Source organism: Ursus arctos, unplaced genomic scaffold, assembly GCF_023065955.2.
Source record: "Ursus arctos isolate Adak ecotype North America unplaced genomic scaffold, UrsArc2.0 scaffold_3, whole genome shotgun sequence".
Lineage (NCBI taxonomy): Eukaryota > Metazoa > Chordata > Mammalia > Carnivora > Ursidae > Ursus > Ursus arctos.
The window spans coordinates 3864024-3936112 of NW_026622985.1; positions in this window are offsets into that span (position 1 = coordinate 3864024).

The following is a 72089-nucleotide window of genomic DNA, read 5'->3' on the forward strand; positions in this document are numbered from 1 at the left end:
GTGACACCATGATGAGGCTTCTGGGCTTCTTATTATATCCTGAATAGGACACTGTAGAAGCCTTCAACCAGGTATCTCCAATAAGCAAGACCAAAAAAGCTCCAAGAAAAGCCTATTGTCCCTAACAATGGGACCAGAGAAAGGAGAATGAATAGAACAAAAGCTTTCCAGAAATACCTTCCCTATTCTTATCAAATATTAATGGAATAAATGGCAGTTCCTTCTGATCCTATCAACTCTCTATGATTTCAGTGAGTATGAGTGCAGAGCTGATCTTCCATCCTGCCACCCCATTCCATAAAAGCAAGAAGCAATGCTCCAAGACCCTTGCATAGTGGTGTCAATTGACCAAGTAGGAAAGTGGTCCCCATCTTTTTCGATATAGAAGAATCAGGCAATGGCACTCTGATTTCCCAGCCATGGCAATGCCAATAGGCAGAGTGAGGACATGCTTAGCAAAAGCAGGCAGTCCTCCAATTATTCTGTCAATGTAGTGTTGGCTGCTTCCACACCCACCTGGTAAACAAGTCTGAACATGGCCTTTTAACATTTGTCTTTGCCCTCACCCACAGTGGTAGTGTGGCATAGTAGGGAGCTGAACCTCCACTCCAACCTTGCAACAGGGAGACTGAACATGGTGGTGCAAAGACGACTGGCTAGTCATCACTCTGCTTCCCACGCTGTTCCCATGTAGCTTAGACACAGAGGAGAGCTGAGGCTCCACCCTCATATGGCATCAATGAGGCAGAATAAGATGGTGGGAGGCAAAGCTAGCTGACATTCTGTTCCATCCTTCCTCTTACGTTGTTCTCAGGGACCCGCAAGAGGCTGAACTCCCACCCCCGCCCTGCAGCAACAACGCAATGCTAGTAAGCCTTTCTTTGGGGTAAGCAAAGTCCAGAGGGAAATTGAGCTTAGATCTCAATTCAAAGTCAGTGAGGCAGTATGTGTAGGTGACCTGCTTTAAAGGTGTTTTTGTGGATGAGAAAGAAACTAAACGTCCACTCCACCTACTTGCAATGAAGCAGTATGAGTTAGCTCTCCACTTTAACCAGAGTGTTGTAAGCAAAAACTGGCAAGAATGAATTTCAAAGGGTATACCACAAAAAAGAACTATTTAAAAACAAAAGAATTTAAATAGGCTCCTGAGACTCATAGTATTTAAAATAACCTGGATACAATGGAAAGGTCAGCCATAAATAATTGTATCCTACTACCCATAACTTGAATGAAATGAAACAACCAACAAACATCAACATCAAGATTAATCAGATGCTGGAATCATTGGACAAGGATTTTAAAACATAAAAATGCTTCAGTAAGAAATGACAAGTTCTTTTGAAATAATAATAATAATAATAATAATAATAATAATAATAATAATAAAAGAAAACTCCAGCAAATTTGAAATTAAACCAAAGAAGCAAATGGAAACTTAAAACTGAATAATAAAATCACTACAATAGAAAACTACCTGGATGGCTGTTGCCATGGTACAGTGGGAGAAACAGAGCATAGAATTGTGAACTTGAAGGTTGGCAAGAAAAATTACCCCATATAAATAGGACATAAAGTAGATTTAAAACATGAACAGAATTTCAGAGACTTTGCAATAATTAACCAAAGAATTAACATTTGTATTATGGAAGTGCAAGGACACAAGGAAAGAGGGAGGAGGATTCAAAAGGGGGTTCTTAGAAATTATGGTTGAAAACTTCCCAAAGTAGGAAAAATGCATGAGCCTGTAGAGTCTAGAGGCTGAATGAATTCAAATAGGATAAACTCCAAAAATTCACACCAATATACAACATAATTGAACTTCTGAAGAAATTAAAAAAAAAAAAAAAAGAGAGAGAGAGAGAGAAGTCCTGAAAATAGCCAGAGAAAAACAGTAATTGAAAGAATGGCAGATTTTGTATCTGAAACAATGGGGGCAGAGGGAAATGTCACAATATTTTGCAAGAGAGCTGGAGTGGCTATAGTGCTATCTATCACACAAAATGGACTTAAGCCCACTTTCATAATGGACAGACATGGAGACAGAATGTTGATGAGGAAGCAGAAGACCTGAATCACATTGTACACTAACAGACTGTATGACTATGTGTGGGACACTCAATCCAAGGACAGCAGAGTATGTGTTCTTTTCACATGCACATTAAATGCCCTTCTAGATTGGCTTTTGCCAAGATGCAGAAAAAGTCTAAATGGATTTAAAAGGATTTACATCATAAAAAATATATTCTCTGACCATAATTGAATGCAATTACAAATAAATAGCAAGGGGAGTTCATGAATATGTAGATTAAATAACACTATTTAAAAATCAAATGGGTCAATGAAGTCACAACAGAAATTACAAAACATTTTGAAGTAAATGAACATAAAAGTACAGCATACCAAACCTTATGGGATGCAAAGAAAGCAAGGCTTAAAGGAAAATTTTGGACTGTAAATACTAATATTAAGAAGGAAGGAAGACCTCTGATAAATTACTTAAATTTCCCCCTTGAGACACTGTAAAAGTAAGATCAAAATAAACAGAAAACATGCAAAAGAAGGAAATAACAAATATTAGATTAGAGTGGAAACTAATATAAAGAAAATAGTAAAAAATAAATAGAAGAAATCAACAAAACTGAAAATTGGGTCTTTAAAGAAATCCACAAAATGAACAGAACTTAAGCTAAAATAGACCCAAGAAAAAAAACAAGAAAACTCAATTTACTAAAATCATAAATGAAAAACAGTTTTTTTATACCAATCACACAATGCAAAAATGGTTATAAGAATATGGTGTGAGAAAATATATGCCAACAATATAAATAATCAACAAAAAAATAGGCAAATTCCAACAATGGCACAAACCAATGAAACTGACTCATGAAAATATGGAAAATCTAAATAGACCTGCAAGCACATATTAAATTAGTAATTAAAAATCTTCACATGAGGGGCACTGGGTGGTGTGGTTGGCTGGGTGTCTGATTCTTGCTTTCAGCTCAGGTCATGATATTGGGGTTATAGGATAGAGCCCCACATCAGACTCCATGCTCAGCATGGAGTCTGCCTGGGATTTTCTCTGCCCCTCCACCCCGCCCTGCCCCAGCTGTGTTCTCTCTAATAAATAAATAAATCTTTAAAAAAATATCTTCACACAAAAAACAATACAGACCACAATGATTTCATGAATTAATTTCACCAAATAAAGAATTAACACCAAAACTTTAAAACTGTTCCAAACCAGAGAAAGGGAATCTACAAAATACCTGAAACTATGATCATACTAAATAATGAAATATTAAGTTATTCCACCCTAATGTCTAGAAAAATACCAAGATGTTCATTCTTATCAATTCATTTTAACATTGTCATGGAGATTCCAGTCAGGGCAAGCTGGCAAGAAACTAAAAAACTATTTACTGGTGACATGATCTTATATAAAGAAAATCCTAACAGATCTGCTAAAAAAATCTATTAAAACTAAACCTAAACACACACACACACACACACACACACACACACACCAACCAACAAACAAAACAGTCAGAAAGGCAGCACAATACAAAGTCCATATAAAAAAAATCACTTGTATTTTTATGCTTTTATAAGAAGACATAGGTAGGGGCGCCTGGGTGCCTCAGTTGTTAAGCGTCTGCCTTCAGTTCAGGGCGTGATCCCAGGGTCCTGGGATCCAGCCCCACATCAGGCTCCTCCGCTGGCAGCTGCTTCTTCCTCTCCCACTCCCCCTGCTTGTGTTCCCTCTCTCGCTGGCTGTCTCTCTATGTCAAATGAATAAATAAAATCTTTAAAAAAAAAAAAAAGAAGACATAGGTAAATGGAAAGATATAATTTCAGATACAATTTAAGATGGCAATACTCATCTAAAGGATCTAAAGATTCAATATAACATTTATAAATGTTCCAGCTGCTTTTTTCTCCCAGAAATTAATGTGCTGCTCTTAAAATTCATGTGGAAATGCAAGGGACCCAGAATAATAGTACCAGTTTTGAAACAAACAAAAAGTTGCAGGGCACATACTTTCTGACTCCAAACTCCAAACTCCAAAGATGTGATGTTGGTATAAATGTTGACATGTAGATCAGTGGAGTACCACCTGTATTCCACCAAAAAATACCACCAAAAAAACCTTATGTGTACAAACAACTGATTTTCAACAAGACCATTGAATGGTCTTTTTGACAATTGGTGCTCAGACAACTGGACGCCACATGCGACAGAATGAGAGCCCATCTTACATCATATGCAAAGATTAACTCAGAATATATAAAAAGCCCTATGTGTAAGAGTTAAAAATATAAAGCTCTTTAAGAAGAAAACTTCGCATAAATCTTCATGATCTTGGATTAGGCAATTTTGGTGGTGGGGGGGTGGTGGTGTTTTGTTGTTGTTGTTGTTTTGTTTTGTTTTCTTAGTAGGCCCCAAAGCCCATGGAGCCCAATACAGGGCTTGAACTCACAATCCTGAGATCAAGAATTGAGCTCAGATCTAGAGTCAAATCCTTAACCGACTGAGCCACTCAGGTGTCCCTAGACAATGGTTTCTTAAGTATGAAACCAGAAACACAGCAATGAAGTAAACAAAAATAAAAAATAAATAAATTGGACTTCCTTTACATTAAAAATGTTTATACTCCAAAGACCACTACCTACAAAGTAAACAAGATAACCCACAGATGGGGGAAATATTTGCAAATCACATACCTGAGAAGGTTCTAGTATCCAGACTATGTACAAAACTATTAAACACAACATGAAATGACAGATAATCTCATTTTAAAACTGGAAAAATTATTTGAAGATACATTTCTCCAAAGAAGATATACAAATGGCCAATAAGCATATGAAATGATATCCAATATCCTCAGCCACGAAGGAAATGCAAATCAAAACACACCGAGGTATCGCACACCTACAAGTTTGGCTGTTATCAAAAAGACCAACGACAACAAAAGCCGGCAAGGATCTGGATCAATTCGAACCCTCAACACAGTTGATGAAAATGTAAAATGGTACAGTTGCTTTGGAAACAGTCTGAGTTCCTCAAAAAATTAGACATAGATGTACAAACAACCCAGCATTTACATTCCCAGGTACAAACCCAAGAGAAAAGAAAACATATGTTGACACTAAAGTGAATATTTAAAGCAGAATTAGTCATAATAACCAAAAAAAAAAAAAACAGAAACAACTCAAATTTCCATCAACTGATGAATCAATAAACAAAATGCAGTGTGTCCATAACTGGAATATTTTTTTGTCCTAAAAATGAATAAAGTACTGATACAAACTACATCATGGATGGACTTGGAAACACTATCTAAGTGAAATAAGTCACTTACTAAAGGTGATATGTCGTAGTATTCCATTAAAATGAAATGCTCCAGAATGGGCAAATCCATAGAGATGGAGTAAAGATTAGAAGTTGGGAAGTAGGGGCAGGGAGTGGGGGAAATGGGTACGGGGTTCTTTTGGGGTTGTTAAATGCTATAAAATAGTGGTGATATGTGCACAACTCTGATCATCCTAAAAACTACTGAATTGTACAAGTTAGAAGGGTAAATTTTATGGTATGTGAATTATATCTCAATAAAGGTATTATGAAAAGTAGTATAAAACTAAAGACTCACAAATGAGTACAAGTGAAACTGGGTAAATCTGAATGAGATCCATGAATTGTATCACTGTGAATAGTCTGGTTATGACATTGTACTGAATGTTATCATCACAGCGGAACCGGATAAAGTATATATATACACACATACATACAACTGGATGTGAATTTATAATTATCTCAAAATAAGAATTTCAAACAACAACAAGGAAGTAAAAAGAGGAGGGGGATGGTGGGGATTGGCTGCTTTTTCTAAACCAGGTCTGCGCACAATCAGTAGAGGGCAGAGAAGGCTGTGCTCTGCCTGTCTCTGGGATAGAGAGGAGCTCTCAGAGCTGCTTTATCAGAAAAGACCTTTCTCACAAAATCTCTCCTTTCTTGAGGTGACAAAGGGCTTCGGTTCTGTGACAAGTTCTCAGAGATACTTGCTTTATCAATCTGCCTGTTGGCCCTTGGCAGGAGGGGTTTTCTCACACTCCCATCGGGACACAGTTACTGCTTCATCAAAACCAGTGTAGGACAGCTGCCACGCTAATATCCACCGAAGCAGGGGAACGAAAATTTTTTAATGGACTCCTGTTCATCTGTTAAAAAAAGCAAGACAGATTTTATTCAAACGAGTCCAGTAAGGGAGAAAGCCTTCAGTATAAAACTGAACTCAACTTGGAGTATGGCTAAGGCAGCCGTATTGACAGCTGACAAGGAGAGGGAGCGGGTCTGTGCGTGGAAGTTACCCACAGGAGCATCAAGGGTTGAGGGAATCGTGCTCAAGGCAGGCAAGGACTTGCACCCTAAGGGTGGGGATGAGGGGCTTCACCAGCCATCAGTGGAGGGCTCTCCAAATGGACTCAGCTGGAGTTTTAGCTGAAATCTGGTCTCAGAGAGGAGGGACAGGGATGCTGAGTTCAGGTCTAGTGGAGAAGAAGGCTCCGAGGTGTCGCACTCAAGTCTGGTCAAGGAAGGAATTCTTGTTAAATATAATTATTAAAAATTTAAAAGGAATTCTTGTTAAATATAATTATTAAAAATATAAAATTATTCCAGTTTTTCAGGCACTCCAACAATATTATGACTAAAGTGGGTAGACTGCATGAGGCTGCAAAGCATTTTATTTTTTAATTCTGATTGAAGTGATACACCAAATTCTATTTTTGCTTTGTGATGTTGTGAGTTTTATTTTCTGCATGCAATCACGCACAAGGTAAAAAGTTGTATAGGTTCATGATGAATTCACTGAGATAAATTTGTAAAATCTCTCTTTCCTATTATAGCTGGGGAGTTTCTCAATTTTTACTCCATTTTGCATGTATAAACTTGGCCTTCGAGAGTTATTCCAGATTCGGTTGTATTTTTTATATTGAGTATGCTGGGGGGTTCTCTGTACTATTTCTTACAACCAGTTGTGAATCTACAATTATCTCAGTATAAAAGTTTTAACAACAACACACTAGACTGTATGTAGTATATTGAAGGTGATTAAATGTGTTTGCAGGATTATGGTGCCATAATGACCACAATGATTTTAATCAAACCCCAGAATCTGTACGGAGTCAGGACATTGCATTAATTTTATATTGGTTCTCTAGGGCAGATAACATAATATTTTTGTATCAAGGTTATGTAAAAAGCTCTCCTGAGTTTATTTCCATCCATTTGGTATTTTTACTCTAGTTATAGTAAGAAGGATTTTAGGTAGCACAGAATAAAAGGCCATTATAAAATGAAAACAAGCAGACAAATGGAAACAGCAGAGTGACGGCGCTGGGGTGCGCGGACGGGAGTTCTGAACACAAAGTGGCTGCATGAGGAAGTCTTTGGCTTGTTGTGGGTGTTCTTCATCCTGTTTGTGGTGTTGATTGCACACATTTTTTTGCATTTTCAACACCTCATAGAACTGTATGCCAAAAATGGGAATTTTTCTATATGCAAAATACAGATGTGTTTAATAATATTGAAAAAAAAAGATATAATGCAAACAAGCAAGTGGAGAAGAAAGCCAAAAGAGATAAGCACATCATCAATCTAGGATAATTACTTCGAGTTCTGTATTAAGGAGCTGTGTACAGGGTATACATACTGGAATCAAAGAAGTGTTATTTTATACTTTAGAGCTCTGCAGTAGAAGTAAAGGTCAAATATGCTGTCATTTATCATGGAAAGTTTTCTAACTTTTCCATACCATAATTTATCAAATATTGCAATTAAATTGCTTAGAATATAATTATGTGAAGCATATCTAAGGTCATGCAATTATGGGTACATGAGAGACATTTTTTATATATCAACAAAGGATTGGAGAATATAAATGACAAATCACATGTTCTGGAATGACAACTCCTTCTATGACTACCATAAATATTATTCTGTTAAATTAAATTAAAACTTTGAGGAAATAAATTTTATGCCCTTGAAATTAAGCTAAATGACTATAAATCATGTAGCAAAGATATTCTTCTACGAGTACAGTCTTCCCCTAAGCTACTACTAGGGGGCTATGGATCTTTCCCATGTGCTTTCCCAGACAGGAGTGATAGGATCTTCATGTGGGCGAAGGGCTGGCTCACATGCCAGTTAGGTACCTGCTGGGCTTCTGACTCTCTTCAACAGTAAGCACTTAAACATTGCTCTTGAAAAATTGGAGCTCTCCTCACAGCAGAAATACTCAGATGGAACGTCTGCAGTAATTAATCAAAACTTTGCCCAAGAAAAAAGCCACCCAATTTATCATCTCACACATTTTGGGAATTTCTTTCTAAAACAAAAAGTAGGTTTTTATGGCATGAACAGTTATGTGTTTTAAATTGAGATAAAACTGTCTCCTGAGTTTGAAATAATTTTTATTTAATATACTAACATGAAAGGAAATGCATGTCTGTTACAATCAATTTAAAATACACATAAAAGGGAAAAATAAATACTCTTTATCCCTTGAACACAGATAATGCCTCAATATTTCTGAAAACTTTGTGACTTGCTAGTTTCATTTAAAAATCGAGTGGATTTTCCCTTAGTACATATTCTTCTGACATGTAGTTAAGGTGTCCACAAAGTATAACCTTGTGATTGAAATTGCAGATGTTGGAATTTACAGCTAGTCTCTAAATTCTGCTATTTCTATTAATTAGCTTCAGACACTGGCTAAATTAAACTTTCTCGGCCTCATTTTCTGTAAAATGGGAATTAAAAAAATACCACAAAACTCTGCAAAGCCAACTTGAACTAGCACAAATCTGGGTTTCTTGGCACATGATAAATGCTAAATCATGGTAGATTTGGGTTATCTGATACCACAGTCTTACTATCAGGGTAAAATTAGAGTAAACTTCAGTCTGAGTCTGAGAGCTTCCACACTGTATATACAGTTAGGTTTTATTGCCAAGTAAACATGAAACAATTCATATAACCTCATGTATGCACAAGGCAAAGTTTTGACACTCTGTCCTACAATCATAATTTCACAGGAAAGGTAATACAAGTACCATGAAACAACATTTTTGGCTGTTTTCCTTAGATTCAGCAACAATAAAGAAGTCCTATGATCTGATGTCTAGGTAAGTGCCTATGAGAGTTAATTTTATGCATCAACTGGATGGGCTGTGGCACCCAGATATTTGGTCAAACATTATTCTGGATGTTTCTAAAAGGATGTTTTTGGTTTGTTGTTGTTTTTGTTGTTTTGTTTTGTTTGGATGGGATCAACTTTCAAATCAGTGAACTTTGAGTGAAACAGATTATCCTCTGCAATGTGGGTGGGCCTCACCCAATCAGTTGAAGTACTGACTAGACCAGAGACTGACCTCCCCTGATCAAAAAGGAACCTGCCAGCTTTTGGATTTAAACCCCTACTCTTTCCTTTACCTTCATCAGCACACTGGATTCCTACTTAAGCTTTCTTTCCTTTCTTATTTGTCTGCAGTCAATTGAGGACATGAAGATATTTTTAATTTGAAATTTTCATTTTTCTCTTACAGAACTTAATGTGGTGGCAGTTCCCTGAGCCGTTGGCACTGTGAGCATATGCTGTGTTTCACGAGCCCATTAGTACCCAGAAATCCTGAATCCTGACAGGCTGAGGAGAAGCCTGATGATCCCCAAATAAAGCAAAGAACCACCATGTACAAATCACCCCTACTTTACTGTGTATTACTTCCTGGAGAACTGCAGGTACAAAGTAAATGCCTATGCATAATCATATTGAAAATAGGTGACATTAGCAATTACAGTGTTCTAAATGTCACATAGTTCTTTTCTTTTCACTCCACTCCAATCTCCACATTTCAGACACCCTATTCTCAGAATGTTCTTGTCCTCATAACAATGTGGAAAATAGCTGAGAACCTAGGATGTTGAGAGGTACAAGGGACATTAAAATTTATCCAATTTTATACCTCATTTCACAGTTTGTTGCTGGCATTGGAAAATAAGTCACTGATGGAATTCAGTGTCTTTGGCAAATTATGGAAAATACAGTTTTGTTTAATAAATGAGTTGCCACAAAGCTCACATACACATAGGGAAAATGGAGATTTTGTTGCAACCCTGTCTTGACTTACAAGTCTGTTGTCACCCACAAGTTTAAGGATCAGGCTTATTCCTCAAAAACTAATGTATGGCTTACAGTGAAAATGACTCCAAGTGGTATGGGGTTCTTCAAAGAATTCATCATTGAAAGAATGTAAATTGTGAGTGAAGAATAAATGGTAGGACTCACAAAAAAAAAAAAAAAACGGACTTGCAAGGCAGATCATAAATCCTGTGTGATGCACAGAGAAGAACATAGATTATCATGTGGGAAGTGGAGGACTTTGATAGCTGTGGAGAAAGGATACAATGTTATATACATTTGCATTTCAAGCTGTTGTCTTGCTCTGAGAGCTTATAAACATCTAATCAATTTGAGATATTTAACACAAAGTGCTATGGAATTTTATAAGCAGATGTTATTTACAGTTGGAAAAATTCGAGAAAGACTGGTGGAATACAGGACTTACACCTAGCTGGCTTTTTTTTTTCCTTCCTTCCTTCCTTCCTTCCTTCCTTCCTTCCTTCCTTCCTTCCTTCCATTCTCCCCTCCCCCTTTCCTTCTTTCTTTCGGGAGAGAGTTGGGGACAGAGGGGCAGAGGGAGAGGGAAAGAGAGAATCTCAAGCTGACTCCATGCCTAGTGCGGAGCCCAAGGCAGGGATTGATCTCACAACCCTGAGATCATGACCTGACCCAAAATCAATGGCTGGAGGCTTAACTGGCTGAGCCACTCAGGTGCCCCCCAAGACTTATACTTAGCTTTAAAGAAGGGACAGAATTATGACATGTGCAGTATGAATGGAGAATGCGTCCAATCTGTTGAGTGTGGAATGTTCAAGAAAAAGGAAAGAGATGACGGATTGCAAGAGGAGTTAATGCCAGATTGCATGGTGGTCTATTAGATAAACAACAATAACTTGGTATGTGTTCCTTGAGTAATTTCTGCAGATGGCAGTTACAAACATTAAAATTCTAATAGGCAATGCTGGGTGTATTTTAGCAATAGCAATCATTAGATTCTGCACCTCTTTCTGCTCACCTTCTGTAATAAGCAAACAAGCACCAAGCTTGATCCACAAATCCCTCTTGATATGTCACATAATATAGCATGACTTAGCTTTCTTTGTAAAAACTTTGGAGACAAAAGTCAAATTATTCTCCCAAATCTTGATCTCCTATATGTCCAGTTCTTCTGGAAAAGAACTTGATCAGGTTGATCTAAATATCAGGTTGACCCAAAGCCTTTTAAAACCCCTTGGCTTTATTTTAGTCACTGAAGGATTTCTTTCCTGGAGATGAAAGCAAGACAGCCTATTGATTACTGACTGTACTTTCTTAAGAGAATAGAGTTTATCTCTCCATCCCAGCTGCTAGCGTATTTCTGTAATAAGCAAGTAAAGGTTAATCCTTAATAAACATACTTATTTTTAAAATATAAGGTAAAGATATTGAAATAAGTTGGAAGAGGGCAAGATCACCATGGTCTATGGTTGGCTTTCTCTGTTCATGGTTGCCAACGCTTTTCAGGGCTCTGTGTTGCCCCTAATGTTATATTTTAAGAATGTTGAAATTTTGCAAAATCATATTTGCACTGTGCATCTTTACCAATGTGAAAAGTTGTTTCTAGACAACTATGTCTATCCGATTCCCCCCAAAATAATAAAATTATAGAATGAGGTTATACCAGCAAAAATTTTTTTTTCTTCAATTGAGGTCAGAATTACATTCTGAGGTTTTTGAGAACCAAGCAAACAAATACACATGATTTGATAGCTTTGTGGGTCTCATCTAATCAAAGAGAGAATCAGTGCATTAGAGAAGGCAAATTCTTTCCTAGCATTAAGCTAAAAATACCTAGTTTAGCTCAAGAATTCTTAAAATAGGACTTACTTGGGTAATTTTGCTTTGTACAGTACCGTGCATTTTGTGATCTCTAATTTAGTTTCCAATTATGAAAGGATGATTTTTCAATGCATATTTCCATCTATTTATCTCTGTTTCAGTTCTCTGGATACAATATCCACTCTGTCACATGTAGATTTTCCTTGAGAAGCATAATAGAATTTTAGAATAAATTCTACATTACATAACTTTGTTTTCTGTTCTAATTGTCAACTGGAATGTCCAGATCACTTAGCGTTTTTAATTAAATTCTTTTTGTTTTAGCCTCTGATCTGTGGACTTTGTAAACTAAAATGAGATTTCGTATTCTAAGAGTAACAGGGTGAGATTTCTTTATTGAATATAGCAAAACAAATATTTCTAGCTTTAGGATAATTTAAAATGATAGACCAAGAACTTACTGCTAAAAACAAAATTGAAACTATCATGTTTTCGGGTGTCTTTTTGTTTTTTGTTTGTTTGTCTAGCAAGTCTAGAATATTCCGTTGCATTGTCAATGCATAACATATACAGAGTAATGAATTATATCTTTAATTCATTCCATTATCAATTTTATGAGGTATTTTCCGTTCCTAAATATGAGATTTAACAAAGGGTTCTGTATTTATTATTTTGTGTTGAATTTTAACAGAGTTCTGTATTTATTATCTTTATGTTGAATATATTAATAATGTTATTTCCAAATGACAACTAAGTACAAAGATTTGAGAAGAGACAGAGATAAGCCAAAAGTGAATTTTAATAATCATATGAACCTCCGTTGTTGAATTTCTAATTAAAAAGTACATTATTTTAATGCACACTGTATGTGTTTCGTTTGAATAACTTCTGAAAGAGATTTCAATGTTGGTGTGATTTGGCATCCTTGAGAGTTCTAATAAGCAATAATTTTAAGCTATACCATGTAAGATAAATTACACAAGAATTTTTCAGTTTCCTCTTTTGAGTGTATACTGTGCTAAGAAGAATTTATTTATTTTTAAAAAATTTTTTTAGATTTTACTTATTTATTTGAGAGAGAGATACCAAGGGAGAGCATGAGCAGGAAGGAGAAGGAGAAGCAGACTGCCTGCTGAGCAGGTAGCCAGATGCAGGGCTCAATCCCAGGACGCGGAGACCATGACCTGAACTGGAGGCAGACGCTTAACTGACTGAGCCACCCAGGTGCCCCTATTTGTTTATTTTTAAGAAGTATCTCTGATTGAGATTTCACATTAGATTATACCAAAACATTATTTAATAAACATTTTCCCTTGGATGATGAACGGCAGTGAGTACAAGCATGAACGTCTGAGCCTGGGTCCATGTGGCATTTCACTGCTTACCAGCTGCATGGCCTGGATCCTTTACTTTAGCTCCCTGTATGTTCTTCATTCAAAACTTATGGAACTCCGCTATGGGAAATACATGGTTTTTAATGCTTACCTTAGTAAAAATAAAAGGCTGAATGTGCATCATCTAATTATTTAGCTTTGAAAGATTTAAAAACATAATAAATTAAGCTCCCAAAGTAAAGAAATGTGAAGGTATGGATAAAAATTAATCAAGTAGGGAATAAACATATAATAGAAATAGAAAAAAATGAATGTATGCTCTCGTGTTCCTTTAAAGTACAAATAATGGTGACAACCTTCTGAAGAACATACAAAAAAAAAAAGGAAAGAAAGAAAGTCAATAAAATATAGATTTTAAAAAGGGAGCATAAATATAAAGAATATAAATATTTTAAAAATGATTAGACAATGTCATGAACAACTCTGTGCTAAAAGACTTGAAAATTTAAGATAAAGGCTCCAATTTCTAGAATCCATGTTATTTACTCACAGTTACTTAAGATAGATTTGGAAAATACAGAATGGACCAATAACCATGAAAGTCATTGATCAGGAATTACAAATCTTCCCAGAAAGGAGTTACCAGGTCCTTAAGTAAGTTCCATCAAATAATCAAGGAAAAAGTCATCCTGTGCAAAAGTTGCAGAATAAAAAAAACAAATCATAATCTTAACATCAAAACCACTGATATTATTTTTAAATGGGACAATTACTGGCAAAAAAATCATAATGGAAATGTTACCAAATTAATTTTAGAATTGATAAAAAAAATCAATACTGAGTTAACATTTTACTTGGATTATGAAGTTTAGAAAATAATTATTGTATATTATCACATTAATCATTGAAAACAGAAAATATAGTTTTCTACATAGAAGTAGACAGAATCATTCAATAATATAAAATTTATGTTCATAATGTCAACTCTTAGCAAACTAGGGACAAAAGACCAATGCTTTAATCTGATGATGGACCTTTATGGTATTACATGCAGCAAGAATCATATTTAATGGTGAGTGTCTCAGCATTCCTGTTAAGATATGGAAATTGCGAGTGTCAGTACCCTTAACTTCATGATTAAGAATTGTAACAGCATGCCAGCCACACAGTAAGATAAGAAAAAGAAAAAAGCAGTGTAAGAAATTGGGAAATAATAAATAAACATTCATTATTAGCAGCTTGATGATCATATATATATTCAAAAGTCATTAGTAATGAATATATTTACTCAGTCACTTAATAATTCAAAATACATTTCTGGAACACCCTCTATAATACGAAACACACAGTGAGGAGCATAGGATAGCTGCACTCATGGGGGTATGTAGTTTATATACTTAAATAATAAAGATATATAAATTGTATGTTAGAAGATGTCAAATGTGACAGATTAGATCAAACTAAGTAACATCCCTTCCTCCCTCACTGCTCCACATGTGTCCCTCCTGGACAATTCTTTGGTCAAGGGTATAGGAATAGCTGCACTCCCCCTTGCTACAACCTCCAAACAAGCTCTCAGTAGGGTAAGGAGCAGGGTAAGGAGTCAAGAGTGTCATGGAGCAAAGTGGGAATTTTATGTAGGAAACAACTCAATAAATAGTGCCATTTGAACAAATGTGTAAAAAAAGTGAGGGATAGAGAAATGGAGTGATCCAAGGAAAGTGTGTGCCAAGCAGAAATAAAAGAGGTCCTGCATCCAATAAGGGTCAGCTCCCATCTTTTCAAAGAGCTTGGAGGAGAGTTCACTTGGCCAGGGGAGGGAAGAGGGGAGACTCCTAGCTGATGAGGATGAAGAAATAGCCGGAGCCAGGCATAGAGGGTCCTCTAGAGCATTAGGAATGCGGTATTAATCCAGAGTGAATTAGGCAACTGTAGAGTTTTAAGTGGACTAATGACACAATCTAAGATCCCAGTAAGAGGAACAAGCTGACTGTTGTAACTGGAAAAAAAAAGCCAGGAGCACACCGTCATACTGTAGGTGCAAGGAATGGAGTGACTTGCAATGAAATAAAATGACATAAAGTTGATTGTTTTTCAAATTAGAGCCAACAGAATTTCTCAATGCAGTAGATAAGTCTTGAAGGAAAGAGAGGAGTCAAGAGTAACTTCAGATTAATTAGCGAAATTAGCAAGAGTTTAACAAACTTGTGGATTTTGAAATCAATATACATCAGATGATGGATTTTCATACAGTGAAAACAAGTTTGAAATATTATTTTAAAACATAAAATTTTAAATGACAACCAAAAAGTAATTAAATATAAATCTAAAGAAATATACAAGCAATATTTTTTATGGAGAAAATATTATAAAACTGCTGTAAGTCCCTTAAGCTAAATACATAGAAGACTCAGTATTTTAAAATGTGAAGTTTTCAAATATGAAAGTTTATTTATAATGAAACTAGCTTTGCATTTTGAGAGAGAACAAGAACCATTAATAAATTGTCTTGAATCAAATGGTTCTCAAAATGAAAAATGATTTAAATTAGAATTTTATCACATATAATATACAAAATCAGCTCACAGTGGATTTGTAAACACAGGTAAAAAGAAGAGCTATAAACCCAAGACTATTGTTTGTATTTAGAGTGAAAAAAGATTTATTAAATATAACCTAAAAATATAAATAACAAAGAAGGTTAAATTAAACTGGATAAAATTAAGTATTACTGCTCATTAAAAAAAGCTGTGACGGAAGGGAAAAGGCAAGAACCAAACTGGGAGAAGACAAATATAAGCAGAAAGGATTAGTATCCAAACTATGTAAATAGCACTTACAAACAATTAAGAAGCAGTTAATTGGGTGGCGCCTGGGTGGCGCAGTCCTTAAGCGTCTGCCTTGGGCTCAGGGCGTGATCCCGGCATTCTGGAATCGAGCCCCACATCAGGCTCCTCCCCTGGCGCCTGCTTCTTCCTCTCCCACTCCCCCTGCTTGTGTTCCCTCTCTCGCTGGCTGTCTCTGTCAAAAAAATAAAATCTTTTTTTTTTTAAAAAAGAAGCAATTAATTGGGATGTGACAATTTGTCACCTCATTGATCACCAGGGTTGATTCTGCTGGTCTGGCTGGCTAGGAGGGTGTCCCTTCCTCCCTCACTGCTCCAAAAAGAAGCAATTAATCCAATGGAAACAAAAGTGTGCACTTTACTGACATCAGAATATAAGTGATTTAATTCTTTAGGAAATGTAAATAAAAACTAAAATGAAATACTGACTCACACCCATAAGATATAAAAGAGTAAAAATATAATATCAAATTTATTCAAAGGAGAATAAATTTCATTCACTTCTTATTTACTACTGGTGAGAATATAAATACCCATTTTGGAAAACAATTAGGCATTTTCACTAAAGTTCAGAGACACATATCTGATAACTTAGCAAATCAATCCTTAAGCATATGCATTAGAACAGGGATCCTTAGCAGTGGCACTACTGACATTTCAGGCTAGAGAATTTTTTGTTGGGGGCATAGCTGTCCTGGGCTTTGCAGGATGGTTAGTAGCATCCCTGGCCTATCTATCCACCAGCTGTTGGTAATAGTTTCCAGATGGGATACTATAGAATATCTTGAAATTGTCAATTTATCATGTAGGATAAACTTGTCCCCCGTTGACAATCACTCTTCTAGAGAAATTCCACAATATCTACCTATCTACCTAGGCAAAATTGTGCCTAGGAACATTACTTGTAATATCAAAAATCTAGAAACAAACCAAGTGTCTACTGTAGAAAGAATACATAAGCTACGAAGTATTCATGCAATGTAAAACTATGCAGAAATGCAAATTAATGGAGTTTAACCACCTTTATCAATGGTGAGATTTCAGGAAAATAATATTAGCTGAAGATAGCAAGTCCCAGAATAATACACTTAGTATGATTCAATATTTATAAATTACAATAACATGCACAACTAGAAGATATGCTTGAAAATGAATAAATGTGTGAAAATAACATAAAACAACTGCAGATAAAATTACTGTAATACAAATGCAGAATTCTAGGCTGGTTTCTTCTGATTTGTGAGGAAGAGTAAGAAATCTGAGAGACATCCATGGGGAATTCAAGGAGATGGCAATGATACATTATTCAGGCTGGGCAGGGAAGGATATCGGTGTTAATTTCATCATTATTTTTTACACTACTGGCTCTAAACTGGGAGTGTTTGTTGCCTACGTGGATATTTTGAAATGCCTGGAATTAGTTTTGGTTATTGCAGCCAGGGGAGAGGCATCTAGTGGGAAGAGGCCAGGAATTCCTCTAACATGTACAATGCAAAATGTCCATAATGTTGAGGCTAAGAAATGTTCTTTTAGATTTATGAATACATCATATTCTGTTGAAACTAATCATATTTAACAAGAATGCATATTCAAAAATAAAACATCAACTTGCTGTTATTAAAGTAAAAATCTATATTACATTGATAAAAGAAATTGAAGAAGATACAAATAAATGGAAAGATATACCATGCTCATGAATTGGAAGAATTAATATTGTTAACATATCCATACTACCCAAAGCAATCCACAGATTCAATGCAATCCTTATCAAAACTCTGATGACATTTTTCATAGAAATAGAACAAACAATCCCAGATTTTTATGGAACCACAAAAGACCCTGAATAACCACATAATCTTAAGAAAGATGAACACAGCTGGAAGCATCACACTCCCTGATTTAAAATTATATTACAAAGATATAGTAATCAAAACAGTATAGTATGTGGCATAAAAACAGACATGCAGATTAATAGAGCAGAATAAAGAGTTCAGAAATATATATATTCATTGAATTTATGAAAAGAAGGTAAAAACACCCAATGGTGAAAGGACGGTCTCCTCAATAAATGGTGCTGGGAAAACTGGACAGAAACATGAAAAAGAATGAGACTAGACCTTACCCCCTACACAAAAATTAACTCAAAATGGTATAAAGACTTGAGGGGCACCTGCCTGCCTCAGTTGGAAGAGCATGCAAATCTGGATCTCAGGGTCATGACTTTGAGCCCCACGTTAGGAATAGAGATCACTTAAATAAATGAAACTTTTAAAAATGGTTTAAAAACTTGAATGTAAGACAGGAAACTATAAAATTCCAGGAGAAAACTTAGTAAGCTCTTTGACATCAGTCTTGGCAATGATTTTTTTTATCTGAATCCAAATGCAAAGGCATCAAAGGTAAAACAAGTAGGACAATGTCAAACTATAAAGCTTCTTCACAGCTAAAGAAATCATCAATAAAATGAAAAGGCAACCTACTGAATGGGAGAAAATACTTACAAGTCATATACGTGATAAGTGGTTAACATCCAAAATATATAAAGAACTCATACAACTCAATAGAAAACAAACGAACAAGCAATCCTGAAAAATGGGCAGACGATCTTAATAGACATTTTTCCAAAGAAGACATGCAGATGGTCAATAGGTACAATGAAAAGATACTCAACATCACTAGTCATCAGGGAAATGTAAATCGAAACCACAAGGAGATATCACCTCACACCCGTTAGAATGTCTATTATCAAAAGAACAAGAAATAGTAATTGTTGGTGAGGATGTGGAGAAAAGAAAACCCTTGTGCACTACTGGTGGGAATGGAAATAGTTGCAGCCACTATGGAAACCGGTATGGAAGTTCCTAAAAAAATTTAAAAAGAAGTACAACTATCATATGATCGTACAATTCTGCTTCTGAGTATTTATTTAAAGAAATTAAAAACACTAATTAAAAAAATATATGCCCCCCCTTGTTGATTGTAGCAATATTTACAATTGGCAATATATGGAAGCAAACTATGTGTCCATCAATGGATAAATGGATAAAGGAATTGTGGTATAAATACAACCAAATGCTTTTCAGCAATTAAAAAAAAAGAATAAAGTCTCGACATTTGTGACAACATAAAGGGACCTTGAGGGCATTAAAGTGAAATAAGTTAGTCAGAGAAAGACAAATTATCTCACTTACATGAGGGATCTACAAACCAAAACAAAAAAAAAATTCATAGATACGAGAATAGATTGGTTGTTTCCAAAAATGGGGGTAGGATGGGGGTGTGAAGTGTGTGGAGGGGCTCAGAAGAGACAGACTTCCAGCTATAAAATAAATAAATCATGGGCATGTAATGTTCAGCACGGTGACTGTAATTAATATACTGTATTGAATATTTGAAAGTTGCTGAGAGTAGATCTTAAAAGTCCTCATCATAAGAAGAAGAAAAAAAATTGTAACTATGTATGTTAACCACTTACCGTGTGATTATTTTGCAATGCATATATACAAATTATTGTGCACATAGAACTAGTATAATGCTGTATGTCAATAAAAATTTGAATAACGAAAGTATCCCAAAGTGAGATTTTCAGGTCATGGTGCTCTGCACTGGTTTAGAAATACCTTAGATTTATAAAGAAGTGCCCTTAGATTATTTGGAACAATTTTTTTTTCCTTAAACTTCATAATCTAGAATCCTGGAAAGTCAGGAAACAGGATTCTTTTTGTACCATGAGTTTTGCAAATGTACTTTGGATGAATCTGATTCTACTTTGAAGACCTGTTTTTAAATAAAATTCATCAGGTTTCAAGGCATGGCTATGCTTAAATAGACTACTAAATGAACTTATTAAACACCCACCCACACACACACACAAACACATACACACAATTGAAGATCATTACTGAGATTGGTTGCAGTCAAGGTATACTTTACTAGCTTGTCTGGCTCGCCAATAACTTTAAATATTGGAGATCCTAAGGGCTCAGTTCTATCTTTTTCATTCTTTTGATTCTTCATAGAAAATTTATCTTTACTCCAGAGCTTCAAGTATATGCCAGGGACTCACAATTTAAACCACTGATTTATCATGAGCTCATGGGTTGAGTACCCAGGTCTACTCAACAAGCTGACTTGAATTTTTCACAACTATTGGTATCCATTAAAAGGAACCTCTCACTGAAACCTCATCCTTGAACTTGATACCAGTCTTCTTCAACAAAACCACCTGGAAATTCGAGAAACAGATTAAAACTCCACTCAATCCCCACATTAAGACCAGATTCTTCCAACTTTAGCTACTAAATTTCCCTCCAAACTGTCCCCTCTTTCCATCTTAGTTCTGCTATCACTGAATACCATCACTTGAGTGGCTTGCAAACAACAGAAGAATATTTCTCCCAGTTCTGGAAGCTGGAAGTCCAAGATCAAAGCACTGGTAGACTTGGTATCTGGTGAGAACTAGTACTGGTTCATAGCTGGCATCTTGGCCTGTACTCACAAGATGCAAGGAGTAAGGGCTGTCTGAGGTCTCTTCTGCATGGGCACAAATCCCATTCATGAGGCTTTACTCCCATGATCTAATCACCTTTACATACCATCACATTGGGGGTTAGACCTTCAACATATAAATACCAGGAGATGACATAAACATTCCCTGTATAGCTTTATCTTTTCTGAGTTTGTGCTTTCTTTTGAATACACTCAGTCATCAAACTCTTTGTTGCTATAAAAAGGATGGATTTTCTTTAAAATTTTAATTTATTACTGAGTGATATGTTGTTACTTAATTACTTTAACACATTCCCGTTGCTAGTAGCATAAACAGAACATTCTCATCTTGACCGTGAAGGCTCTGCATGATCTGACACCTGACCTCTTGCATCACCTGGTTTCAGCACCTCACCCTCTGTGTCTGAGCCAAACAGACCTTACTCAGCTGCCGTCCAATGTACCAAGCTTCTTTATGACTCCTGCCCATTTTCATAATCTGTAGCTTGCTACATTATATCAGTTTCCTTTCTATATGCTTTGATATGTGTCTTCGTAGAATTAAGCCAAATAAAATTTTATAAATTGCTTTGTTGTCTTTCTTTTCTCTGTTAGAATTTAAGACTCATGAAAACTGACATCAAAATTGTTTTACTTACTATGATATTTTAAACACCTTACCATGGTGTCTTGGTGTAATAGGCAATCAATGAAGATTTACTAAATGAATAAAATAAAATTGCAAGCTCTGCACTGGAAAATGCAATTAAAAAATAAAAAATAAATTTAAAAAAAACAGATGAAACTCAACTGGTGAAAAATTGGAAAGTGAATGAAATTTGTTCATGGAAAGCAAAGTATCATTTTAATTTTGGATTTCAGGAAACTTTTGAATGACAGTTTCTTAAGATATTTGCTCATTCATCTGCTTTTTCAGTCAACAGGTATTTTCTGAGCCCTGCTATGGCTAAGTGCTCTCGTTAACACTGGAAATAGGTTGTGCCACACGAAATGGCCTATATTCGACCAGCTGATGATCGACCATGATTGGTATAATTGACTAAAAGTATACTTGCCTTTGTGCAAATTAGAAAGTATAGTGTTATTATTTCTCCTTTTTGATGTGATTAGTGAGTTCTCTCATTGCTTATTATTTTCCAGAGAAGTAAAAAGTATGTTAATTCCCCCAAATTATAAATATTTCCTTTGTATCTAAACATAAGAAGGTATATACTGAAATCGGGCAGCTAGACATTAGTTTGGCCTCCACAGAAGATTCCATTAACAAAGGAACTGTTCAGTCTGGTTCAAAATAATTTCATTCATTCTGTGTATATAAATCACAAAAAAATGTAGATTTCTGTACCCATTCAAAAAAAAAGCAATTAAAAATCATGGTAGAAATTAGTCCACAAAGCAGAGTAATTTGAGATGTTACAGTAGATAATGTTTTCCACTATGGACAACTGTAGTAAATTGCACTACGTACTGACGATCAAAAATGAAGACTCTTGTTGGGGGCTCTTTGCTTAAGGCTGAAAGTAACAGAGACAGTTTTCTTGGGTAAGATTTATAATTCGTGACCAAAAGAAGGATACTACATGATAACTGAGGCTATCTAAGGTGGATATCGTTGAAGACCGCAAACATGTGCCAAAACCATCAATTTACAAATGAAAACAGTTCTGTGCCTTTCCAGTGATCTAGAAAAGGACTTTTTTTTAAAAATCTTTTAATACTATGGTAGTAAATTAAAATTTTAAAAAATTATTATCCTTTGGTATTAAAAACATTCACATCATCTGATATTATCAAATAATGTAGAAAAGTGGAATATATCATTTAATATTGCCTTTGGATCAATGTTAATGATGCCTAAATATTTTGGCTCAATACATCATTTTATGCAAAGTTAAACATGTGAATTTTATATAGGGGAACATTTGAAATTCGATCAAGAGCTCTCTTTTAGAAATGGAAAGGTTGCTCTATGATTTCAGGGCTTTCAGAAACTGTGACTCAGTGCTATTTCCACGTTGGGAATGTTTAAAATGAGAGCACAAAGTTGCTTTTCGTGTCATCTAGTTAAGGCACTGAAATGCCTTGCTGTGTCTCCAATTAACCTGGACACTAATATACTGGTGATAAAATTCATTACAGGAAGCTGCTCTGATCTTCAGCAAAGTCAATGTGCAAAGTATTTTGTAAGAAGAAATTTTCAGCGCTTTCTTAGCAAGATCACAGAGCATGTGACCTCTTGTTTAATGGTTTTGTATGACTCATATGTCTACATGTCTCTGACATGTCACAATTATGATATACAACTAAAACTGTTATATTTCTTCCAAAAAGTTAAAATGCAATAAATACAATGAAAAAAGGAATGTTTTAACTATAAAACAAGACAAAACAAAACAAAACAAAACAAAACAAAACAAAACAAAACAAAACACCAGCGTCAAAAAACAGGTGTAATGACAGCTCCTTCATTTAGGAAATGTGAGGTGACTCATTCCTTCCCCCACGTCTTCTGCTACCCTGGCTGCTGAGTCAGGCATTCTTGAGCCTGTAGCCAGCACCGTCACCTGTGCAGCAGGGCTGGCGCTCCCGTGCTTCTGTGCAGGGAGGCCTGCCAGCAGCCCTCTGAGCTCCATCTCAGAGCTATTAGAAAGCAATTGGGGAAATGATTAGCCTTCACTTGAAAGCCAAGCTGGGACTTCAGATGCTTGTCAAATACCAACTCCTCTGAAATAGGATTGCTCCCTGCACTGCCCTTCCTCGCCTCCTTCATGCTGCCAGTGTTGTCCTTCAAGAGCTAGTCCTCCACGGGCCGGCTTTGCCTGTTGTCAGATCACAGATTTAAAATGAAGGCATTTAAGAGAGGACGGACAGACTCTACATAATGATTGGAGAAGTGTCCATAGTCAGGACTGAATACGTCACCTTCAGTTACAGGACCTGTCCCTTCACCACTATGAGAGACACAAGTGGATCCCAGGGCCTCCAACATGGCACCCACTGAAATCTTACCGAGCGCCTACTCCATGGGAGCCATTGTATCTGGCCACAATCAACAACTTTTTCATTCTTCACAAGTCTATGAAGCCGTGTCATTCTTTATAGCCAACTGCATAATTGTGGAAAAGCCACTTTCACGAGATTGTACACCCGTCGGAGTTTTAGTTGATATTGGGAGTCAAGCCTGAATGATGTCTAACACCTTATCCTTGAGCATGACATTATAGTACTCCCTTTGCTACTCTCATTCTTGGAAGTTCCCCTAAGGCAGCCCCAGATTCTCCTATGCACAGACACCCCAGATTCTCCATGGCCCTACTCTCCACACACAGCGCCCTTCCCTCAGAACTAAACTGCCAATATCTTCAAGCCAGTTGCATATTGGATGTTCCCTTACTTTACCTATTTTGTCTTCTAGATGGCTGTGAACAGGCTCCTGTGCCCCACTTGTGAACCAGCCAAGGAATTCACCAACCTTCTAAACTTTCTGTGGAATTCAGAAGGACATAAACACAGGTCAGGAAAACTCTGTCATCAAGGGGTTCCAATCCCTTTACCTTTTGATGGATCCTTCTTGTCGTCTGTGTAATCACTGTTGACACCTGGTGATGAATTGTTCAGAGATCTCCACAGCTCTTCTGTTTTGGTTACAGAATCAGACCTTACCATATGTAATTTACATTAGACTTTGCCCCTTTTCTGAGCTTTTGGGACTGGTAGCATCTTCTAGCTCTACGTTTATAATAAATAAGAAAGCAGTGTGAAGTGTAAGAATGATTTTTCTTTACCTTCTTGATTTCATGTCCTTTGGAGCACACGAATCACATAGGAATGATATTTATTTATGTCAGGGTAAATTAACTGAACTGTATGCAGCGTATTGGACTGTGTACCAGAAAAGAGCTACTCCAGCTCACCTACGTACAACATCCCCTTTCCCACATTGGTCATTCGTTTTCCACTCAGACCAAGATGGCAAGAGAACAGGAGGGAAATTGAGGTGTGCTTTACCTTGTTACTGTTGTTTTAGACAATACTGGAAATCCGTTTTCTAATTTTCAGGTTATGATTATTATTTTTCACTGTGTTGTGTTACAGGCCCTTAAAAATAGTAACAATATTGTTAAACACGCATATTATTGGAACTGGCATATGCACTTTACATGTATTATCTGGCTGAAATCTTGAGGCAACCTCATGAGATGTTTACTTGTATTGGTGAAGCACAAGGACTGCTAGTAATTTTTACTGTTAGCTCAAATACACCAGCAATCTAAATTTAAAGCTTCAACTCTTAACCCTTATGGTAATCACAAGAGTGATTTGAAATTATCTGATCTAGTGCAAAGTAGAAGTTTTGGCAGCCTTAAATATTTTTAAAATTATGAAACCATGTATTTATATTTTTTTAAGCTCCCTACCAGAATACTAGAATGTAAGAAGCTGGAGGTCATGGATCTTGTTCGTCTTGTCAACTCTTGTAACTCCAATACTTAAAATAGTGCCTGACACACAGCAGGTGTTCACTAAGTACCTGTGGCCTGGAGGATGAAAGAAGGGACGAGAGGGGGACATTCACATGCAGGCAGGTGCCTACAAGGCTGGTCAGTGGTCAGGTTCCTTTACAGAGTCTCTGCTGAAGCAGAGGATCTCTGACACATTGGACATCTTTAACCAGATAAGAACAAGGATCTGCAAGTGTTTATATTTCACTTTCATCTATAAAATAAATCTAAATTGTTTGAAGAATTATAAGACATTACCCTCCCCCCAAACCCCATACCCACACATACTAGGTCATTCTGTAAGTGTTGATCCATTTTCTCCTGACATCACATGGAGGAGAAATTCATAACAAACCTGGTATGGATCTATCTGAAAAGAATTTTTCCAGGAGTCCTTCTTTATCCTTGAAATTAAAAAAAAAAAAATTAAAAAGTCTTCATCATTAAATTTTCTTGAAATACATCTTACTTTTCAAAGCCAGTTTCTTCATTCAATTTTACCAAGGTTTCTTCAAGTTTGATTACAGTTCTTTTTCTTTCCGAATATCTATTCTTTCAAGGTTTTTACTTTCTAAGTATTTATTCTCTTTTCTAATTTATTAATATCTATTTTAATTTCCTCTAGAATCATTTTTGTTATTGCCACTTTGTTTATTCTTCTGTTTCTTTCTTTGAAATGTCTCTTGTAAGACATATTTAATTCCAAAAAATTTAATTCTAAATAAGATAAATAACTGACACCTATACAGCTTAAGAACAAAAACCTTAAAACAACAGAGAAATGAAATTAATAACAAACTAAAGTGACAAGGTAATTAAAACTACATGAGAACAGTGATAAATCAATTATCATAAAATAAGTTGGGGAGAGAGGCAACATAAACTATTCTAAAGAATAAGAATAAAAATAAAAATAAAACTTGACTCCTTTTTCTAAAGATCACCACTAAATTTTTGGAGTATTTTCTGTTCTCTCTTTCTGCCCCTACATACCCATGTATACAATTTTGGGCCTGCCATAGAGATAGACATGCTTCCTGCATCATCATTTGACATCATGACATGAAGGATGATCCCATATATTTAAAATTATTTGAAAACTTAATCTTAATGGTGGTCAGTATGCTAATGCCCAGATATATCATTTTTGTGGCCAAGCTTCTGTTGTTAAAATACTTATGTAATTTCTAAATTGTGCTATTTTAAATGATGAGACATGTCCTGGGTATAATACTAAGATGATTTTTTCCTCAGGATAAATTTTGGTTAAGTGAACTTGCTAAAGTCGATAAGCATAAATATGGTTTAGATTTTTTGATTCATGTAGCCAAACGTTCTCAGTGGAAGTCATGACAATTCACAATCTCACAGCCTTTCCAAAGGCACGATCACACTACTCCAAATTATTTTCTGTTTTTTGTGGTTTTTTTTGTTTTTTTTTTTGTTTTGTTTTGTTTTTTCCTGTCTGTAATGGCCTCCAATACTTAGGTCTTGTTAGAAATAAGCTAATCCTATTTAGCCAGCTTTCTATTTGGAGCAGTGTCCCCTGTGTTGGTTGAGACCTCTTGAAGCAGCTGTGCCTGACTTTGGCTGATGAGAATAGGTGAAGACATCTCTGAATATTGCCATCCTATCTCTCATTTGGGCTACGCCCACTTCCAGCTCTTGCTGAAATAGTGTTTGTAAGGGATTCTGCCCATCTTCTTCTACACTTATATCACTTTGATGAAAGCCCGAGATATGCCCTGCAGGTTTTGTCCTTGGTGAGCAACCAAAAATCCTCCAGAGACTTAGCTGCAAGAAAGAAGAGAGTCCAAGTGGTGGTTCTTGTGTGTCAGTTCACAAACTTGCCTTTGTCTTCAGACCAGAGGCTGTCACTTCAGCAAGCTGTGGAATCACTGCAGAGCATGACAGAAGATGACTGCTGGCCACACTTCTAGAATTCCTAAGTCAGTAAGTCTTGGCATGCTCAAGAATGTGTGCTTTGAGCAAATTCCCATGTGCTGGTGACACTGCCTGTCGGGACCACACTTGGGGAACCCCTGCCGTAAACCTTATCATTCCCATATGACGCAGTTAGCTGAAGTTCTGCCAGAAAGCTCTCTATTGACTTCCTAAAACCACTGCCACTAATCAGGTTAATTAGGTCAGAGGGACCTCATTCTAGTGCAGTTGAAAGCCTATCTTCCCTCTTTGTGGGCAAATGTGTTCAGAATCTCCTTTCCCCTGGAAGGGCATCTCCCTTCTGATTTAACTCCTGCACTGACTTCTTAATCTCTACATCCTCATTCGCCCCACTCCGAGAAAGTCTATATCAAATTTAACATCCAAACAAGAATATCTTTCTTTGGCAAAATATTTACTATTCTTAGAAGAAATATCTTTCTAATCTCATTTACTGCCAACCCTAAAAGACAAAACTAACAAAATAGTGTTTCACAATAAGTTTTACCATAAATCCCCAGCTGTTTTTTATGCTTTTCCTGATTTTTTTGGCTTCAATGATATATTTGGTTTCTCCTGATACTGTGATTTTCCTAATTCTTCCCAAGTCCACTATCAAAGTACTGGTGGGTGTATCTTTTCATTATGATTTAATACATGGATGGAACTCGAGTTGCGATGCTAAGTGAAATAGTCCAACAGGGAAAGACAAATACTGTATGATCTCACTTATACACGGAATCTAAAAAAGATGAACTCATAGAAACAAAAAAGTTTGGTGGTTGCCAGAGGCTGAGGGGTAAGGGAAATGGGTGGTGATGGTCAAAGGGTACAAACTTTCAGTTGTAACATGAATAAGTCATGGGGATCTAATGTGTAGCATATGACCAGATTAACAAGCTGTATTATATACTTGAAAGTTGCTAAGAGAGTAGATCTTAAATGTTCTCACCACACACAAAAATAAGTTTAATCTGTGACGTCAGGCGAAGTGAGGTGAGGTGAGGCAAGGCGAGGTGAGATGAAGCTGTCTTACCTGACTTTACTGTGGTAATCGTTTTGCAATATGTATGTATATCAAATTGTCATATTGTACATCTTAAACATACATAATACTATATGTCAAATATATCTCAATAAATTTGGGAGAAAAGAAGAAAAAAATTAAGCACCCAAAAGTCATGGTTAAGTTTATTTTAAATTAAAAAAAGAGAACTTCATCATATCCACACAAAGATTTCAGCAGTAGATCCCTTTATCCATGACTTTAGACATTTTCCTTTCAAAAACTCTAAATTCCTCCTGTTAACATGACTCAAAGAACAAAATAACTGTTTAAAATGCACAACCCATTGTTATTGCAAGTATATTTATTATTACCCCAGCTTAAAAATTCCCTTAAATGTAGTAATGTCTGGTCTGCACAGAAGTCGGGGTGAGAAAGTCAGCCCTTGAATTGGGAGTTGGCATTGGAGATGGATTTGAGATGTGAGATATTGTAGATTTTTAAAAATTTACTTATTTTTATTAGTTTTCTTTTGTTGTTTTTGTTTTGTTTTGTTTTAAGTAAACTCTGTGCCACACATGGGGCTCAAACTCACAACCCTGAGATCAAGAGTCACATGCTGCACTGACTGAGCCAGCCGGGAGCTATGTGATATTGTAGATTTGATAAAATTTAACACTTAAGTAGTACAGGAGGAAAGGGAGAATGAGTAACAGAAAATCCCAGTGTTAACAGAATTAGCAAAGTGAGAAGGAATTGGTTATGCAAGGCATGTAATGACTTTGTGGCAGGGGTGTTGAATTAAGGCAATTGCAGAATATATGGGTAAAAAATGCTAACTAGGGAGTAGGAAATGAGGTACCAACAATAAAAGCTTTAAGAGCTGGAGATGAAGAGTTAAATATAAGCTCATGAGTTAATTACAAAAACAGATCCCTTTGCTAGTGAATAAGGAGAAAAGTTATAAAATCGACAGTGCTGTGGCAATGGCTACATTTAAGGAAGAAGAGAAGTTGTTGTGCCATCAAGGTAATGAGGAAGGTGAGGTCTGAGAGGTGCGAGGGGTCACAGGATAATGTTAGGTGGGCTGGGGAAATGATGCGTGGAGGAGGTTTTAAGGAGAGAGTGGAAAACAGAGCATAACTGAACAAGAAACACCCAAACTCGTAGAACGAGAGGTCGGACTAGTGCGTCCCAGAGCGAGGGGAGGGGAGATTCGACGAAGGGGATGAAAAGGTTCAAACTTCCAGATATAAGTATTGAGATGTAATGTACAGCATGGTGACTATCCTAATCTCATATGCTACATTTGAAATTGCTAAGAGAGTAGATCCTAAGAGTTCTCATCACAAGGCAGAAACATTTTTAAAAAAATTTTGTATCTATAAGAGAAGAAGAATGTTACCTCAACTTACGGTGATGATCATTTCACAATATACATGTCAAGCTGGTATGCTGTGCACCTGAAACTTATCTAGTGCTGAATGTAGATTATATCTCAATAAAACTGGGGGAAATGAGGGTGGAGAAGGCAATAGAATTTATTATTGAAGTTGGGAAAAGCAAGAAAACTGAAAAAAATGGAGCATTACTTAGTTTGACAATTTGCAGGAGACACATGATGGAAATAAGGTAGGTGAGGATTTGCAGAGCTTAGATGCTTAAAGTTAATCTCCAAAGTAGACAGTAGATGATCCATGATGATAGAAAGGAAGAAGAGTTGGCATAACAGAAGAGGGAACGTCTTGGGCAAAGGACACGTGGAATTTCTTTGTTTTGTTTTGTTTGTTTTTAATAGAGAAAATCGGGCACATTTGAAGAAGGCAGTTGAGAAAATGAGTGCTACACAATGTAGTTTAAAAGGGGAAAATTAATGGAACAGGATTGTCACAGTGGCAAGGGAACTGGATCAAGGGAAGGCAGAGAAGTGTAACCCTTGGACCATAAGCCCCTCCTGTATGAGTGAAATAAAACAAATAAGACAGAGGGACAGAAACATTGAAATAGAAAACTTTATGGGATTTCATGTAACATAGTTGTAGTTTTCTTGTCACAGGAAAAGCCTAGTGTCTACCAGTTCATCAGGGATTCTAGGAAGGGCTGGACCGGGTAAAGAAAGGGAACGCTTCCAGCTCCTGCTGAACAACAGCAAGTAGGTGGTCATGTTAGGTAGTAGGAGTAGACATACTAAAACAAAGCTAAATGATTTTTAAATAATGATTTATGTTTTAATAAGACCGTTATTGCATTTGGTGGCCCTTTAAAATACTTTTTACATATAAATTTTTAATTTTATTTCCAGTATACTTAACATACAGTGTTGTATTAATTTCAGGTGTACAATATAGTGCTTCAACAATTCTATACCACACTGGGTGCTCATCACGACAGGTTCAGCCTTCATCCCCATGACCAATTTCCCCCCTCCCCTCACCTCCTTCCCTTTTGGTGACCGGCAGTGTGTTCTCTATAGTGAAGAGTCTGTTTCTTGGTTTGTCTCTCTCTTTTTTTTTACTAAAATAGTTATTTTTAAAATATGTTTTTTTAAAAAAATTTCTGGGAAGCCTGGGTGACTCAGTGAATTAAGTGTCTGCCTTCAGCTCAGGTCATGATCTCACGGTCCTGGTATTGGGTCCCGCATCGGGCTTCTTGCTCAGCAGGGAGGCTGCTTCTCTCTCTGCCTGCCTCTCCCTTTGCTTATGCTTTCTTGCTCTCTCTCTAACAAAAAAATAAAATCTTTAAAAAAATAAAATAAATAAAAATATTTTCTAAAAAATTAAGACAATGTATTCCATGTTCATTAAATCAAATAATTTTTAAACACCTTATTTTTATTGATTTTTATGAACATTAAAGAACATAAAGAGAATAATTTGTCTTGGCACAGAGTTACTTAAGTTAGTTTCTTAGCCAGATATAGATAGATGCATAGCTTTGGTACAGATATAAACACCACATCCCTGATATTTTCTAAATTTTATAACCTAGTATTTTAATTTCATAATTATAATTTTCTGCAGTTTTGTACAAAGTTACATTAGACAGTTAATATACTTTAAATTGCTGACATGTTCAATTGAGTCTTTTTTGTAAAATATAATATTTTGGTTTGAGGGAATATATTTTCTGTAAGCCTACAGCAAATTAAGCTTTTTGGATAATGCTTTCAATTGTAGTGTTTTCTTTTAATTGAAATTTGTAAGTATTCCAGCCAAAATGTCATGGTAGGTATTATCTTTTTTTTTTTTTTTTGGCTGCGATTCAATTAGATTTTCAACAAATGTTCTTTTATAAGAAAAACCTCATTAAAGATGTGTTTCCACCATTCTTTTGAATATTTATTCAAATTGAGATGCTGCCAGTTTATAGTTTTTCTCATTTGAACAATTGAAGTACAGCCTATCAATTTATCCAATTAAATATTGGAGCTCTATCAGAAAAATATTCCCACAACTCAAGATATTCAAAAGTATAATTCTATAATTTAGAGTTAAATGTTGTAAACTATTGATGTTTCATAGTTTCTCTTTTGCTTCTGTTAAAATAGATCTTAATATCTTATTGTTTACAGGTTGTGCTTTTGGAAACTGCAGGATTCAAAAAGCTTTAAAAGCTAAATACTCTGCCACTCCACTCATTGAACACTTCAGTTAGAGAGTCAGTGAACTTTTAAAACAGATTTATCTTCACGTAATTCACACATCACACAATTCGTCCATTTAAACCATATCATTGAATGTTTTTAGTGTATTAAGAGTTGTGCAACTACCACTACCATCAATTTTAGAACATTCGTACTACTCCCAGAAGAAACCCCACATCCATTAGTGGTCAATGCTCATGGCCCACAGCTTCCCCAGCGCCCTCAACCAGTAGTCTACTTTCTGTTTTCATAGATTGTCTATTCTGACATTTCATGATATCCCACAATATGAGGTGTTTTGTAACTATCTCCTTTCACTCAGGATAATATTTTCAATGTTCATCCATATCACAATATGTATTAACACTTTTTAAATTTATTGTCAAATAATGTTCCATACATTGTAGGATACACCAGATTTTGTTTATCCTTTTATCAGTTGATGGCCATTTATATTGATTCAATGTTTTGGCTTTTATGAATAACAATACTATGAACATTTGTGTACAAGTTTTTGTATGGGCATGTAACTAGGAATGGAATTGCTGGTTCATATGATAAGTGTATACCTTTAAAAAAATATGCTAAGTATGTAACTTTTGAATAACTTTCAGACTTTTCCAAAGGAATTTTTCACATTGCCATGAACAGTGTGTGAGGATTCGAAATAAGAATCCCACACATCCCATATCTTCACCAACAATTAGTATCATCCCACTTTATTATGGCCATCCTGGTGAGTATAAAGTGACACCTCATGGTGCTTTTGATTTGCATTTCCCTGGTGGTTATGATCTTTTCATGCGTTCACTTGGCACCTTCTAGATACCTTCTTTAAAAAATGTCTATTCAACTATTTTGCCTATCTTTAACTTAGTTATTTGTCTTTTTATTATTGAATTATAATTTATGTATCCTGGATACAAAACTGATCAAATATATGATTTGCAAATATTTTGTCCCATTCCATGGCTTGTCTTTTCACCAATTGAATAGTTTTGAATTTTGATGTAGTCTGTTACCTTGTTTCTCACTTGCACTTTTGGGCATCGTATCTAAGAAGGCTTGCCTACCTCCAAGTCACAACCATTTATCCCTGTGTTTTCTTCTGAGCATTTTATGGTTTTAGATCTTATTTAGAGTTATGATCCATTTTAAGTTGATTTTTATGTGTGGGGTAAGGAAGGTGTCCAGCTTCATTCTTTTGCATGTGGATTAGGTACAGTATTATATCAGGTTGTGAAAGAAGAGATTCTGAGAAAGAAATTAGTGTTTAGAAGGTTATTGTAGAATTTTACTGTGAACATCACCTTACTGGAATAAAGGATGTAGGATAGGGCAGAGAGAATAGCTGGGCTGTGATATAGTCATTATGAAGACTTTTGCCATTCCATGAGGACCTCTGAAGCTGAAAGGGATTCTGGAATGGTCCGCTATTGAGATGTCTGGACTTTTGGGCAGTCATATCAACTACTCATTGAATTTAGGCTGACCCAAGGAGGGGTAAAACCTTGTATCAACTATTCATTAGATTTAGGCTGCCCTATTGAGGGGCACAGCTTTAGAAAAGGCTGCTAAGTTTGGGTGAGAGCAATTTCTCGAGAGGTTCTCATCTGTGAGCTGTCAGCTGTTGGCTGTCAGCAGCCAAGATTATTGCCAACTGTAAAAATGAGTGCCTCCATCCTGAAGAGTGTCTGAGTCCACGACAGCCCATGAACTCTGCCATTTTGATTCATTTCATTCCAATAATCATTTACCTTATTTAGAAATGTACTGGCTAGAATTCTGATGGGTTGGTTTTCCTGGGGAAATGGACAAAAGGAATAGAAGTTACCTTGCCATAAACATTTTTAAAGCTGTAAATAGCATTCATCACATCTCTTCTCTCCTCCCATTTTCCATTCCACTCACTCTTAGCTTACCTGGTGGGGTGACCCTGATTCTCAATTCAGGAGAGTTTTAGCTCCTGGTCATCATGTCCTTCTTCAGCTGTGGCTGCAGCACTTGTCAATTTGCCATTTTGTCGGGTGGGTGAGGGCCAAGAAGTACCCAAAATTAATATCTGAGTGCCAGATATTCCTACTACATCGTGCAAAATCCAACTTCTTCCTGATAATGAGGGTCAATAATCCCTGTCAGGATGATGACACCTTTTCCTGTATGGTGGTCTCTGACTGCAAGAAGCTTGAAATGGCTGGGTGACAAAGATAGATTAAGATTTAGTAGGCTTTTTATTATGTTTCCTAATGGAAGAGTACCTGTCTTCCCACTCCCACAATCTAGAACGAAGACCTCCCTCTTCACCCACAGATCCTAGAGTAATGGAGACAGAAATCACAAATTCCAAATATGTCATTGGGAGGTAAATGAGATGCTCCTACTTTCACTCTCTGTTTCCTGGATCCATACCTACTTCTTATTGGAGCCATAACATGCATACTGGTATTTGACACAAGGATGTGCTCTCTCCTGGAGAATGGTGCCCATCCTTGCAAGATGACCTTTCTTAATTGAAATTCCATGGCTATTGCATCACTCTAAACAGGAATCTTCCTCAGTGATGCCGCATGTCTAATATGAATATTTCCTTGTGTGAATATTGTGTAGGCTTCCAATAATCCCTCTATCTGTGTTACGAGAAGGCTGGTCAGCTTCTGTGTTCAATAGTTGTATAAATCTCATGTGCAATTCCCTCCCTACTAGTAGCTCCATGCATCCTGCCAGCCTGGACAGGCCACATCCAATCTTGTTCACATTTCAAATACCCGTTAGAGGCAATAGCATCTGATGATTTTCTGTCACCACCACCCAAAATCATAGGCATTAACAGTTCACTAGCTGCCAGTAGTGTCAAATACTGCTTTGTTTATCAGCAAGTAACTTGGTTGCTTGTCGTCAGTTATGTAGCATTGGCAAAGATTGTAAAGAAAGACTAGACATCACCGATTCCTTCATGACTTAGATATCCATTAAGTGTGGAACTCTGTTCAGTACATTTGAGTCACACATGCCACCAGATGCCATGATGACAGAAGCTGGAAGTACAAAATAGAAGTCTAAAATCCAATCTATCGGTAGTAATAGTCTTCAAATAATAATTTTTAAAAAAATTTCTGGAACATATCCTAAACTACGTGGGAAGCTGGGGAAACAGGAATTCACCAAGATCGTCTCAAGAAATGAATAAGTTTGCAAAAGAACAGGAAAAGTCCAAATTGCCATTTATCTGTACAGAAATAGAGACTGCTATGCCGTCCTCTAAACAGAGGTGGCTCAGAAATATCGTATGGAAAATGCAGATAAGGAAAGACATCCAAGCTGACAAGAACAGTATGAGAACAGTAGAAGACTCCAGAGTCAAGAAAAGCAAAATTGGCAAACACCGCATTGCTGACTTGGCCAATTTTGGGGGTGCTTACAGAGCAAGAATTTAAATAGATAGCTAAAACCTGTGGACAGGGACAATTGGGATACCCCCAAATACGCAGAGGAATTGTCCTCTGAAATAACTGCAGGGGGCTTCAGTGTTGAATGAAATGAGGATGAACTGATTTTTTTCTGAGAAAGCAGTCTGACTCAGGTGTTCACCTTCTCACGTGGTTTTCCTCCGGAGCTCTTACCGAATACCTCATGCATGTATCTCCCATAATCCTCACAAAAGCACCCGCTTGACGAAGTTACTTACCTCCTTTTTCCCTGATGGTGTATTTTGCTTCCTTGATGATTTCTAAATGGTATCATGCTCCCTGCTCTTTCAGATCCCCACACCCTGGGGATGGTCTGAGCGGGCAGAGTCACACTGAGAGACAGGCAAATCAGCTGTGTTGGAGGTGCAAGGCATCACTGCCTTTCTGCTCCCTAATGAGCACACAGGGGCCCTATCTGCAGTGAATCTGGGTTTCAGAGGGGCATGGAGAGCTTTTGCCTGCCGTGCACAAGACAGCAGACATTCCCATTACTTTCCGCTGTAGTAAGCCCTGCAGTTCCTGAATGTCACAAAGGTTTATCCCAGCTCTACGCAAGCTGAGCCATCACAGACCAAGCGGTTAAACCTCTTTTACCACAACAGGTAATCTGGTCAGCGTGGCCTGTCTAGAGGCTCTTCCACAGTGAGCAGAAACAACTGTAAAAGCAGAAAATGTCTGTGTGTATTTGGAACCCCATTGTCTTTCACCATGGTGGGGGGAGGAGAAATGCTTTCACCAAGTTTTCAAATTATCAGTTTAATTGGGCTCTTATTTCAGTAATGATTCACTGCAGCTTAAAAAGAGTAAAACACAGACAATTCAAGGTATTTTCTGAATGCTGTAAACCACATATTCTTGAATCTTACCCTTCAAACCTTCAAAAAGTATGTGCTGAGTCTAAATATTTGAGCAAAGAGTTGAAGCTGGTCCAGTTGGTACCCATGATTTACTTCTCCTGTCATTGCTATATGTATTTGCTTTAACTTTTGGGTCCCCCTGTGTTTGCTGGCCAGGATCACATACCATTACTTGTTTCCATTCTCGGTCTGTTCTTGTTCAAGGTAACATCTATGTTGGCGAGTTTGAACCAACTGGCAGCTGCGGTCTGTATTAGGGCCCACAACTCATGTAACATGAAGAAAGTTGATAAAAATTTAGTTGGTTTTGTACAGGAAGGTCATGCATTCAAAGAAGTGATTCCCTTTACAGACATAAAAGGGAAAGAGAGAAGGAGGGAGGAAGGGAGAGGAAAAGAGAAAAATAAGAGGAAGAGAAAAGTTTAAGTAAGCAAATAGAGATAAAATCTTCAATATTTATGAGGTAATAGAAGTTTAAGTATCAAAAATGTAATTTTATCATATTTTTTATATTATTCTCAATATTGTAGAAACATGAGGACACAAAACAATTATATCCTGGGTTAGATGAAGCACTGAAAAAAAGAAAGAAAGAACTAGACTTTAACAAGCAGTTGATTTTATTCCTCACATAACAATATCTTCACTAGTTAAATATTGCAAGTGAAAAGTATAGAGCCCACAAAATACACTCAAAACATAAAATTCACAAGGGAACACGTTCTTATTTTTATTTCTGTGGCCAGTGGTCACTGTTCATCCTTCATACACAAATGATGTCATGAGAAGTTTATGGATTTTCCTTTGCAGATTTTCCAGGGATATACCCCATTAGTAACCACTGCCAATTACAAGGCTTCCTCATGGCTCTTATTAACGTGCTTTACACTAACGGTTCTCAAGCATTGTCACTATGTAGATCAGTATATTTATGAAGAGGAGGGCTGCTAACAAGATAGGGTTGATCATTTCTTCTTGGGTCAAATAATAGCATAGAAATAAAACAGCATAATTTCAAAAGAGAACAAAGAGTATATTACCAATTTTTGGAAAGAGTATGATCTCAGAATAAAAATATTAATGTAATTGGCAAAATCACAATAAATATTTTAAAGGTAAGATATATAAAATTGTTTAATTTATAAGAAGTAACAGTACATAAAACATCTTTCATGGCATATCTCAAACATAGAGAATGTATTCAGCAAATGTTAACTTCCTTTGATATGTATTCTTTTCTTTTCTGAAGAAATATTATGAAATGTTGCAAAGGTTCCAGTACTCTTGGTTATAGAGTCTCCTTCGTACCCTCATCAAACTTATTCCCCCCCACTTTTCATGATATTTGTAATCATTTTACTGAATTTGGACAAAAATCCTTCCCTTTCATGACATACACACACACATACATGCACACACATAAACAATATTAGTGATATTTTGAATAGTACAAATCTTGTCGGGGCGATGGATGTTACCTAAACTTATTGCAGTAATCATTTCACAATATTTATAAGTCAAACCATTAGGCTGTACACCTTAAATTTATACAGCGGTGTATGTCTATTATACCTCAATAGAACTGGGGGGAAATCTTCACATAAATGTGATAATACTGTACATAATCTCTTAAAAAAAGTTGTTTTACTCAATATATCATGTTCTTCAGATTTATCATTGCTGATACATGAAAGTCTAGTTTGTACATTTAGTTTTCCGTATGGTTATGCATTTTATATCTTTTGACAATGTATGCATTTATCTCCATTTTAATTGATATTTGGGTAATTTATAGTATATGTGTTTATGCTGCAATGAAGAGTCTTATGTATGTGTCCTTGTAACAGGTATGAACATTTCCATATAATGGGCATTTAGAGGGCAAATCCCTGGATTGTAGACTATATGCATTTTTCAAGTTGCTCAGTAATGCCAAGTTTTCCCCAAAGTGGATATGTCAACTTACATTCCCAAATAATAGTGCATGAGACTCCTCATTCACTAATCTCTCCATTAACACTCATTGTGAGACTTTGTTATTTTTTGTTCACATGAAATTTTTAAAGTGATATTTTTTGTTTTAATTTATACTCATTAATTGCTTTCCCTTATATTTATTGGAAATTTTATTTTTATGATCTCTGAATTGCATATTTACCAATCATTTTTCTTCACTCTTGTTTCATGGGAAGTGTTTGTGTATGTATATATACAAAACAAGTAAAAAACGTTTGAAAATAATAATATATAATATATGATATATATATGATATATATTATATATGTATATATATTCTTAGTTCTCATCTTTTGTTAGCAAATTATTTTCAAGTGTCTTAGACTTATTTTTTCATACATTATCTTATGGTGTCTTTAATGAACTAAACAAAATTTAATATTAATTGTATTCAAATGCATGTATTTCTTTATGATTTTTAATTTTTTATATCTTTATACAATTATTGTCATCTTCACCATATATCACATATTGAATCTAAAAGTTTTATAATTTTTCTTAGAGTTTAATTAATCAGAATTATTTTGTATCTATACACAGAGTATAAACAGGACTGTATTGTATCTATATAAGGTCAAATTTTTTTCCACATAAACTTAATCCCATAAATCAATTATCAGTTATTAATTAGTTTCTATTCTGTTCATTGTCCTGTTGATGTATTTTTCAATAGTTTTCTAATGGCAACTGTTTGTATTATAACATTATAGTAAAATTTGATATTGAGAAAATGTATAATTCTTATACTTTTTAAAAATTATATTTAAAAAGTTACCCCTCTGGGTTCAATATTAATTTTAAAATGAGCTAGTCAAGTTTCACAAAAGCAAATTTTTAAGTCTTTGCTGTCGTTGTATTGAATTTATATTTTGTTTGTAGGAATTACTATTTTCATCATGTTTATTGTTCTCATATATAAATAAGATACTTCATTTCATGTAGTTTAGACCTTCCATCATGTATTTTTTGAGATTCATTACTTTCTTCATACTTTCTTATACTTTGTAAGATTTCTTCCTAGGTACTTTGCAGACTTTATTGCTACATTAATGGGACTTAAAAAAATAGTTTAGTTATTAGTAATGAACAGACCCAATACTTTTTTATGGAATAGGTGGTTAGCAACTCTTTTATTATTTGAAATTTTATTTGTAGATCTTCTTGCATTTTTCTGAAGGAATAGTCTTAAAAGCTACAAATAATGACAAGTTGTTTCTTCCTTTCTAGGGCCACATACTAGAAACCTGTTTTGGTTTCCTGTTAGTATCAGCCTCATAAGATCCCTTATGCAGATTTCTCTCTCCTGGAAGATTTCGCTCTCCTACATAAGAGGGGATATCTACTACTTGAAAGTGTAAGAAAGAAACCCACTTGGAGTATTTGCACCTGCTGCTTTTGCTGTTACAGTTTTCTGACTTGTGACTGGATAATGAACAAGTTTTAGACCTATTTTCTTTTTCACATTGTCTTTGAGTCAATTTGGGAAATGTATGTATTTAGAAAGTTTTTTTCTGCATTTATTTTTTGTTTTATATTTAATTTTCAAAATGAAAATAAATCTACTGATTTGTGTTTCTGCTTCTTCATTCTTATAGTTTTCTCTTCTTTTCCTTGATAAGCTATAGCTAGAATGTTGCCTACTTCATTAATCTTTCCCAAACCAGCTGTCGATGTTGTTAATGCAATCAATTTTTTCTATTGTTTTTCTATTACCATACATTCTGCTCTGATGTTTTCCTGTTTCTCATACTTTTTTCAGATTCCCATTTCTTTGGTTTTTTTTTTTTTTTTCATTTGTATACTGAAAAAAAATGGTGTATAAATTTTCACTCTTTCTTGTTCTATGGTATACCCATTGGACTAAAATTCCTTCTTAGACATGATTTAGTTTTTTCCTCAGAATTTTTAAATGATTTGTATGCAGTGCTGTTCAGTCTGAACCGTAAATTATAATTTCTTCTTTAGGGGCGCCTGGGTGGCTCAATTGGTTATGCATCCGACTTTTGGTTTCAGCTGAGGTCATGATCTCAGGGTCCTGGGATGGAGCCCCACACAACCTGCTCTGTACTGAGCAGGGAGTCTTCCTGAGGATTCTCTTTCTCCCTCTTTCTCTGCCCTTCCTTGCTCTCTTAAATAAATAAATAAATCTCTGTAAACATTTCTTCTTTAGTCGGTAACACAGAAGGTTTATTTTATTTCATATTTTTTAGTTTTTAAATGCCTTACACGATCATAGTTAATTTTTTACTGTTTTCTAACACAATTGAATTGTGTGTAGGAAATATCCATGTTATCTATGCTTTGGGATTTTTTGAGGCTTCCTTAGTGTTAGGATATGGCAAATTTTATAAATGTTCTGATTTATTTGCTTACCATTGCTTCTTATAGCCTCCTGTTTCCATCTTTGATCAAATTCCCTTCTATTGAAGTACATATTTCACAGTTCTTTCAGCAAGTGTCTATTGGAGGAAAATATCTCTGAGTAGTTATTTGCTTGAAAATTACCTTTAATTTAACTGAACACATGAAAGAGAAATTAATGAGCAGAGAATAGAGAATCTTCAGTAATTAGTTTTTTCCTCCATCCTTTGGTGCTATCTCTTTGACGTCTGTGTGGTTTCTTGCTCTTGAGAAGTCTGCTTAATTTTTTTTTTTAAGACTTTCGAGAATCATTTCCTCTTTTCATTCTCTTTACGTGAAAGGTTTTTGTCTTTGGTTTTGATGTTCTTTCTGAGGATACATTTTATTTATCCTTCCTTGGGTTTTAATATATTTCTTCAGCCTGAACATCATGCATTTTATCAGGTTTGGAAAAATGTACTGTTTTTATCCTGTTGAATATTGCCCCCCCCACCTCCCCATTTTATCTCCATCCTGTCCATGGACTTCCTATTGAAGATAGGTTGTAACTTCACCTTGTCATCACTATTTCTCTGAACTTCTTTCATACTTTCTATATCTTTATCTCTTCGTGCTATATTTTGAGTAATTTTCTAATATTTATTGTTCAGTTTACTGATTATGTTGGAAGTATTGACACAACCATAATTTCATCCTATTGATTCAATTTATTTACTTATTTTTATTTCTGTCTTTCCTTATTGACTTCAGGGGCAGAACATGGGAATAAACACAAATCTCTGTCTATCTCACACTCTTACTGAAATAGGTAGCTTACTCCTACTTATTTGGTTTCATTTTTGTTTAATGTAGTAAGGCCTTGTGAACCAAAAGTCCAAATAAAAGCTACACCTGTGGAGTGCCTGGGTGGCTCAGTTGGTTACGGCTCTGACTCTTGATTTTGATTCAGGTCATGATCTCAAGGTCTCAGGATCAAGACTCATGTAGGGCTCTGCACTCAGCAAGAAGTCTGTTTGAGGATTCATTCTCTCCCTCTCCCTATGCCCCTCTGCCCACTTAAGCACTCTCTCTCTCTCAAATAAATAAATAAATCTTAAAAAAAAAATAAAAAGCTACACCCATGAAGGCATTCTCCTGATTGTATCATGCAAAGCAGCAGCATAATGCCTTTCTTTCCAGTCCTCCAAAGTCATCCTTCCCCTGCATCCTCTTGTCTTTATTCTTATGAATTCCTTCGTTCTCACTTTCCTTAAGGTTCTTTCAATGAGCAAAAGTTATTTCTTTATGTTCGATATGGTAATATGTACCAGTCTCTAGTTTCATTGCACATGATTTTTGTATCATATTTATGAATTGCTTTTAGTTTTTTGTGATCAAAACCTCCATGCCCTGGGAGTTTAGGAGATTTTTTTCTTTTAAGATTTTATTTATTTATTTGAGAGAGTGAGAGAGACAGTGATAGAGAGCATGAGAGCAGGGTGAGGGGCAGAGGGAGAAGCTGACTCCCCACTGAGCAGGGAGACCGATGAGGGGCTCAAATCCCGGGACTCCAGGATCATGACCTGAGCTAAAGACAGACACTTAACCAACTGAGCCGGCCAGGTGTTCCTAGATGTTTTGATATCGTATTTCTTTCCCTCTCTTTTATAGTCAAGTACTTTACTCTTTTTTGCAAAATCAGATAGACATACACAGGTATGCGTATACCTCATCTGAGCATATACTTTTGTGACAATAGTTTCTCCAAATCCTTCTTTCTTCCTGCCAATCCCCATTTTGAGTTGTGAAGGCTCAACCGCCTTTCTTTCTTACTCTACCTTCAGATGCCTTGAGGAAGAGGATGAAGATATTCTCTGAGGTGGAAAAAACCCATATCTCAAGTTTCTTCCTTTAAATTGAGGCTAAAGTCTGCCCATACCAGGTAACTTTGCAGGGGGCACTGGGATTAAATACCTGCAGACTTCATCAAGGTCTCTACGGTTTTACAATGTGGATTGATTCCTAGATAGACATGTACTAGAATTTTTTAATACATCTTGAGTTTCTAAATCCCAGCTTCATATAATTAATATTAAATATTCTTTTATCATAGATAAAGAAAAGTACGAGATGCCCTCACCTAGATGTCTTAAGAGTTTTTATGAAATGAGATCTATAACATGACAGTGAGTTACACATGTATTTTTGGTCATTTTTTTATGATTTCACAAGCACTAAGAAATTTTTCGTCACTTTTGAAAAAAAAACACAACTCTATAAAGGAAATCAATGATGTTCAATGAAAATAACCTAGTGCACTTTGAATAATTTTTCTTATCGCAACATTTGCCAGATTATTTTTACTGTTAAAGACGTTGGTTGGATTTCATATTCTGATTTTAGAAAACATAATTTTGCTGATACTAAACATTCTTTTGGGAATGGTTAGTATATAAATCACCAAGATCCAGGACTTTGATAAAAAAAAAAAAAAAACCAAACAAACAAGCAGACATTTCTATTCTTATCTAGAAGGAATGCTTTTAACTGAGTTGAATTTAAACACACAAACATACACACATACAATCTTGAATGCATCCGTTTTATTTTTAGTCTGTGGTAGATATGCAACAAGGTTGAGTTTGGATTAGAATTCCAAAATTTGCATTAAAAAACAACATGTTTTGCACCTGCATGCTTCCCTAGAGTAATTTAATGTTATAATTTTTGACAAGATAATTCCATCTTTGCTGTGGCTGACTGTGCAGTAAGCTGCTGGGAGAAAATAAATGTGAACCTACAGTGGGGTAGGAAAAATACATTTATACAAGATGAGTTCAGCATATAAGCCAGAAAACTCCAAATTGGAACAGAATGACAACATAAAATGTGAAATCCAGATCACAATTTTGTCGTTCCTGTGCTCGTAAAGGTCTGTGCTGTGTGTGTACAGTGTGTTTGCGTGTGTGCACAAATTGTTTTTCATACTTTGCACAAAAGTGACTTTGCCCTTGGAGGGATATTGTGTAGCAGCATTTTAGAACACACACACGCACAAAAGTATGCTGCACTCTCTTTTGAGAGCACTTATGAATAGTGGATTAAAACGTAGCACTTCTTGCTTCCAGCAAACTCAAGAGATAAAAGGTTAACTTCAGCTTTTGTAGTGCAGGAAGCAGAATTTATAGGCAGGCACACTGACTCTCCCTTCTGCCATATTCCTTTTCACCATTTAAAAATTCATTCTATTTTTCTCTGATGTATTTTTACATAAATTTCAGTGGAGTACCTAGTCCATCCAGGAGAACATCAGTCAGAACCCTTTCTCAGAACTGAACAAGCATATTGTTTTCCAACAGGAGATGGACTCATGTGACCTAAGTGAGCAGCAGAATGATGTCTCTGCGACTGTAGAATGACTTTTATTTTTCACTGCCAGAGAGTGAAGTATGGCTTTTCTTGTCTCAATACTCTTTATGTCTTTGCCTTAAAATGTCCATCTCCATGGGAATGATGATAATGTAAGTGGGAAATTTGTAAATATTCCTTAAATTTGTTTAAGTACCCTAAATTATTTTGTAATACACTAGAATTCACCGTTCTGAAAAGGTGGCAAGTTGACCAAATATTAGCGGGCTGAGGAACATACCCTGCTCAAAGGCTCAAATAACATCCCATCCCTGGTTTTCTTTTTCACAAAGGTTTGCCAACTCAGCTGATAAACTGGCTCACATTCAGCTTTGTTTAAAGACTCATGAGTCTACCCATTGGAAACCAGTTTAATAACCTCTGGGTCAACGCTAGAGGAGGACCACTCTCCAAGACCAAACAACCTGAACACATTTTGGTCTCTCCACAACCAGAATTATATGACTCACTTCCCACCTTCCAAAGGGCAGACCATTTGCTGAGAAATGAATACTTTACTTCTTTTATAGAGAAATATATTTTGGTATGTAACTCTTCCTAAATTACAGGATCACCAATTGTGATCAGATTTGTGTAATTATCTCATGCAATGGAATCAAACTTTGAATCAGTCTAGTATCTCTGCTTTCTGAGGCAATATTTCCTACTCAAATACAGGGTATTTCTAATCATTAGACTATACTGTGAGACCCCTGGGAAGGATGGTTTGGAGAAAAATGGATTTGATAGAGTAGGCCAATAGAGTTTGGAAGTCTTGAGTCTATTGTCATTCTAACAATAAAGAAAGAAAAAAAGGACAAATTCAAGCAAAAACAAAGGTGTGGTAGATCAAATAATGCTCATAGCATTTGAGACAGAAAAAAAAAGTTCATATATTGATTATAAACAAAATACTAATTTTTTATCCCCAGTTTTATTTTGAACCTGAAGGTCAGTGAGGAAGACTTTGAGTCTCTCTTCCCCTACCCTTGTGTTTCCTGTGCAAACTCTTATAACTTGTGAATATTTTATGTTACATGGTAGTGGGGAATTCAGGCTGAGAATCAGCTGACCTTAAATGCAGATCATCTTAGAGTAGATAACCCAGATGGGTCCAACATAGAGGGGTCTGTAAAAGTGAAAGAGGGGTGCAGGGGAGGACAGAGCAGAAGATGGGACACTGGAAGCAGTGTCAGAATGGTGCGGTGTTGGGACAGTGCAAAGGGCCATTGCTGGCTCTGAGGATGGAGGAAGGACACTAGTCAAGGAGTGTAGACAGCTTGTAGAAGCTGGTAAAATCAAGGGATCAGACTGCCCCTGACAATCTCTAGAAAGAAATGCAGCCCCATGGGCACCTTGATTTTAGCCCAGTGAAATCCATGTCAGACTTCAGACTCTTGAACTGTAAGATAAAAAGGCTATGTTGCTTTAAGCCACTAAATTTTTGGTGATTTGTTACAGCAGCAGTAGGAAACTAGTACAAAAGAATTATAAAATAAACCGTAATATAATACAATACATCCAAAAGATAATGTTAATGATTTTTGATTAACGGAAATAAAGAAAAATATTTTGTGCCTCTTGGACAGTCATACCCTTTTGGGTCTCCTGAATCTGGGAATGGGACTAATAGAGATAAAAATAATCCTAGCACTCCATTTTTCTGGAGTTGAGTAATATCAACATGGTCACTAAAATGTTAATGCATCAAAGGTTTGGTATGGTTTGGGGGGAAAATTAAAGGTTAGCAACCTGACCATGAAGTTAAGGTGGGAAATGGAAGGTCAGGTAGGGACACTGATATCCCTTCTACAAATGCAGTTTCACATGTGCATTATAGAAAAACAATGGTCTGGAAGCAGAGGATTATGTGCATTGTTTAAAAGAAGCCCTCAGCAAGAAAAGTAATATAAATATAACAGCTGGCGGAAACTGTTTGAATGAACCAACCAGAGCTGTGGAAGCAGCTATAACAATTGAATACAGAGGTAAGAGGAGCTCCTTCCACTTTGTGGATGGGGGCTGGAGGGGTAGACTTGTGCTGTTTTCCTACCTAAGTTTTCCCACATTTGAGATAGAACAAATGTTTGCATATTAATCTGGTTAAATATAAATATTTTTAAATAAAGTGCTAATTTTTAAAAATTTTTATCTCCCCAGTTTTATTTTGAACCTGAAAGTTGATGAAGAAGAATCTGAATCTCTGATAACACTATTAGTTTTAGCTTACAGAAAGTATTATTTACTTCCCAAAAATGGGGGCAAAATAGGATTGACTAAATCATGGATGTATATCAATCTTATTTTGCCCAATCCAATATCTGGATATGCCAAATGATTGTTTCCACATCATGGTCAAACAATTAGTGAAAGTTAAAGTCAAATCATGAAAACTTACTAAAGTACATCAAAGTAAAGCAGATTTTGAAATGTGTTGCTTTTCCATGTAATCAAGCAGAAGCAAAGACACAATTGTGGATATCTGACATAGTATATGGCGTACTCTAAAGGAAAGATCACATGAATGTCATATGAAGACACATATGTTAATGACATGTTTCTGTTTGTTGTGCCCAGTGATGTGTCCTTTGGCATATGGTCAATAATGGAGAAGGGAGCTTGGTCCAGAGTGCTTTGTTATTAGTTTAATATGTATACATTTAATATAGAACATAACATATAATATGTATATAACATATATATAAATAAACCCTAATTTCCTTGTGAATTGTAGCATCAGCTAAATTTGCATATAAACCTAGAGAACTAAAGAAACTAATGATGTAACTTCAACTTCCCTTGGAGTGTACTATGCCCTTAGTAAATGATCGGCAACTGGACAAAGTACTGAAGCTCAGGAATTCAACATGCCCTATTCTCCATTGTGGTAATATAAACGTGTTTTAACATTTTTCCCATTAAGATGTGGAATTTATATCTCAATCTTGGACCCTGGATGAGCTTTTGACTGCTTTGATTAATTGAGGCAAATGGAAATGATGCGTATAATTTTGAAGATAGTCCATAAACTACCGTACATCTTCCTCTTACAGCTCTGTGGATGCTTGCTCTGGAAGGATGTGGTTACCATGAGGAAGCCCAGCAACTGTGACACTGCTGTGCTGAGTCTGTAAGTGGCCACCCATTCACTTCCACTTCTCGCTGAGCTCTGAGCTGAGGGCGACATCATTTCACTGCCAGAGAAATGAGCATCTTGGTCCCATCCAGTTGAGCTCTTAGACGACTGTGGTACCAGCCTACATCTGACTGAAATTACATGAGATCCCAGGCAAGGACATCCCAGCTGAGCCCTTTTCAAATTCATCACTGGCAAAATTATGAACAAAGTAAAATGGTTATTTTAAGCCTGTTTTGTATAATTACTGACAGCATAATAGTACCTAAAACATGTATTTATAGTTGTTATTAAGGTTGAGAGGAGAGGAAGAACTCCAGGCAAGGATACAACTTTGCTTTACTTCATATTAATGGTATGACTTTGGAAGGGGGAAGCAAAAGCAACGCTTAATCTAGATCTTCATTTCAATACAATATATCAAAAGGAATTCATAATAATATATAATGCCACAGATTCTTATAAGAACCAAATGGGATAGAAATCAATAGAAAGTACAACATGGCCATCCTACCTGGGAGGTTCACCAGGGCTCCTAAACTTCCATAAAGCTGTGCGGTGTTTTCACCAGACACACAGCAACGACAGTGTTCTGTCGTTTAGAGATGGGAGGTATTTTACCTCTGATGTCCCTTCTCATTCTGAAGGCCTGTGAGCCTGCATTTCATTGTGGGTACATGGCTTTGATTCTGCTCTTGGAATTTTTGGAATAAAGGAGAAATGAAAAATTCAAGATTATTATTATTTTTTGCTTTTATTAATATAGTTAATGAAGGTGATCATACAGTGAAAACAACTTTCTCCTTTACCAACCAAGACAGCCTCTCAGTTAATGAGTATGGGCAGTGCTCTTCAAAAGCATTTACTGAGATGCTTTCCAACATAGACAAACAATTAACGGCACCCTGTCCTGGGCAATCCACAGCAATTGTCCATTCCAAATGTGGTTCTCTAACATTTTCATTCAGAAAAAAGTTATGAAATTAGAAAGAAAAGATACATTGTGGGGTGCCTGGGTGGCTCAGTCGTTAAGCATCTGCCTTTGCCTCAGGGCGTGATCCCAGAGTCCTGGGATCGAGCCCCACATCAGGCTCCTCCACTATGAGCCTGCTTCTTCCTCTCCCACTCCCCCTGCCTGTGTTCCCTCTCTCACTGGCTATCTCTCTCTCTGTCAAATAAATAAATAAAATCATAAAAAAAAAGAAAGAAAAGCTACATTGTAATAACATACATCAAATAGTAAGAGAAAGAACAAAAAATTAAAGGAAAAGATAACTCATTTATTTAAAATAACCTTATTCCAATTTTAACCATATTATTCACCAACAGGTAAGATAGCATCCATCTTAATTTGCTCTAAGTTGGTAGAAAAATAGGCAAGCTGTCAGTTTTTCTATGACTGCATTTATAACCACATGCAGGGACAGATTTTCTGTTTGCTTCCCCTATGATGAGGTATAAACTAACCCAAGCATATAAAGCACAGAAGTTACCCTCTAAAGAGCTTAAAGCATTAGCAAAACACATTGTTTTTCCCAATGGCATGTTTCAACAAGGAAGGTACTTGCAAATGTTAGTGTAAAGAACAGAAATTCACTTATATGCCTATCTGTGGTGCCGAATACAAGCTTTTAAAATGTCGTACAGATTACTGTTTATTAGCAAGAAGCACTTACGAGGAAGGTAACACAGTGTACTTTCTCTCAGAACCAGATGGTTGAGGCTCCTCCCGGGAAATGTAAGGGAGTGAAAGAAAAGTCACAGTGGGCAGGGCTTCCTAAAACTCAAACAACCTTTCAAAGAAACTAAACCTCTTCACAGTAAAAGGCAAAAGAGGGAATGTTGACCTGGTATTATGCTCACCACGCAAAGTGTGCTCTTCTTTGACCATCGCGCATTCTGTCCTATGGAATCATCTAGCACTGATCTGATATTTTAGAATGTTAAGCACCAATTTGGACAATAATTCACTCAACTAATTTTAAAATCTGATGATGTGCTTATGAAAATTAAATAAATAGCTGAATTGATTCAGGCCTAGTTAGAAATTTATCTGAGTTAAGATAGCACCTGGCACACTTCAAAATGGTTCAACTGTCAGACCCACATCCCTGGAGAAAGAGTTTTCATCTTTCAAAATTCATTTCAAATGCCAGCCCCTCTGGGAAGTTCTCCTCACCTGAAAACACTCTAGGCAGTCCTATTGTGCCAATTAAATGCGTGATACTTCTTATTTCATAATTATAACTTCTCTTTTGTCTACTTTAAAAAAACCATGTGTCATATAATCTCATTGATTCATCAGAATTCTGTTTCTCAGACTGTTTTAAAAAACAGATTTCTTGGTTTCTTTGTTTAAACCATGACCTCTGTAATACAGTTTAATTCTTCTTTTGAATATTCTCCAGCTAATATGATGTTGAGCTTATTTTTCCTACATTCATAACATGAAAGAGTAAATGAATTAAAATGATTTGTGAAAGTGCACACATTCTCTCCCACCTAGACATTGTGACATTTCAACTGAATGGAGCAGTGGGGAATAGTTGAATGAGTCAGATTAGTAGATGAACACAAAACACTTAATTGCTGCCCATGTAGAGAGTGACATAGCTAGAGAACCAATAGATAGATTGACAGATACATCGATAGATGATCGATAGATTATACACAGATAAGAGACACAAAGTTAATCTATAATGAAAGCAACATCATGGAAAACTACATCAGTCCATACGTATACCTGAAAAAAAGAAATTCTTAATACAGGTCTTGGCCAAATAATATTCAATTATCTTTTTAAAAGCTTTAAAAAGATAATTGTTATTATTGCCAATTACAACTATCATACCACTATACAAAAAATGAAAATATGAGGAAATTAAAAAAACAATAAAAGGAGATTAGAGAACTAACACAAATCATATTACTTATGACAACAAATATCGATGGATTAATCTAAGAGTAGGACAACCATTTACTCTTCAGGAAAATGCACACAGTGAAAATAAAACAATAGAGTAGGGTAAAAAGTTGAAATGTTGACAGAAGGTGTAGCTGAAAAGTACAAAGAATAATAAAACATAGATCAACATATTTTAGACGTAAATGCTTAGGTGTTTTAACCAGATAAAGAAATAAATGATGGTGAAAAAATATGAACAGAATGATCTAAATAAATATACACAGAGAAAGAGGCAGACAGACAGAAAACATTTAGTGGGAGAAACAGCACTCCATTTTCTGAAATTTCTTGCTTTGTTGAAATCCCAGTTCTTCATTTAATTCCCACATGACTTGGTGAAATGATTCAAATCTTTTTTGTCTTTTTTATCTTTGTTAAAAAAAATAGAATTGAAAATAGTTTCTGCTTTATATGATTATTTGAAGAATAAATGAGATAAGTCACATAACGTATTAAGCACAATTCTTAGTGCATATTCATTACTTAATAAATGTTAGGTAATCATCTATTCATCTATCATCTATCTACTCACCTATTTATCTATATGTGTGTGTGTGCTTATCAAGAATATCCCCAAGCATTAACAGTGTTTACCTCTTGATGTTGATACTTGAATATATTATTTCCCATGTGTATCTGAATATTTCAGCATTCTCTGTGTATTGCTTTTTTAAAAATGGTGAAAATTTTGAGAAAACTTTTAAATCCAAAAATTTATTTTTTATTTATTTTTTATTTCTGATTTTTATATTCTTTTATATTTTTATATTCTGATTATTTTCCTTATGGAGCTGTAAAGATTAGGAAGAAAAAGCATTAAAAATTACTTATAAAGTCAATTTATTTTGCTGTCTGATTAAAAAGATCAGGTGTACTTGTATAGAACTTTGTACCTTCTTTGAATTTCCATACTTTAAATTCCAGTGCATTTTCTTCCAGGTCAGAAATCATTTTCTGGGTTAGCCTTTAGGAGTTCATAAAAGATGTGTCTGGGATTTCATTGTTCCTTGTTACATTTCAGAACTATTCATCCTTTGCACATACCTTAAAGTTCAAAAGTCTGTAAAGCAAGCACATAATTTTTTCCATTAACTTGTTCCTGAGAGTTCTTGAATCTCTATATATGCACAGGCTCCCTGTCTCTACTTTCTGTGTTCCGCCAAATGTGATTAGAAGTACGTGAGGGGCCTGACCATATTTCCAGGCCAGCCAAACCACTAGGATTAATGAAATACCTTCTTTGGAAGAAATGGAAACCTAATGTACTTTCATTGTCTAATATAGCAGATCATTCTAGATGGAGCTTGAAGTGAAAATGCTTTTTTATCTTATATGTTGCAATGCTATCAATCAGTTGATTGCTTCAAAGTTGCAGCAATAATTAATGATATTTTCAGCTCTTGATTTTGTATGCAAAATCATTATGAAATTGTAGAAAGATTAAAAAACAAATATTTTGATAGATATAAGAATATGCTATTTTATGTCAATAAATATTTATAAACTTTTAAGTAATGGTATAAGTAAGAATAATGGAGATGATATTACAATGTTAAAAAAGTGAGATGGTAGATTTACTGACAACTACATTTGTATTTGAATTAAATGTAAATAAAATTAAGACTCAAAGGCAAAGATTGTCAAACTGGATTTTAAAAAGTCAAATATACCATTTATACCAATGCCACTCAAAGTATATGGAGTTAGATATGTTGAAAATAAAAGAATAGGGGGGAAATACTATGAACACCATCAAAAGTAGACTTTTTTTTAAGATTTTATTTATTTATTTGACAGAGAGAGACAGCCAGCGAGAGAGGGAACACAAGCAGGGGGAGTGGGAGAGGAAGAAGCAGGCTCCTAGCGGAGGAGCCTGATGTGGGGCTCGATCCCAGAACGCCGGGATCACGCCCTGAGCCGAAGGCAGACGCATAATGACTGAGCCACCTAGGCGCCCCCAAAAGTAGACTTTTAAAGAAAATAATGTCTTGGGAATAGAAGGGAAATATTTTATAATGATTTAATTATCAGCTTAGAAAGATATGACAATTCTAAAAGAGTTATACAATAATATAACTTTATTATTTAAAGATTTTATTTATTTACTTGAGAGAGAAGGAGAGAACACACGTTGGGGGGAGAGGCAGAGGGAGAAGCAGACTCCCCACTGAGCAGGGAGCCTGATGTGGGGCTCAATCCCAGGACCCTGGGATCATGAGCTGAGCTGATGGCAGATGCTTAACTGATTGAGCCACCTAGATGCCCCCAATAATATAACTAAAAAATAACATAACTTTAAATTAAAAATAAAATAATAATATAACAAAGTAAGTAATATAACAAAATAAAAAATTCTATAATCTACAGATTATAGAACTGAAGGAGAAATAGGCACATTCATAACCTTGAAAATTGATTAAATTAGCAGAAAAATCTAGTGAGGAAATAGATTTGAAAGGAATTTAACAACTTTATTTAACTGATAAATATAAAATTGTACATCTCAAAAAGTAGAATGTACATTTTTAGTGAGTGCACATTGGACCTTTGACAATATGTATCAGACTCTGGGCAAGAAAGCAAGCCTCAGCTAATTTATATGCTTTAAAGTCAATCTGTGTATATTCGAACTCTATGACATGAAAATAGAAATCACTATCAAAAACAGAATAAAAAATTTCCAAATGTGTGCACAGTAATCTATCCTAATCTATGCACTTTTCAATAATTCTTGAGTTAGTTAGGAAGTCATAATAGATACCAAGTAATATTTGAGATGAATACTATTGATGATAAGACATATCAACATTGTGAAATGCATTCAAAACAGTGCTTAGAAGCTAAATTATTTTAAGTACATGTATTGATAAAAAAGAGAGAGAGAGAGACAAACCAAGAAATAGACTCTTAACTGCAGAAACTAAACTGATGGTTACTAGAGGGGAGGTGGGTAGGGAATGGGTTAAACAGATGATGGGGATTAAGGAAGGAACTTTTTTTTGAAAGATTTATTTACTTATTTTAAATAGTATGGAGGTTCCTTACAAAGCTGAAAATAGATCTACCCTACGACCCAGCAATTGCACTACTAGGGATTTACCCCAAAGACACAAACAATGAAGTATTACATGGCTATCAAAAAGAATGAAATCTTGATATTTTAATGACATGGATGGAACTAGAGGTTATTATGCTAAGTGAAATAAGTCAATCAGAGAAAGACAATTATCATGTGATCTCATGATAAGTGGAATTTAAGAAACAAAACAGAGGATCATAGGGGAAGAGAGGAAAAAATAAAACAAGATGAAGCCAGAGTAGGAGACAAACCATAAGAGACTCTTAACCATAGGAAACAAACTGAGGGTTGCTGAAGGGGAGGGGGGTGGAGAGATGGGGAAACTGGGTGATGGACATTAAGGAGGGCACATGATGTAATGAACACTGGGTATTACATAAGACTGATAAATCACTGACCTCTACCTCTGAAACCAGTAATACATTATGTATTAATTAACTGAATTTAAATTAAAAAAATAAATAAATGAAAAAAAGGGGGGAACGATTTATTTATTTATTTATTTATTTGTTTATTTATTTATTTATTTTGGGGGGCCACAGAGAAAGGGAGAGAGAATCTCAAGCGGACTCCCTGCTGAGTGTGGAGCCAGACACCGTGCCAGATCCCACGACCATGAGATCATGACCTGAGATGAAATCAAGAGTTGGATGCTTATTTGACTTAGCCATCCAGATGCCCCAAGGAGGGCACTTCTGATGAGCACTGGGTATTATATGGAGTTGTTGAATCACTATACTTTATACCTGAAATTAATGTAACACTGTATGTTAAATATACTGAAATTAAAATTAAAAAATTTAATAATTTTTTTAAAAGGGCTAATAAAAGAGCAACAAGAACATGGAAATTCCAAAAACAAAGAAGCAAAGAAATAAAAATAAGAATCTAATAGCAAGATTTTTTATTCTTTTTTTTTAAGTAGGCTCCACGCCTGGTGTGGAGTACAACACAGGGCTTAAAATCATGACCCTGAGATCAATACCAAGCTGAGATCAAGAGTTAGTCACTCAACCAACTGAGCCACCCAGGTGCCCCTACTAGCAAGATATTTTTTAAAGAGACATAAAAAGTAGTAATAAGACATAGTAATGGAAAGTAACAATAAGACAGTTGGATTCTTTGACAAGGTGAATCAAATTGAGAAGCCCTGAACAACTGAAAATAACGAAACACTAATTAACATCACTCTAAATATTACACACCATAAACAAATAAGATGATATTATGAATGATGTTAGGCCAATTTTATATGAAATTCACAAACTCCTTGAAAAAACAAAACTTTCCCAAATTTGTCTGTGATAAACTTAAAAAGCTGAGCCATCCTTAAAGATAGGGAATCAGTGAGGGTAACATTCTCATCAGAAAAGTTCAGGCCTGATAGTTCCTTTAGTGAATTCTTCCAAACCTTTAAGAAAGAAACAATAACAATCTTATGCAAATTCTTCCAGAGAATAAAAATGAAGAGAAACTATTCCCCAACTCATTAATGATTCCAGATTAATGTTAAAACTTGAAAATGATATCAAAAGAAAGAAACATTCCAGGTCAAGATCCTTCTAAACTTGGATGCAAAAACATGTCAGGAAAGATAGCCTATTGAATCAAAAACTATATGAAAAGTAAAATATTATCATGTAAAGAGGTACCCCAGGAATGCAAGGTTTGTATAACATAGAGAAAAATTAATGATTAACCAATTTAAGCAAATAGAGGGGAGAAACATATGTTCAAGTCAATAGATATAGAAAAAAATCATTTGATAAAATTTCAAAAATTAGCAATAAAAAAATTCTCAGCAAACTATGACTAGAAGAAAATTCCCTAAGTCTGATAAAAGCTATTTTCACAAAACCCTCTAGAGCTAGTCAATAGACATATGAAAAGATCGATATGACTGATCATCAGGGAAATGCAAATCAAACCCACAGTGAGATGTCACCATACACCTGTCAGAATGGCTAGAATTAAAAAGACAAGAAAAAACAAATGTTGGCAAAGATGTGGAGAAAAAGGAAGCCTTATGTACCATCAGTGGGAATTGATTGGTGCAAACATTGTGGAAAATAATTAAAAATAGAATTACCATATCATCCAGTAATTCCACTACTGGGTATTTACCCAAAGAAAGCAAAAACCCCACTAATGAAAAGATGTATGCACCCTTAAATGTTTATTGCACCATTATTTACAGTAGTCAAGATATGGAAGCAACCCATGATCATGGGTAGATGAATGGATAAAGATTGGATTATTTATATATACAATGAAATATTACTCACCCATAAAAATGAATGGGATCTTACCATTTGCAACATGGGTGGATCTAGAGAATATAATGTTAAGTGAAATAAGACAGAAATGCAAATACCATATGAATTCACTCATATATGGAATTTAAAAAGACAAAACAAATGAACAAAAAACAAAGCAAAAAGAGACAACAAACAAAATAATCCAGACTCTTAAATACAGAGAACAAACTGGTGTTTGCCAGAGAGGAGGTGGTTGAGGGGATGGGTGAAACAGACAAAGGGGATTAAGAGCACACTTATTGTGATGACCACTGAGTAATGTATAGAGTTGTTGAATCATTATATTGTTCACCTGAAGCTAATATAACACTGTATGTTAAATATACTTCAATAATAAAAAAAGAAAAGAAAAAGAATGAGTGTAATAAAAGTAAAGCCATTTACAAGAACCCAAGTGCAATTTTGATAAGACAATTATGTTATTTTAAAGAAAATGAAGTTTGATGAAATCTACTTCCTCATCTTTATGGTAATTTTCACAGTTGTGATACTTTATAAATAATGTCATTTTAATACAGTTCTTTGCATTTGTGTGGTATATAGATAATTATAGATTCTATACCACAAAATGTGTTTTGTTTTATTATTATACTGACATATAACAGCATTTTCTTCAACTTTACCATTTTCTATGAAGATGTTTGTGAAACCTATGAATAAAGAAAAAAAAAAACTTCTGGAGCTAGTATTATACCAAATAACAGAATAATAAATATCTCCCCCCTGAATCTGGGAACAAGACAAGATGTCCACTATCCATGCTTGTATTTATTATTGTTTGGGATGTTCCACTCAACTTAATAGGGCAGGTACAAGGTACAAAATTGGAGAAGTTTTTAAAAAGCAGATATTGGGGCGCCTGGGTGGCTCAGTCGGTGAAGCATCTGCCTTCAGCTCAGGTCATAATCCCAGGGTCTTGGGTTCGAGTCCTGCATCAGGCTTCCTTGCTCAGCGGGGAGCCTGCTTCTCCCTCTCCCACTCCACCTGCTTATGTTACCTCTCTCACTGTGTTTCTTTCTGTCAAATAAATAAAATCTTTAAAAAAAAGCAGATATTTTCCACAGTGTTGTTTGTGCATATGGAAAAGTGCAAAATAATGTACAGATCTACAAATTAGTATACATAGTAAGTGATTTTCCAAGTTTGCTGGATCCAGAGTTAACATGCTAATATAAACTATACTCCTATGATAAAAATAATATATTTTAAAATGTCACTTACAATAGTATCAAAAATACAGCTACTTGGGGATAAATCTAATTTACAATCCCTCTACACTGAAAACTACACATCATTTAAAGAAATTAAAGAAGACTTAAATAGAGAAATATATTAAGTTCATAGGATAAAAACACGGTGTTACAATTCAGCATCTCCTCAAATTGATCTATTGATTTATTGCAGTTTCTACTTAGACAATTCCAGCAGGTGTGTGTGTGTGTGTGTGTGTGTGTGTGTGTGTGTGTGTAAATTGATGAGCTGATTCTTAAATATATATGAGAAAAAAGATCTATAGTAGGAAGGGTAATTTTGAAGAACAAAACATTAAGATTCGATCTCCCGTATGTCAATACTTACTATAAAGCTTAAGTAATCAAGAAAGTATGATGTTGATGAAAAAATAGACAAAGGGGCCAATAAAATGGAATTAAGAATCCAAAGATAGACTTACACGTGTTTGGTTATTTGAGTTAAGACAAAGACTTCACTGCATTTCAGTAGGGTGAAAGATACTGTCTTTAATAATTGATGCTAGGGCAGTTGGATATCCAGATGGAAGAAAAACAAATCATAAACCTTAACTTTAATCATGTAAAATAACTAATTTGTGAGAAATCACTGACCTTAAACAAACAAGTTTCTAGAAGAAAGCAAAGGAAAATTTTCTCATGAAATGGAGAGAAGTAATGGTTTTTGAAGAGGATATAAAAGAAAACTTACATTTTTTTAAATTATAAATTGCCCTGGATTAAAATTAAGACTTTCGTTCAGCAAAATACCTCTAAGAAAGAAAAAAAAATGCAAGCTATAGACTGAAAGAAGATATTCATACTCCATATCTGCATACTTGATAAAAGGATGCATGTAGACTCTAGAAAGGACCCCTACAAATAATTTGTAAAGACAGATAGCCAAATTCAAAAAAGAAGAGGAAAAACTCTAAAACTCTTGAATAGGCACTTCATAAGGAGAATATCAAAATGTTGAATGAATAAATGCCAAGATGTCACCTCACTAGTTTTCAGAGAAATGAAAAGTGAACACTTTTAAATACCATGATCCACAAATAAAATAACTAAAATTAAAACACTGACCAGGGGTCCTGGCTGGCTCAGTCATTAGAGCATGGAACACTTGTTCTGGGCCCCACACTGGGGGTAGAGTTTTACTTTAAATACACATACACACACACAAACTGACCATACCAAGAGCTGGTGTGAGGGTAAAGCTATTAGAAATCTGTTCCATTGCTAACAAAAGGTTAAATTGGAAAATGTTTTTCAGTACCCACTATACCTAAGTATATGGACACCTTGTGACCTTGAAATTCAACTTCTGGATATGTAGCTGTAAAATAAAAAATCAGGTTTTACGTCCATTGAAAACATGTAGAAGGATATTCATAGAAGTTTTAGTTGTTACAGCTTCAGACTGGAAACTGGAAACTAGTATCACACACATAAACAAACAAACAAAAAACCCTGATAAATATAGCAAATCTGTTTAAACACTACATCTACCCAGTATCTATCTCTCTGTCAACCTATCATCATCTATTTTCTATCATCTACCTTATCTATCATCTATGTACTATTCATCTATTTATAGATGTACATGTATATATCTATATCAAGATTTGTTGTGTTTTTTTAATTTACTTACCTACTTATTTACTTACTTGCTTGCTTACATACTTAATTTATTTGCAGAGGTTATTAATCCTAATACGAACTTTCAACTAGAAGCCCAAAGACAGAGAAGTAAATTTTCCCCTTAGCTCATGTACTGGTCATAGAAAATTCAAAAGAGAAAGAACATTCTGATTTAGAGCTCTCAAATCATTCCAAACTATTTCTCGTGGAGTTTGGTATCCCATATCCACTGCCAACAATTACTTGGAGAAAAATCGATGTTTGACAGAAACTTGATAATGAGACAAAAAAAAAATCTCTTGGGGGAATTATTGACTTGTTTTCTTCATCTAATCTCAATTACTGATATTAATTAATGAGTGAAACTGTTGTCAGAAAATCAAAATTATCATTAGATATAAATAATCTCTTGTTCTAATTACATTAATAATTTTAGGAGTGAGGTTTTGTAGAAACACAAAGTTTTTACGATATTCTGCCCAGTGAAAATATTCCAAGGTTGCCTGTATTAAAGTATATATTATAGGAAAAATGAAGGTTACATTTCTAATTAAAAGACTTGTGCCAAACACAACTATCCTTCTCATTTGCGGAGCATTGTCATAAAATATTTCCTAAACATGCTTTATTTATGATGAAGAAGAAGGGCAACTAGAGTGTAAAAACCCTGGCTTTCCTCACTGATTTTAATGATTACTCCTAAATAATGGCGATCCCTTAACGGATAGGCCAGATAGATTGGGGGTCTGTGGTCTTACACTTGGCAGTGCTATTTGAGGGTGCTGCTCTATCTCCATTTATTTGTGATAAGTCAGAAATTTCTAGGATGTTTTGCTGAAGTAACCTTAACTCTTATCATCTAACCTCTCATTTTAAAGCAAGGAAATGAACCCACAGATGTTAAATATATTTCAAAAGGCACTCTGTTTTCCAATGCGGTACACTAGCAGAGACCCCAAATTGTGGGTCTTTTGGAATAGTCATGGTAGAGACAAAAGACCCACTTTCTTTTCAAGCACATCTCAGAACCAGCTAGCTTTTACTTCCAAAGGAATTGAGCAAAGCCATTCCTGGAAAACAAAAAGATAAAAAAGAAAGAAAAGCAATTTCAGCTAATAAAAAAGACCTAGGAAAGACAGATTCTTCTTCAGCTTTAAAGTGCTAAATTATATCATGGTACTGGTATTGCTGTCTATGGCAATAATCAAGGTAGCTTTATCCCTACAGGTCAGAGTTTTGAACAATGTCATAGAACAGATCTTTCTAAATTAGAGCCAATTTCTCTGTCCTTCTACAGATGTACCAAGTGTGCCTGGGTTAAGACGGGTAGCGGAAGGAAGAGACCAGAACAAGAACACATTTCTAGAACAAGGCAAGAACACATTTCTAGAACAAGAAATGTGGGAGTAGCCTCTGGGCAATAAGGATGCAGAAGATGGACCAACCTGGGCTTTTACCTAGCCACAGATACGGTCCCTCTAGAGGCATAGTCTTACCTGTCATGAGCACAGCCATTTACATGCGCATATCAGGTTAGAGGTTGGGATACGGTTGTGGAGACATACTTTGTTGTACTTAGCTACAGCTATTACATTTTTTGAGGAATTTGTGTGACACATCAGAAATAGCTTCATGTACCTTCATCATCCCTTACACTCTGAAATACAGCATCATTTGTAGAGGTCACAAGAGAGCATACAAGGAAGTGATCATTGTGTTCACTCTGGGAATTTCACTGTAATCAATTTAAAATTCCTTAGGCTGATTTGTAAACTCAAAATACTTGGATTTTCATGCAGTTTAGAAATTTTCATGAAGAAATATAAATGGCATTTGTATGCTATCACAGTCTCTGTCTGAAGGCAGACAGATGGACAAGCCAAATTAATCTTCAAAGAGTTGCTTGGTATGATTTTTTTGGTGTGAGAAAGGGACATCCTCTTATGAAATTATTTTATCTGTATATCCTGGAGTTAGCTAAGCCTTGAATAAATTCTCTCATTAAATACTAAAAACAGCCTTATGAAAAGCTATTCCTATCCTTGGTTTGCAAATAAGAAACAGATATTTGTTATTTGAACACCTGAGCAAAGAAAGACCAGGCTGCTAACGGAGATTTGAACAAGAGTTCCTTCCAGGGTATTAGATTGCAAGCCCAAGTCCAAGGTGGTCATCACTATTTGGCATTGTGATAACTCAGTAGACTTGAAATCAAAACAAATATGAGTTTTACCCAATATTGTTGCATCATGCATCAAACCGAGACACGCCTGCCATGCTGAGGGTCCACCACTTGGTATTTCATCGTCTCTACCAGAACATGATTCTAAGGACCACTTTGGTCTCCATGACCCTCCACTTGCTGTGCCTTCGGAGTTGGCCATGCTCTTTTGATGGATATGTCTTTCTTTACATTTATTGAGATCATCCATCAATTTTCATTTCCATGTTGCTAAACGGAGAATTAGTCTGTCCCTTTATGTGACTATCTTTCTGCTTTAACCCATACGTGTTGCTTGTTGCTTGACTCATAGGTCAAACTTGCTTCTCAATTCTTGTTGGCCCCTTGATGGAGTTCCACTCCCTGCCCCAGGACTCAGCTCTTCAGCTAACATGGGAGAAGAGGTGCAAGCCCTGTTGGGGAGGAGTCCATAGCTCAGCACTCTTCTACTATCTGAAGCTCCCTTCCATGCTTTGTCTAATTAATACAGTGATTCAGCTTTATTTTCTGATTCACTTTGAACATTATGACTTTAAGAATATGGTATGCATCATATGAAAGCTACTATTTGATGCATCCTTCATATGCTATAAGGTGCTATCACATATATGATCTCATTTGTTCTCCTAACAATTTTTGAGAGAGGCATTGTTATCTCAGTTTGCTGAGAACAGGAAGCTCAGATAAGCCCTGAGAAGTGAGGAGTTACCTTCTTCAAGAGCTGGATTACCTTGGGGTAAATTTGAATCTTTCTCATGTTGTCTCCTCTTCCATACAATGGGAATAATATTGTCATATGGTGTTGTTGACAGAATGTAGTAAAATATGGCTATCAAGTCCCTAACATATTACATTAAAAGAGAACTTGGCACATAGTATATGTTCAATATATGGTAACTTTGTTATCATAATGATCAAATTAAGTCTATTATCCAGTTTAACAGCAGAGGAAGATGAAAATTCAGGTCTGTGGTTCCTAACCCAATATGCTTTGTACTGTGCTCATGTGTTCCCTTATAAAATGAAAGATTCTGATATTTTAGACTTTTAAATTTTAGAGTCACGATTAAATGGTACTTTGATAGTTATATATTTTTAGGTTTTTCTGTAATTAACAAATCTCTTGATGCATCATTCAATCTGAATTATCCCACAATGAGAACATCCGGAGTCTCTGTGAGTGTTTTCATTAACTTTGTTAATGACACTGCCCCTAAATTTCAATGGAGAATGCAGTCTTGATGAGCAGTGACTTCATCTCGACCTAATAAAAATGATTCTAGAAGAGGTTGTTAGATTTTAAGGTCATGCAATGACTCTCTATAACCTACTTTTTTGTTCGCTACAAGTAATTTTGAAAACATATCATTCTCAACAACACAATCTATTAGTAACTGTCTGGCATTCCTTGAAATTACAATTCAGTCTGATGTGACAAGTCCTCCTTTGAATAATGGGTTTTTAAGCTGGTTGGTGTATATTCATGTATAACTGCTATCTTTATGAATATCTAGTGAATGCTAATTTGCATTCAATAATGTTCTACACATGGATGGGTATTTACTGTTCTTTCCTTTGGTGTTTCCTTAAACATTATCTGGAAAATACTAAGACTTTATTAGCTTGAAATATGATCTCTGCTTAGAGTGATTTAGTGAGAAAAAAGTTTCTTCTTTTCTGAAAATGCTTTGGATAATAAACTTGATATTCTTTAGGAACAAAGCATTCAAAATATGGCATGCTAAGTAAGGGTTGGAGAGCAGTGGGAAGATATTTTTAAAAACTCATTTGAAGTCCACAGCATTCAAAGTCAGACTTAATTAAATTGGATTTATCATTCAGAAAATGGAAGTAATTCTAGCATATTGCATTATTCAATACTTTGTACCCTGTACTGTTATTGCTGAACATACAACTTTAGACTGCCATGAAATTCATGGTGTATATATGTGTGCATTTTTAAAAAAATAAGCATTTGTCAACTATTTTAATCACATAGGAAAATAATACAATTGGAAATATTTCTCTTCTAGTGCATAAGATTTTCATTTTCATTGTAGAGATCTTTTTTCTTTTTTTTTAAGAGAAGCAATTGAAAAATTAATGTAGCAAGTATGAATAATCAGATAGCTTTATTCCTTTTGGAAAAAGGGTGTCATTCATCTTTCAGAGATGGACGACTAGCTATTGCTTTTCTAAAGCATGACCTTTTCCTAAATCTAAGGTCTTTCCTAAATCCAATGACGTTTCCTAAAACCAAGGGGTCCATGAATTTGAACTGACAAGAAGTCCCCACAACCATTAATTTTGTGAAATAAAAGGCAGGAGAAGCAAGGATGGAGCACAAGGTTGAGGTTTTGGGAGAGCTGACCCATAGGGATGATGCTGTTCTCTAAGGACAGAGGCCTAGGCCCAGCTGATGGTGCAGGAACAGGGCCTGGGGAAGATGGGATTATATTGTCCATCCTGTCTCTTCTCATCCCACCCACTTCCAATCCCAAGATTGAGCAAGAGAATCCTACCTTGCCCCAACAGCATAAAGCACACACCTGGAAGTGACATCACTGAACATCAAGGAAAATTTGCTCAGCAACATCAAAGACGTGAGACACATGTAAGTCTGTCAGACTCTGGGGCACAGAGGTGGAGGGTTCTCCCAATGTGGCCTTCATGGACAGCATCTCCATGCCTCAGAAAAAGGAGGAAAATTGGACTTCTCACTCAAAACCACACTTGCTTTGACTTTAAAAAATTAAGATATGTAACATTCCTTAAACTCAAATGTCATTGAGCAATGCATATTGCCAATACATTCTAAGGAATTCTGCAAATGGGAAATGGAATTCTGCAGATTCTCGTATTCCCTACACACCCTCATATGGACTTCATGTTTTCATGAAACTGTAATACGGAGATATTCACTGAAACAAAGGAAAACAAGCCACAAATAAAAACGGTATGTAGTTGACAGTGCTCTATTTTCAAGTAATTAAAATTGCATAGTAGCCCCAGGTATTGAAAAAGCCATGCTTCTATTTAATGTCTAGAACAGGTTTTTAAAATAAATGACTGCATAATTTTAATTTCTAGGTTTCCATGTTTTATTTATTTTTTCAGAGTTTCATGCTTTCCTTTAGTTGCTTTAGGCACACTTAATTAAGACATCTTTAAAGTTGCTCTGGTTTTAATTTTCCCATTTGCTGAATCTGAGGACTCTTGGTATTTGCCTTGATGTATACAATTCAGTCCTTGTGTTGACCTTCATATTTGTCTATAGTCCTTCAGCATTAATTGTCCTTGGAAACCCCACTCGGGCCCTGGGTTTCCAGGCTGACTTGTGTTGTTCGCATTGGTATCTGTCTGGACCTCAAAACAGATTTAAAAATAAACAAACGAATAAGCCGCCCATTTCCATCATCAGTTCCCACCTGCTTTGATCTCCGTCTCATTTGTTTGTACCATATGCATAGGGCAGACATGTGGTGCTGGATTGTGATTCTCTTCTGCAAGACACTCTCTTCAACTATGACTCCAGGCAACAACTTCCTTCTTGCCATGTGCCTAGATCAGTGAGATGAGTTTTTCTGGTTCTACTTCATCCATAGTACAAGTGTCCAGATCTTGGCCAGGATCCCAGTTCCTGGTGTCTGCCAGGGAAGGAGCCCATCTCCCCATGTCCCATCCAATTCATCCTCCAACTGGGGCATTTGGCTTTAACTTCACAACTACTAAGCATCCCCCCCCCCCCCAATTTGACTCATCTGGAAATGCCCCTTGCTCACTTCCCACATTAGTTATCATTCATTTGCTTTGATGTATATACAATAGGGCACCACCAGAGTTGGGGGAAATATTCCTCCATCTCTCCATCATAAATGATCAAGAATTTTTGCACCTGTCTAAAATGAAAATGCTTCATATTTGTCTGCTTACAAAGTATCTCTGCTTTTCAGGTTGTGGTCATGGTTGAAATCAAAGATAAGAAATTTATATCTTTTTGTTTTGTTTTGTTTTCTTTGTTGTGTGACAAATGATAGCCAAGAAATGATCTATTTTTTCAAACTTCACTTGGAAATCTGTGAGCCTGACACACTTTCCCAGGGAGAATATCTTTAGCTAATATCAGCATTTGTCTATAATTATGGCTCTAGTTAAATTGACTGCTTTGTTTGGGGTCATTGCATAATGATTCATCTTAGTCAGATTCTCAAATTTGTTGGCATAATGTTGTACATACTTCATTGTATTTTTCAAAACTGTGCTTTGTACCTATGCTTATTTTCCCATTTCTATTTTTTTTTTATTTTTTCACAAACAATTTCAATTTTATTTTCTTTTTTGTGCCGACAATTAGTTTTTATTTCAAAGCGCACATTGTTTTCTTTGACTGTACTTTTCTCTAAAACTTGCTATGTAATGTTGACAGGAGTATTAACAGCAAGTAGTAAATAATACCAAGTAAAAGTATGGAAGTCATAACATCAAAATTTCATTCATAATATATATGCAAGCCTGTATTTATTTTTAATCCAATTTGTCTTTTCTTGAAGAGATATATTAGAGCACTTCTTCTCATTAAAGATTTCTCAATTTCTTTCTCTTTTATTTTTCTATCTGTGATTGAAATCTCTGACATTGAAGGCATTAAAGATTCTGATTATTATGTCTCTTGCAAGAATAAAAAAAATTATCAATACGAAATATATTTATCCATTCTTTTTGATGTTTTTAATTTTGAGTTATACTTTCTCTACATTTAGGTATATTTACTCCCATTGTTGGTCTTTGCTTTTGTATATCTTTTTCATTCTTCTATATACCACCTTTTTGTATGATTTACAGTACATCCAGATATATTGAAAATGGCTAGATGTTTATACTTATTGAAATTGATGCTTGTCTTTTAAGAGGGGAATTAATGTATCCACATACTAGTGTTAACATATCTTTCCTGATATTTTATATTTCAGTTGACATCCATTTCATTTTTTGTTTGTACTGTTTTGAGTTTATTGATAATTATCATCCCTCTTCCCACATGTTACTTCAGAAATAACGCATTTTTTCAGTTTGACTAGTGTTTTCCCTTAAATATTAAAATATTTAATTGTTTCTAGATATAATCAGAGCTTACATTCTCTTAGAAATAGACAACATATGAGGTTGTACTCCCTGTCACTTGCCTGACTAAATCACATAGAATTGTCATTCTAAATTCCTATTTGATGTTGTATGCTGTACATATAAATGTATGTATCGATTACTAGTTCTACACTGAGGTATATATACCATATGCATTTTTACTCTAAAGTTCATATCTTCATGTATTATCTATCATGTATGCTTTGTGTAATGTTACATCTTTGCTCTATGTGAACTACTCAATAGTAATAATAATCACAATTACTAATTGTCTTTGTTCCTGTATCTGTTTAGCTACTCTGTTCATCCATTGACGTTTATCTTATTTTTTTTTTAATATCTAAGGATTAAATCTGTAATGTGCAATTCTTCCTTTGGTTTTTGTTCAAATGTTTTTAAATAGGTAGCATGAATTATTTTTAAGATACAAATTTTAATCCTACCAGAGTCTTCTGTTTCCTTTATCAAATTTCTTTCTTCGGGTATTAGTTCTTCTCCATATTGAGTTTGGTGTTTCTCCCATGGTGCTGGGTAATGGATGGTGATTTGCTCAACTTTGTATTTAAGAATCATCATTTAACTCCTTGTTATGTTCACTTATCCTTCTCCATGTTTGTCACTGGGATGCGAAGTAGGTTATGTTGATTTCTTCTTTGCTGGGATGACAGGCTTTCTGCCTGGGGAGTGAGTACCGACCTGTCTTTGTAGTCCTGTGCATTTATAGTCCCTCTACCATTGCTTTACCATCCAAACAGAAGCTACTGTGCAGCTCAGTGGTGAAGAGGCTAACAGACTTCTGTACTGTAAATTGATTTTCCTCACTCCAAAAAAGTCTCAAATGTCTTTTCAGCAACTTTCAACTCTCTGAGCTCGCTACTCCCTGACCTCACTCCTATGATTGCAGACTTTTTTCTACATGTGTTTTTGTCTACAAATACTGTTTTGTTGTTTCTATTTTTTCCTTAGGTCTGATACTCACTACTTTCACCTTCAGAAATTTCTGAAATGCCCCATAATTTTTAAAATACATAAAAAATATTCATGAATATTTGAACCTATTGCTGACTTAGGAAATTAAAACCAAATATGAAATTAGAAAAATTATAATATGATTTTGAGAAAAGAAATAAAATCTTTGTAACTAGTTTCAAGATATTTGTATGTTGCTCTCTGCAAATACTATGACCATATATACTTATTTTGAGAATAAAATTAGGTAACTTTAAAAATTATCTGAAATGTCAACATCTTTGAAAGAGTTCCATTGAATGGAGTAAATACAGCCACAGGCATTTAATTAAATTCCTTTGAAAATGTTACTGGAGCTCTGCAACAACCGCCCTTCATGAGATAATGGATTGAGGCAAATAGGAGTCTCTGCTGCAGACCCAGGATGTTGACAGTTAATAAAGTATCTCAAGCCCAGATCACAAAAGTAATTTTTTTATAAATAATTTGAAAATTTAGAGTACTTTCTATGTGAATTGATTAATCACCAGTTCCCTCTTTTTCAACCTCCTGCCCATAAGCACAGCTATGACAAAACAATGCATTTCCACAATAGGCAGAGGGAATCTCAATCAAGAGATTGAAAGGAATAAACTTCAGTGTTCCTCTTGTGGCTCTGTCTTTCCTGGATACAAGCCCTGAAAGTTCAGCAAAGAAAAGCCTCCATCTAAATAAGAACCTGTCAAAGTTTAGGCTTTCATATGCTTTCTTTAGTCTAATTTGCTTCCATGTATTTTTCAACAGAAAGTAAACGTAAGGGACTACTAAGATTATATAAATCAAACATAACAAATATGAAGAAGATAAAAAAATTCACCTCAAACTATTTACACCTCATTCATCCACACAACAATGAAATAATACTAAACTATGGGTCTACTGAAACCCAGTAACTAGGTGCTTATAATAAAGTTTCTTAATGGGTATTTATATATTTGTTTTACAAAGACGATGGCTCCATATGTTCATTTCTACAATGCCCACCTTCCTCCACCAAATAATACATGGATTAATCAGCCTTAAATCCACGTTGCTGGTACACTAAAATTTCACAGAGTATTCTAAGTTAACATCAACACACCTTTGCCTTCTCTGATGGATGAAAAGGATTAATACATGTTTATGATGTGTTTACCTTTTCTCTGCAACGGAATAATATTATTTTGGAATTATGGCCAATTATTTTTTATTCTAAACACAAAGAGAAGCTAAGTAACATATAACCAAATACACTAATAGAATGAATAATTAAACTGTAGTATGTTCTTAAAATGGAAAATCATCATGCAGAGTAAGTGAATGACTATACAGCCACGAGCAAACATGTGTGTTGAAAGAAGCCAGGCATAAAAGAAAACAAAACAAACAAACAAAAAATGACATGTCTCTCTACATTTAAGGTGACAAATAGGAACAATTTGTCTACAGTTTTGGAAGTCAGGACAGTGGGTGCCCTTGCAGGTACTTATCTGAAAGCTGAACAAAGGGAGATTTTGTGATCTGATTATCTTTCGTATCTTCACCATGAAGATGAAAACATATATGTACATTATGACAAAATCATTGGGCTGTAACCTTGTGTGTTGCATTTCAATTAAATGATTCATTTAAAAGATGCTACCAGAAAGTAAAGACCAAATAACTACACAAAAAGAACAGCAAGAATAATTACAGACTTGTCCACTGCAGAGGCCACCTGTGGTGATGAGGAAAACATTGAGGATACACGGAGGATGAGAAAAACCATCCCCCAGAAATGAAATTTTTTTTTAAAGATTTTATTTATTTATTTGACAGAGACAGCCAGCGAGAGAGGGAACACAAGCAGGGGGAGTGGGAGAGGAAGAAGCAGGCTCATAGCAGAGGAGCCTGATGTGGGGCTCCATCCCACAATGCCAGGATCACGCCCTGAGCCGAAGGCAGACGCTTAACCGCTGTGCTACCCAGGCACCCCCGGAAATGAAATTTTAATTTAGAATTCCAGAACCAGCCAACGCATCACCCAAAGTACAATTTTGAGTGAATTATGCAAATAATAAGAAATTTCATATTCTTGTAAGTATACTGAAATAAATAGTGAAGAAAACATATTTTAATGAACAAAAAAAGGGGGGGAGAAACAATAGTGAACAAATCAGTTCTTACCGAGTGGTACATCTAAGATGCATTAACTACATCCAGCAATAATTAAAAATTTAGAAGTTTAAAAACGTATAGTACTAGAAGATTAGTCAAAAGTAGTAAGGGAGATGAGGGGGAAGAATTCTGTGAAACTTTCTAGGAAGCTCATGTTTCTCTGAGAACATAGACAGGCTAAATTAAATTAAATATATATTATCTAAGAAGAAGAACTAATTAATAGAAATAGAGTTTATGTTAAACTAGGAAAAGAGAAATCAAAATAAAGAAAACAGATGGTTGCAGACTGAATTATTTCCCCCACAAAATCCACGTTGAAGCTCTAACCCCTGAAGTGCCGGGACTAGGAGTTGGGCCTCTAGGAGGTACTTAGGGCTAGATGAGGTCAAGAAGGTGGAGCTCTCCTGATGGGATTAGTGGCTTTATGTTAGAAAAGTCAGAGAGAGAGAGAGGAGAGAACGATACCTCTCCAGGGGCAGAGACAGCAAGAAAATGGCTTCCACAAACCAGAAGGAGGGCTCTCGCCAGGAAGTGAGTTAGTGGCACCTGGATCTTGGACTCCCAGCCTCCAGAATTGTGAGAAACAAATGTGGTTTTTTTTGTGTTTTTTTTGAGATTTTATTTATTTATTTGACAGAGATAGAGACAGCCAGCAAGAGAGGGAACACAAGCAGGGGGAGTGGGAGAGGAAGAAGCAGGCCCATAGCAGAGGAGCCTGATGTGGGGCTCGATCCCATAACACCGGGATCACGCCCTGAGCCGAAGGCAGACGCTTAACCGCTGTGCCACCCAGGCGCCCCCAAATGTGTTTTATAAGACACATTTAATCTGGTATTTTGTTACAGCACCCTAAGGTACTAACACATAGATATTCTAACAGGAGCAAGGAAATAGACAAAGTTAATAAGAACAAAGTAAATAGAAAGCACAAATTAAGATTACGAAATTAAATACTAGTGACAAAAATTGCTAATTTTGAGACTATATATTTGATCCCAGAAATGATCAGACAGGGCAAATGAAAGAGGAACAATGATTTTTTTTTTAAATAAAGCCTAATACAAATCCAGCTCAGAAAGATTATAAGCGTTAGGAAAATATAACATAGAAAATAAACATAAATCAAAAGAGAAATGTCATAGCAATACAATAACTGATAAAATATATACCAAATAAAATACTGTGTAAGAGACAATATTATTTAAGGGAAATAGCATTAGTGGTTCTATCACACACATCACTTAGTAATTCAGATATAGTCCACCAGCATGCATAAAATCCATCAAACCCAATGTCCCTAGATTATAGTCTCAAAATATATACATTTAAAATAGATCAATTACATAGAGAGTTTGAGAAATCCACAAATTATGTGTGTGTGTGTGTGTGTGTGTGTGTATATATATATATATATATATATATATATATATATGATTTTCATATTCACTGGCATGAACTAACAAAAATTACAAACTGAATTCTATGATGTACTTGCCATATATCTATGTTAGGGTTTACAATAATTATAGGTAAAAGTAAAGGAGTGCTTACTATGTAGTAGGAATACTTCTACATACTTTGAATATACAATTTCATTTATTACTCACAGCAAGGCTATGAGAAAGATACTATTATTATCATACTTTAATGTATAAGAAATGTAAGTCACAAAGATCTCAGAGGATTAACCTGAGGCTCCGTATGCATAGATGACTTAACATTAAAAACTTTATTAATAAAATTAACAAATTAAAATTGAGCACAAGAAGGTCTAGACAATGACACCTTGGTAGTAACAATTACCTGGTGCCCAGAACTCACTTTCCAAATATCATTCGCCTATAAGAGGGACCATCGTGTCTCAGAGAAATGGCTGACTCTAGGGTCAGGACAAGGGAAACATAACATGAGCTTGGAACATCTAATCATTCAAAAATAAAAACATGTGTAAAAACAGGAGGTCCACATGTCAGAAAGATGTAGGAGCCTACCTGAAGGCATTCCTAATGGTCAAAGCTAAACCAATTAGAGCAAAAAATACACAAAACAGTATAGAATTATAACCCAAAGTGGGGCGCCTGGGTGGCACAGCGGTTAAGCGTCTGCCTTCGGCTCAGGGCGTGATCCCGGCGTTATGGGATCGAGCCCCACATCAGGCTCCTCTGCTATGAGCCTGCTTCTTCCTCTCCCACTTCCCCTGCTTGTGTTCCTGCTTGTGTTCCCTCTCTTGCTGGCTGTCTCTATCTCTGTCAAATAAATAAATAAATAAAATCATTTTTAAAAAAAAGAATTATAACCCAAAGAAATAACCATGAACCTATGGTGGTATAAACAAATGATTGAATATAGAAATAAATGGGGGAGAAGGAACAAATCTTCTGTAGAGAAGCATTTCACAACATACATGTAAATATTCTCCCCCACTCCAGGAGGTGGGCTGAATCCTCTCTTCCCACCCCTGCATTTAGGCTGGGTTTAGTGACTTGCTTCCAAAAAAATAGAGTATGAAAGGTGTAGAATAACAATTTCTCAGGGCAGAAACCTGGCACACACCACCTTAACCAAGTGACCAACTTAACATTATCTGTAGTAAGTCACAATGTTAGTGTAGATCTTCTGATATCGGGCACTTCACTTTGTCATTTCCTTTCTCATAATCCATAACCATAGTCCAACAATGAGAAAAAAAATCAGACAAACTGAAATTGAGGCACATCCTACAAGAAATTTTCAAAACTGAAGGGCATGAAAAATCAGATTGAGAAACTGTCATGGAGAATAGGGAGTCATGATGACTGAGTATGGTGTGGTACCCTGGATTGGAATGTGGAACAGAAAAGGGACATTAGTGGAAAAATGAATCTGATTTGAATAGAGTCTAGATTTTTGATCGTAGTAATGTACCCATACTGTTTTCTTAGTTTGAAATATGTCTCCTGGTAATGTAGGGCATTAACCTTAGGGGACTGGGTGGAGGGATTGCAGACACTCTCTGTGTTATCTGTCTCATCTCTACATTATTCCAAAATACAAAAGCTAATTGTAAAAGCCAAACAACAAAATGTTCTTAGACACAGAAGAAAAAAAAATTTTCAACTGCAAGAGTTGAACAAAATGTTCTTAGATACAGAAGAAAAATGAACATTTTTCAACTTATTAACCACCTACTCAAGATAACATTCCTTATTTAACAAAGAGTAAAAAGGAACATACCAAAGTGAAGTAAGATATTTTGTAAACCCATACATCCTACATAAGGAAAATTAACCAAAACTTAAAGCTACATAATATACAAGAAAACCACCATAAAAACTTAGAAAATATGATATTTAGCCTGA